This window comes from Furipterus horrens, unplaced genomic scaffold, assembly GCF_987537825.1.
Source record: "Furipterus horrens unplaced genomic scaffold, mFurHor1.1.pri manual_scaffold_10, whole genome shotgun sequence".
Classification (NCBI taxonomy): domain Eukaryota; kingdom Metazoa; phylum Chordata; class Mammalia; order Chiroptera; family Furipteridae; genus Furipterus; species Furipterus horrens.
Genome location: NW_028327180.1, coordinates 20,435,266 through 20,507,354, shown reverse-complemented (window position 1 = coordinate 20,507,354; position 72,089 = coordinate 20,435,266). Strand labels below are relative to the sequence as shown.

Below are 72,089 nucleotides of genomic sequence, written 5' to 3'. Positions count from 1 at the left end.
CATCCTATTTAGACCCCAGTTTATGCAGCAAAAAAATAAATTAGGGAACAAGAACTATGTCCTAGCTACACTCAGCTCCATGCAGGGACATGAAATCCAATCTAGTTTTTGCAGTTCTGTTAGCTGAATGAGCAAAGAGAAGCAGGAGTCCCAGACTTGCACAGCCTTCCCAGACAGAAGTTATGAAGTCAACTTAACACTGCTGCCCAAACTTATTAAACCTGGCATCATAGTTGTCAATCTGGTACACCTAGTAACATCCCAGTGTATCTAGTGACTTTAGTGTCAGTGGCACTTTATGTCTCTGTTAGAAATTAGATTGTTTCTCCTGCATGAACTAGAGAGTGCAGGGCCTTAGAAAATAGGGTTAAAAACAATATTTAATATCTTTATATGTATTGGGGAGGTGCAGAGTATTTGAATGTGGCCATTCCTTTGGTTTGGGTCAACTACCATGTCTCTGACACTGTTCCAGATTCTGGATGTGCAAAGATGAATAATCTATCTTCGAAGTTTGGTTCAATGGGGAAAATATGCACCTAAACCAATCCGTCGTCGTCGTCGTCGTCGGCAGCCGTCCGTCTCAAGAGACGATGGTGTAGCTTCTTAAGAGTCTATCTGCACCGCCGAGAATGGTTGTGCAGTCCGACTCGGGAGTGACACGGTATCTGTCTCCTCCCGTGTTGAATCGACATCTTGCGATGACGCTGGAGTGTCCTCTCCAGTGAAGCTGAAGCTACAGAGCCTGGGCAGGGTGATATGGAGGGTCTGCTGTTGCCCATGCAGCAGACCCCCCCTCTCTTCGCAGCTGAAGGGTCCAAGGGAAAGACGGAGTCAATACAGCTTGGCTTCAGGTGCGCCGCAGGAGTTGCCGGTGTTGACTACAACGTCAAACCGCCTTAGGGACTCCGGCTCCGGATTTTCTGTCGGGGTTTACTCCCTTAGCCTTTCCCCTGAAGAGGTATGCCGCAAGGCAGCGGAGGTTTTTTGGAGTCAGAGTTTTCCTTCTCTGATGTGCCCTGACTGGAAGATCGAACCAGCGACACTTAGCTCGCAGGCCCCCTAAACCAATAATTATATTACAAATAATAGTTTCAGAACAAGGAATGAATTTGGGTGGTAGAGAAGAATGGAAAGGATATGATTAACTCTATCTACATTGGGGAATTGGAGAAAGTTCCACATATGAGTTGTAATTTGAGATGGTTTTTTAAAATTATGAATGTGTCTTTTGCTATGGTCAGCAATGAAATAATTATAGGCAAATGTAAGTAATAGTAACAAAATATAATTAAAAGACTGAGATAAAAGAGGAGATGCTAGAGAATATGACTAGAGTCAATATAAATTTTAAGGACCAGAAGGCCTGAGATTTTTTACCTTTATTACTTTTCAACATTATAGAAATAAAAGTTAACATTATCAATAAACTTCTTGGGATGACTTAATTTTAATACATATTTAAAAATTTATAATCAGTATTACTGACATCTCAGCTTGTCTATTAGATATTGTCACCTTAAAACCCAAGTATTATGTTATAGCTGAAAAACCAAAGAGTTACTTTATAATTTGTGGGGCTTTGACTTGCTCTCTCCTTGCAAAGTTTAATTATTAATAAATTATTATTTCTAACTACAGGATATTTTTACAGTAGTATATATATTTTCTTCTAATTGCTAAGACTTTTTTTTTTTGTTTAAACTTAATAAGGCTCTACTAGAAATTCATTTCTTATCTAAGGTACAGTAGACGATGGTGGGGAGGGGGAGAAAAATGCATCTGTATTAAAATGAACTACTTCCCCAAAATTAGGAAGCTCAGAAAATTACAAAATTTTGCTCTTTGAAATGTGTATTTTACGTATGAAAACATCCAGAGTTCACAGTCTTCACTGAAGATGGGGCATTACTTAGTGTGCTATCAAATGGATTAAAATGTATGTCTTAGGTGACAAAGTCTGAAATGGTGCTGCATTTAACACAGCGAATGATGAGGGTTTTCTTTTTTTTCAATTTAGGAACTGAAAGCATTAGGAATAGACTGTGAGCTCTTCATTTCAGAATCTCCAATATAAAGCATAATCCTAATATGTAATCATAGTGTTGAATGAAAACATAAAAGAATAAATGAATGAATAATAAATGTTTCTGGGGTACCCTTATAATACCTTGAATACATAGGCTCCAAGGTATTATAGTGACATGTATGACAGTGGTGACCTTTAGGTAATCTTGAAGAGAGAGGAGAGGACAATGATGAGTCCTGGTGTGAGTTTCTCCACAGAAATATATATAATTTTCAGACATCATTTTTTGGCCCAGATCACATATTTAATTAATCATTTTCATTTTCAGATTTTTTTCTATTACTTTTACAACAAACATTCTTCAAAATAATAATAATTTCTGTAATTTAATTTAACCCCATCATCATCATCATTGTCATCATCATCATCGATACTAGTAACATTTACTGATGTGTCAAGGCAACTAATTGAGCCATCTACACACATTGTCTAATTTGGTCATCAAACAGCCCCATAATGTAGAATTATGGAGATGAAGAAACTGAAGCTTAGAGATATTAGGAAATTATTCATGTATTCAAAGTATTGACAATAATAATACTGTATATAAGAATCATAAAATAGTTAAGAATGAAATGTATATACATTGCCAATTCAAGTCAATCTATAGGGAATTTGGATTTCATCTACTGGTCCAACACTGTCCAGGAGGTTTAACATCTGATCATCTTTGTTCTAGAAGGATTCCTAAGATTATACTCTGAATCCACAAACCAATTTGTAAACCCAGCAGGTCTCATTTTAACAGCAGAATAGCACAATTTCCCACAAGCATAGTCACTCTGACTCAAAAAGGAGCCACTATCTATCAATTTATTATGTTCATCAAGGAGTCCTGTGGAAGGCTTTATAGTGTGTATCAAGTTGAGAAGAAGGCAGAGCAGACACATTTATCTGGTGTCTCATAAATGAGTTGTACCTAAACATTCCAACTGGAACAGTATTTTTCCCCCATGCTTCTTGCCAGGTCAAACAATTTTCATTGTGCGGATTGTGCTTCCTACAACCATTTAGACCACAAACATAGTTTTAGACAATTGCATTTCAGTGTCTTTAAGACAGAGCTGGCTTAGGACCCCAGGATGGATATTTTGTTGTTGAAGGTCCACTCTGTTCATTCATTACCAAAAGGTGAGGTATGAAGGGCTAATCCTTCTGATGTCTCACCTTGCAATGTTGATGACAGTCAAGAAACTATTATTTCAAGCCAATAACTAAGGTTAATAAAAATAAATGTTTCCATGATTCTATTCAAAAATTTAATAAATAAAGCTTTATTCAGACACCTTACTTTCAAATACCAAGCCCAAAAGGTCTACTTCCAATAATGTTGAGAACACCAGGCCATGACAACTCAGCTGCTTTGACGTCAAAGGTCTGCTTCCTTGACCTGGCTGGTTAGGTACCTGTCCCCTTCTCTCTCACTGCTCCAAAAGTTGTACCTCTGTTCAGGTTAATATAACCTTTTCCTTGAAAAGAGCACTGTTCTTCAGGCAAATCCTGTGTGTCGGACTCCAGTCCTTAAGAAGTTGCTCATCATGAAGCATAATTTAAATACTGATCTCAGGCCTGTAGTTTCACAAGGAGTTCAGCAGACTTTCCATTTGGCTTTCTGATTGAAACATACAGTCTCAGTTTATCTCCCCATAGGCTAAAATGCCCACCTTGAGAATTTTTTGAAATCATCCTATGACTCTGAGTAATAAAACAGTTAATTTCATTTCTCATGCTGGATTCATCTTCATTCCTCTACTCCACCAGCTTCCAAATGTTTCATGACTTTAGTAAATTTGCTAAAATTTGTAGTCAGTTTTAGGGTGAGGGTTATGGAAGGAGTTACTATCACAGAATATGTAACAATTTACTAACCTAATTGGTCCCTGTATTAGTTTGCTAGGGTTATATAGCCAAGTACTATGGACTGGGTGCTTAAACAACAGAAGTTTATTACCCCACAGTTCTGGATGTTCAGAGTCCAAGATCAAGGTGATCTACCTTTCTTCATATGGAGATTCCTCTGTGTCTGTGTCTGAATCTCCTCTTCTTGAAAAGACACCATTGACTGGATTAGGCCCTTCCCAGTAACTTCATTTAACTTTAATTACCTGTTTAAAGACCCTATCTCCAAATATATCCCTGATCTGAGGCACTAAGGGTTAGGATTTCAACATATGAATTACAGGGAGGCTGGGGGGAAGACACAATTCAGCCCCTAACAGTTTCATCTCATTTTTCTCTCCCCCATGTGCACCTGGATTACATCCTTCTGCTTTCTGCAAGCTTCACTCATGACGCAGTTCCTGTCTCCCATAAACAGCACACAAGTAAGTACAATCCAGCATCTGCTCCTCAGAAGTGCTTTAAAAAACTTGCATCTCTCCTTTCTTGCCTATCAATATCATGAACAATGAAATAAAGAAGCAATAAATTCGAGAGGCAAGAAAATAAGAGATGCATTTGATCTGCCCTCTGAACAAGCTACAGTGATGTTGGGATTGGAACCAAAATGCAGCCCAAGTATCATGTATGTATCCACGCTTACTGTGTGGAGCGTTTGGTAAATAAAACTAATTTCGAAGTCATATGCTTTTAATAATGAAGTGATCTTTTCATTTGCTCATTTTTCATACTGTTTAAAACAACAAACCTATTTGCATGCAAAACTATGACTAAATCAAAACAAAATTATTAACATTCATTTTCTCCAATTTGTGAGTTCATTTGTAAAGAATACATTTTATTTAAGTAATTAGTGAAGTAAACAATTAGGGTTTAGTTGAGTTTTGAGGCTGCTTCCAACTCCTGAAGTTTAGATTACTTTAATATCTATAATTTAACATTTGCATTTAGATGATTACAACAATATGAAAAGCACACTGTTAGCACTGTTTTTTTCACATGAGCAAAAGCTATCCATGGCAACATATTGTATGTTGCAGTACCAATAAAAAATACTTACAAATATGTAATAGCAATGTTAATATTGCTAATTTTCCCCCTGGATAATTATCTTAATGATGATGCACTTGGTGATGAATGTTGTTGTTTTTTTCTTGTGAAGAACCTCAGAAGTTTTTCACAATATCATTATTCAGATTCTTCATCAGGTAGCTTACATGATTCCTGTTTCAACACTGATACATCCATCACCTCCAGATAAATTATTTGGAGTCAAATTAAGGAAAGCTTAAGCTCTAGGTAGTAATAAGGCTCAGACAAGCAACTTGCAACTTTCATCTTCGATCTCATATGTATGAGCTTTTTCATGGTGAGGTTGAGATGTTTTAAATTTTTATTAAAGTCAGTGTGTAGTGGGATGCAAGGAACATTAAATGGATCCTGAGTCTTATTTACCTAAAATGTCTTTTTTTGGTAATTATGTCTCTGAATTAAGTTACTCTGAAAGAAAACATGTATGAAAGAAGACGAAAGAAATTTCACAGGAGAGGCTGAACAAGCTTAAAGGGAGAGGATTCATTAAATAAAAATAAAATTGAGAGAAGATGCCTAATAAATTATGGTGGAAAAATTGACTAATCTGGAAGTGTCTCTGGTTTTTGACCCTGCCCTGGGCAAAAAGCCGATCCAGTTTGTGAACGTTCCCATCTCCAACGTTAAAAAGCAGACGGGAGTGGGAAGCCCCTGCGCAAAGGGCCAGGCTGCCTCCTGACCTTTCCATCAACACCGGACAAGAGCTGGTTCTGCTCTCCCACACCATCTCTTCCTCTTGGAATGCCTGAGACAATGCTTTTACTTCTTAGTATCTAAAGCCTCTGTGTTTATAAAAATATAAGAGTTGGAGAAATGTTCTATAGATTGAATGCTTGTGTGTCCCCAAAGTTCATATGTTAAATCTTAATACTGAAACCGATGACATTTGGAAATGAGGCCTTCAGAAGGTGATTAGGTCATGAGGGTGGAGCCCTCATGAGTGGGATTAGTGCCATTATAAAAGTGTCTCCAGAGCGCTCCCTGATCCCTTCTGTCATGTGAAAAAGGGCCATGAAGTAAGAAGCTGACTTTTACTGGACACCCGGACATGGAATCTGACAGCACCTTGACCTTAGGCTTCCCAGCCTCCAGAACCGTGAGAAATAAATTTCTGTTGCTTACAAGCCACTCAGTCTATGGTATTTTTGGTATAGCAGCCCAAATGGACTAAGACAGGGTGAGAAAGAAAATGCCAAATGCTTTTTTAGTACTTACCAAGTCCTTCACAAGAATTGTCTCAGAGTTCTATGTGATAATCACTGTTGCTGATCTATGTGAAGGATGAAGAAACAGAGGCTCAAGGAGCATAATTTAATTGATGTTATAACAAATAGTTGGAAACCACATCTGTATGATCCCTAAGTGCATGCTTACCCCATTCACCCTCTCCCTCCAGCTCCAGAAAGTAACATATATAAAGGTACAGGGTCACGAAAGAGCAGGGATTTGGGAATTAGAAAATGAAGTGCATTAAGGACATAGATTATCATCTCAAAGTAGAGCCCTTACAAAGGAACTTTCTGAACACTTGAATTGTGACCAAAATCCCTGTGACAGTGCTACCAGCCCTTAGTCACAGCGTTACATTGCATGTGTGCATACTATGCACTGCTATTTACTTCCATGAAAAATCACCAATTTAACCAGATTGATCTGAGGTCAGGGTACCAAACAGGCATTCTGGTTTATTTTCAGAAAGCTTGATTTTGAGAAAAACTAATTTATATTCTGTTTGAGAAAACAAAATCTAATATATCTTTAGAGTACCACATTAAGAATAGGTCACCTCCAAGGAAACCGCCTATCTCGTAAGCTCCAGGTTCTCTGCCTGGGTACCACAGAGATAATGTTGTCATGCGCAAAAAGAGTAACATACTCATCCTTTGAAAAAACAGCCTTTTAGAATTAAGTGAAATTATAATAAGTTTACTGATAGAGAAATAGGGAAATTTAAAAAAACAGGTAGAAATTTTTCTTTTGAAATAATCATAGTGAATAAATACATGGACTTTTAAATAAAAGCCCTTGCAAATGGGGTCTATTATACTCTTTTTCTTTTTTATTGTTATTACTTGTTTCCTTAATTAGCAAATTAAGCTTTGACCACAATGAAACCAGAGGAAAGAGCATCTAAAAAGTCTTAATTTCATTCATTTAGCATTAACTTGTTTAATGTTGGGTCATATGGAATCAGAGGTCTAGCAATCTTGAGCAACAGTTTTGATAATGTGGTTTATTACCTGTGACTGGGCTTTGGGGAGGAAATAGATGTAGCAAATTTATTTTAGGGGGCACACATAATTTTCTTTGGAATATACTCTTTTTCTAATTAGAAAAAAAATATTTATTATAAAAAAATAGAAAAGTATTAAGAAAGAGAAAAAATTATCTGCAATCCCAATACCAAAGGTAATTTTATCACTGCTAACATTTTAGTACATTTCCTTCAAGTTTGCACGTGTGGTCTATACCATTTTGGGGCAGAAAATTATAGTACTTACTGTTGACTTATTCTCATCATTTCGATATGCATGTCTCCTTCAACTAGATGGTGTGTCCTTTGAGAAAATAAACCTCTATTTCTTCATCTCGACTCCCTCTTTCACCCCACGTATACTCAGAGTGACTAAAAGGGTTGGGCATGTGGGAGTAACCTCTCAAAATCATTTGAACATTGTCATCTTTTAGTCTTATTGAATACCTGAATTCTGTCGTTTTCCACTCAAAGAACGTTCTTGTTTTTCATTATCAATATTTCTAAAGATGCAGAGCACTGTAAATGAAAGCATGACTTTTGTATATAAAATTAGTTTTGACCTCATGGGTCCCCTGAACGGTCTCAGGCACCCCGGTAGGTACATGGGCTACGCCTTCAGAACTGTTGATTTGTATTATTCAACTTTCCTAAGGGTTTATTTTAAGAATAAAGGAGTTTCTCATAGAACCCAGAAGCCAGAACTGGAATCAAAGGCTATTGTGTATGAGTGACTGGAGGGAAGTGATTCAAAGGTTGAAGCCCAGTGTCACACTGAAAGTTTTATTGGTCCTCATGGAATTATGCTTGAGTCTGTGTGAAAGAGCTAGTAGACAGATTCTGAAGTAGCTGTTTACATAGGGATTCTTTGAGATGTGGGAGCCATGACAAGGCCTCATGCCTCAGTGCATGGAGGACCCCAATATACTCAGGGTCACTTGGCACATCAAGAACTAGAACCCTTGTTACTATAAACCAAAATTAATTTAAACTGTGATAAAGAACAAAAAAGCATTCATGTAAGCAAAAAGGGGCTGCAGCTCAGGAAACAGAGAGACAAGTAGCAACCTAAATTGTGTTCCACCAAGACAAAGGGGATGCCATCTTTTATAGCAAAAGTTCCCATCCCGGTTCTCAATTAGGTCCATTTTATGTAAATGAGGTATTCAAATTGTGCTGTTCTGATTGGACAGGGCAGGTCTCAGTCCATTGGTAGAAAGACAAAACTAGGATTTCCCTGCAAGTGTTGACCCAGACAGCATAAACAAACAGGACATGGTACAGGAAGTGGGGAGGTTAGTCTGAGGTTCTTCCTGGTATGCTGATTATGTGCGGAATCTCTATCAGCAAATGGTCACTAGACTCTGATTCTTTATAACATGTGGGAGTCCATTGCAACAGATCAATTTCTTCTCAGAGTTCACATCAAGTGAATCTTCTCGGAGTCCACATTGCAGTCCACATCAGCATTCTCAGGGCAGGTTCTACCAGATGCAGTAGCTGTAAGATGCCATCATGGGGTGTGCAGAGAAATGGGCATCTGAGAAGTGTCAAAGCACAGCGAGGTACACAACACATTCATGGTATTATGTATGGTATTTCTAGAGATTCTCAGCAGTCACTGTATGAGAAATTTTAGGTGACACTAAGGATGCTGCATTACCACGTGGACCAAGAGGCCACGGGACACTCATGTCATTGCCTTCATACTCATAACTGCCAAGGATTACAGAAGTGATCATCTAACTGAATATGTTTCCTCCTTTGACCTTCATCCTTCAAGAAAAAACCTTGGTTGATACAGTATATTTTTTAAATCAGTAATTTCAAGTTTAATATTTATGGAGTCTCAGCAGACTTCCATTCTTCTAAAAATGTAAAATAATTGTGGTGCTGCACTATTCCATTTTCTAAGGGATAACTCACAAGTGTATGGCCCCTTCCTTTTTACAGAAAACAAAGCAGAAAATGGCCCATACTTAATTTTTGATTGATTTTTTTCTAGAATTTGTTCTAAAATGAATCTTGAATTGTCCTTTTCCTGGCAGCCACTTGGGTTTACAAGGCATTTTCAAACCCAGCTTATAGGATTTCAGCCTGAGTCATAGAAGCTATACAATGCATCAAGTATGAGTGAAATGGTCAAATAATGACTAACTTACATTCATGACAGAGCTCTTTTCCTACTACGGAGAAAAATAATTATGTCTTGGCCTTGGTTTCACTCTCCTGCATTGCTAAAACAACCCAAATTGTTTCTACTCAATAACAATTTCCAAAGGCAAGAGAGAAAATGTGTTGCCAAGGAGACTGCTGACATGCAGAGGAGGGAGGGGTTTATCATTTCTCCTGCCTCCAGCTTTGACCTGCAGGAACTCACAAAAGCTTCTCCATGACATTACAGTAACACCATGACATTGCAGTAACACCAAGACATTGGTAAATCCCTCCTGATTCTCACATCACGGTTCATGCCAATTCATCTGAATCCATAACATCAACATATACCTTGAATAACTCCTTTGATTGCAATAAGAAACCTGCCAGAGTGAGCAAGCAGAGAACGCAATTTTACAATTTTACTCCATAGGTGGAAGTCATTTATTCAGAGCCATAATGTAGTGGGAAAATAATGTAGAAGCAAAATGCTGGTTTATTTTGGAGTTATATCTAAGAACTTCCAGGGACTCATATACTTCATTGCCATTGTCCTATATCCTGAAAAATCATGGTGGTCTTCCATATCCAACCTTTTTTAAAACAGAGCTCACGAATATAAGTACAGATGTCTTCTTTTTTAAAAATAATTACATTTTAAATATCACTTAATTAATTCACCCTTTATTATTTCCATGATTACAAAACCTAAAATTCCTGAGGCAATTGCAAACAGCTGATGTTTCACACACTAGCATTGCCAAATTATACCACAAAGAGAAAGGCCTTGCCCAGGGTCTGATCACCAGATGAGAAATGTAAGAAAGAGGTAAAGGGACGGCTCGTAGGGGTAGAAACGTCTGGGAGGAATGTTAACCTAACACAGCCAAAAGTAGCCCAATGATAGGCAAATCTGAAATGACAATCTTAGAAACGAAAGATCGTGGTCAGATGACTTGTTCCGAGTTTTCAGACCAATGACGAAGGCAAAGCTACAACGACGCCTCATCTGAAAGCAAGACTGTCCACAGTATCCAGTGCTGGACAGAAATGGTGCCCCGTGAGTGAGGAGTATGCCCCAGTGCTGCTGGATGGATCATATGGGGCAGGAGGGTCGCTGGGCAGTGCTGTGCACACTCAGACAAGCATGAAGAGTGAGATGCTGTAAGAGTTCACTTAAGTCACAGAGGAGAGAAGACTTCTTTTTAGCGTTTATATTAAATCCTCTATGAAAGACATGCCACTATACACTATGCAGTTGGATTCTGATTTGGTCTAAGGTGTATTGAACATTGAAGTCAGTTAAAATTTCAGGATTTCATGATAACCATATTCAGATTAAAAACACATCCTTTAGTAATTGGTATATTTTTCTGAGCCAGATGTGCCTCTCTTTATGGTTTTTCAGGACTAACATTTTGAGTGTTTGCCTCAATAAACTCATTCAATGCATTAATAGTAAATTTAAGGAACATTTTGTAATTGTAAAAAAATTTGTTTTCTGCATAGTTTTACATTATACCAATATAAAGCTTAAAATATATAGGTATATATTGAATAGAACTTTTCTTTTTTTTTAATGTCTCTATCAAAATCCAGAATTTATTAGACCATATACCATTAACTTCAAAGCTACTCAGAGTACACCCTTGCTCCTGGAAGTTTTTGGTGCCAGAGGACATTTTGCATTATTTGATGTAAAAGGGACACTGAAATACCAGTGAACTGGTTCCACACATGCTCACTAATACATTCTGGCTAAAATGTTTTCTAACTATACTAATTCTGTAAGTGCCCAAAGTGTCTCAAAGGCGTTAGACTGAATCCTCTTTCAGGGCTACTTCCTAGACACATGACTAGAATCTAAAAATATAATTAAATATAAACAAATGAATGAAGAATATGCATTCAAAAAATCCTTTCAGGTCAGTGGATTGTTTTACTCTAACTGTACTTCAGTTGTGATTGTGTGTGCAGTACATGGAAACATGATGAATCTCTTCTAAGAGAAGGATTGAGGTCGTGATGTGAATGCATTTCAATTCAATCAAGGCAAAACATACTACCATAGGAAGATTAATGTTCCTCACTTAAATGCATCCTTGAGATACTGGTACAGATTGAGGTTTATTCAATAGAAAAAACTGCATACATTTAATCTGCAAAATTCCAGTTGTCATTCAAAGTATTAACACGTCATTTTATTCACTGAGAGCCAATGCCATACAAGTGGACAAGGGACAGGTTGTCCTCTCCCACAGACATGACTCCACCTTCATGGAACTGCTATCTGCTGTCCAGGTATGAGTTTGTCATTTACCCCCAAAAGCAAGGTTCCCAGAAATACCCCTGTGTCTTGCCTTCATAACCACTACTGCCAGTGCCTTCTTCGCGCCATGACCGTCATGTCCCTTCTCCCTGTGTTCATCCCCCGGGCAGCCAGCGTGCTTCCCTTCACACCTGAGCACCAAAACCTGCCCAGAACAACTTCTATGACTCTCCAATGAATCTTCCCACCATATGCAGATTTGCAGGTTTGTTTTCCATATGAAAAAAGAAAGGGGGCACTGCAATGTTGTCAGGAAAACTTTTTTAATTTACAGGGGTAAAAAACATGAACAAGATTCTGGTTGGTTCAATAATAGCAATTTTGGAGTGACCTACTCATGAGCAGGGCTTTGATGATCTCTCTTTCCGAGTTGAGATGCTAGATCTATAAGCCTTTTATTTTGACATTTTTATCACAGCTTTAGCTCTTTAAATTGTTTTCAGTGCTCTATATTGAATGCTCATTGCCTGGAAAATTCTAATTTGTTATTTAGGACCCAAATCAAATGTCCTCTGCTTTCCCCTAAGCAGAGTTAGTTAATACATCCCTGTGGTTCCTCAGCTCTGAATATGTACCTTCATAACATGTGTTAATATGTTATATTCTGTTTGGGCTGCTATAACAAAAAGACCAGAGACTCACTGGCTTATAAACATCAGATATTTATGACCAAATTGCCTCCCAAAGGCCTCACTTCCAAATACCATCATCACATTGGGGATTAGGTATCAACATAGGAATCTGGGGAAGGACAGACACAAACATTTATTCTATAGTAATCCACGACATGTGTTAACATATACCTTTATAACATGTATTAATATGTACTCTTGTATCTAGATGGGTCTGCACAATTTGTATTCTTAAGACTGGCTAATTGTTTCACTCTAATTGTACTTAACGTCACTGAGAAAACAGCTCCTACTTATTGTAAGCCACCAAAATCACAGGATTTATCTGTTATAGAAGCTCATGCTACCTGAAGTGATACATATCTCTTTGATTCACTTCATTGGGCATCTAATATGTTTTAGATGAACTAGATGTATAAACAGCCTTCATCAAGCTTACAGTTCTGAGATCTAATATAATAGTAGACCCAAAAGTGGTGATCAGTCCTTCAAAGGAAGCATGCACGTGCTGACCTAGCAATTACTGCAGAACCTGATTGAGATGGAGCAGTCAGGGATGGCATGAGGAGGGGATGTCTGGGCAGAGAGCCGAAGTTCCAAAATGAGCAAGTTACTTCCTTCCTTTCAGCTTCTCTGTAAAAGCTCCCTCTGGCACAGTGCCTGGTATATGGTGGGTGCTCACAAATGAATCCAAGAAAACTTAAAACATTGACTTCCTACAAAAAAAAAAGTCTGTGTTGCCATCGGATAATTGAATAAATGAGCTGTGAAATCTGTACTTGGTGAGAGCGCCCTTAAACTTAAAATAATTACATATAAATTGGTCTAAATTAAAATTAATTTAATATGCTACACTTCATTTTAGTGGAATTTGTTAGGTAATTTACATATTTTGATGATTTCACAACACTTGTATAGATTGCTGATTACAGTTGATAAATAGCATTGTACTAGGAATATTTAATATTTTGCTCATAACAAAATGGACTACACAGAAATATTAATCCCAGTTAAAAGAAATAAAATGTCAGGTCTCAGGGTAAGTTTCTTAGTGATAGCCCCAATCAACTAACAGCATGCATGAATACTTATATCTCCTGTGCATAAGCCACAGAGTGACTGGTGGGAGTGGGGAGGGGTCCACGTCAGATCTTGGCCTTAAAATGGCTGCAACATTTCTAACAGTGTCCACCCAAGTGGACAAAACATACTGATAATAAGTATGAAAGATAAGTGATCTAGAAATAAAAGGTTTGGCCTTTCTATGTCCAACATATGAACAGACTGAGAAAAAAAGAGAATATGCAAAATCTAGTTTACTCAATATATTGCATTATAAGGAATCACATATACTCTGCCTTCTAATTTGGTGGGGGGGTTCTTTTTAACCTTCATGTACAAACCTAAAATATGAGGATACTTGTCCGAGGAAAGTTCATTGTGTTTTAGTCAAGAGGTTTGGAAACAGAAATTGGGAAGGAATTTGTAGGTAACTGGTAAAAATTAGGAAGAGAAGGAACTCAAAAGAGCCAAGGAAAATGTCACACAAAAATTCTGTAGGCACCATTATTTTTTAAAAGCTATTTGCATACTTGAGCCATTATCTCCTGTTGAAAGCAAGCACATGGGCAGTCATTAAAATCAATCTAGATCTTGATTAAAAAATACATCCCCTTAAAAACCCAAACCTCAATTTTCCCATATAATGACTCTTCCGAGTACTAGCAATTATTGTGCTGTGAGAGAAAAGCACATTCTCCTGCATAATTCTTGCTTAATAAAAATATTTATAATATGGTTTTAATTTTATTTCTCTGAAGCCAGAGGAAGTTTGGGATATTCAAAAAGGTGGTGACTTTGAAATTTTTTTTTCTTAATAAAAATATTAAATCTTTGGGGCTCATTACAAAATTGTCTTCTAAGAATTCAATATGGTACACATAGCAAATTAAATGTCTCATTTGGAAAGTTTTTGAAATATATTGCTGGTCAGAGAGCTGGTTAAGAAGTTAGAAATACTGGATTTATAATAAAAAATAAGAAGAAAAAGCTTTTCAAAGTCAAAGATGTCTATTAAAATTTTAATGGAATGCAAGTACAGTGTGCCCATTGTCGGCATAACACAGATTTCAGAAACTTGTTTATGTTTCATATATATTAGGCTGTTACCCATTATTCAGCTTCCTAGCTAACCAGTAATATAGGTGTTGCTTGTCACAATTGTCTTCTTGGTAAATTCTTTTGTTTTGCAATATCTATGCTTGTGGAAACATGGAAGGGCGCTGGTGAAATACATTTCACCACTCACTTTAATTCAGCTAGCAGCTTCAAAGTCCAACCAAAATAACTGAGATGCAACCTTCCCATCCCTCCACAGATGAGAAGTGCTTGGTGCCAGCTGCATGGATGGTTGTGAAGGAGGCTTGTGGCCTCCTTCACAGGCAAACAGCCGGACTATCCTGCTAACAGTTGTGTGCATTGTGTGACTGAGTGGTAGCCCATGGAATGAGAGCCTCTTCCAGGGCTGGTAACATCCTTGATGCTTTACCCACCTCCCACAGAGACTGTAGAGGCCAAGTGAGGAAGATCACGGAGCCATGAATGGGAAGGAGCCTGTATCAGGAACATCTGCTTTGACCTTCATGAGGGGAGAAATAGACTTGTATTGGTTTAAGGGATAAAATTTGAGAGTTTGCCTGTTCCTACAGTTACTTCAACTAATAGATACTTGTAAATAGAAATTTTTTAATTTTATGACTTGAAAGGAGCAGAAGGCAATAGATAAAAATATTCCAAAGATAAATAACAACAACAAATTGGAAAAGACGATGAATGTATAGATGAAGAAATAAACAAGTACTATGTCATCTTAACATTCAGGCCTCCAAGCCAGCTCTTCATGCCTAGATTAGAGCACTGAGGAGACAGAGAGCAGCAGGTGTCTCTCCTCCTGTCTGAGTTAATGCCGCCATGGGCAGGAGGTCCCCGCCGTGGAAGGAGAGGAGGCAGGTAGCAGGAGGAACAAACCTGGAGACTTGCAGAAGCTTGGCAGGAAAGAGATCCTGGCTTCCTTGGCGTCCAACGCCAATTTTACAGCCCTGTCTCGCCAACAGAGAAAATAGAACCTGGGATATTTTGACTACCTATCCAACCCAGTAGGAGAAAAGCAAACTTTAAGATTCCCTAGTTCTCGATTACTACTTTTCTTTATCAGAAGAGATCCCCTACTATTCATGTAAATGTCATACGATTTAAAAAAATCAGAAGTATTTTAGGGTTAAACAGCTGTGAGAAAAGCTGGATTAAACAAAGTGGCCAAATTCTTTATGTAGAACTCCTCCACCTTTCACATCCTGCTGCACATTCTAAATACTTGAGAAGAACCTGGCATATGCAGTTCCCCAAATTTCTATACTAAAGAGCCCCTCTGATGGAGGAACACCTCCCACTGCACAGATAACAGGAGGAAAGAAGTAAAGGCCATGAAAACACGTGATGGAAATGGCGTCCTGGTCCATCCAGTAAGTTGATACTTTTAACATTATTTCCACTATAGACTGTATAGAGTTTCACCCAACAATGTTTATACTTGTGTTCTCTGATTTTGTATTGCAAGGTGGTTAATCATACCCATCAAAAGACCTCTCTTTTCTTTGGGACCTTAGCTCCAAACCGTGTTTAATACTTTCAGGATGGGCTAGAGAGGAAATCACAACAAGCAGCTTCGTATTTCTCAGGCATCAGCTTCTTCTCTTCCATCTGTCTACCTTAACATAGGCCATTGTGTAAGTTATTATTTGGTTAACATTTGTGCTGCTTCCAGAACAATCCAAATTGGGTACCATAGTCTGGGAAATAAACTTAGGCAGCAGACGCAAGTAAAACAGCAATTTTTCAGTCTCCTCTTGCAGTCATGGAGAAATCACGTCACGCCAAGAGCTAATTTCAAAAACAAAAAGGCTATAGAAGTGTAACCTTTTGAGTTAATAGTATTCTTGGCTTTCCATGTCCCGATCCAGTGACGGAAGGACTCTGTCGGTGTAAATGTAACATCAACATTTCTACTGTAATTTATCGGTGTGTGTGGAGGAAGCAACCGAAGAAAACAAAGAAAATGAAACAGAAAACTATTTGGAGGACAGCACACCACCCCTGCCTTATTTCTTAAGCAAAACACTTGTAAATGATCATCGTACCAGAGTTCCTCAAAGGAGACAGCAGTATGCCCATTTTGAATGTATCCATAGTCCCCGAGGTTAAGAGTAAAAGAATCTTGAAACACCAATTCAAAAGAACTTATGCACCTATGTTCATTGCAGCACTGTTTACAATAGCCAAGTGCTGGAAACAACCTAAGTGCCCATCTGTAGATGAGTGGATCCAAAAACTGTGGTACATTTACACAATGGAATACGATGTAGCAGAAAGAAGGAACTCCTGCCATTTGCAACAACATGGATGGAACTAGAGAGAATTATGCTTAGTGAAATAAGCCAGGCAAAGAAAGAAAAATACCATATGATATCACCTAATACAGGAAACTAAAGAACAACACAAACAAAGGAACTAAATAGAACAAAGAGCAGAATAGCAGTCAATAGTGGGGAGGGGAGAGGGAGAGAAGGGGGATAAGTAAGGGAAGGGTTTAGTCAAAGAACGTGTATAAATGACTCATGGACACGGACAACGGGGAGGGATATGATTGAGGGAGAGGGGGTGGGTTGGGTGGGGGAGAGAAATTAGGGGAAAAGGGGACAACTGTAATTGAAAAACCAAAATAAAAAAAAAATAAAGAGTAAAAGCAAATCTCTCCTTTAGCCAATTTCCTTACTGAAAGAGAAAGTAAACTAAATAATGTGCTTAACAGAGTTGCGGTAGGAAATAGATTTACATTCTTTTGGCCTTGTTTCTAATTTTTACTTTAATCTGTTTTGCAAGTAGAATTATTCTTTCTCTTAAGTAGCATTTTTTTTTTTTTTTTTGAGGCAGCACTTCTATTTAGAGAGTTCTTTTCTGTGGTCTCTGTGACCTGAAATTGTACGGTTTGGTTACAGTGCACTTTAAAATGTTCTGGTGAGTAAGAAGTAGAAAAGCATGGAAGAAAAAAAAAAAGGTGCATTAGGCACCAATGTGTCTGCCCTGTTTTATTTAGATATCCTCTGTCATCTTTATTTGTGTCTAATTTTTGAATGCCTCAAAACATATGCACTTCATGTACAAAATATATGTGCCATTGAAATCTCCTGGTATGATTGTTAGAAATGCTGTAATTTAATGATGATGGGACACGGGGTTTGATATGCCCATTACCAGCATTAAACACTCAGTCCTTGCTTCCTAAATGCTGTTTTCAAGGACAGGTTCACAGCTTTGTGTACTCTGGTTCATGACATCGGACTTAAAAAAAATAGTAAGAGAAAATTTAGTATTTCCGTTTTACAGATGAGAAACCTGCCCTTTCTCCCTCTCTGACACACGAGATGATGTAACAAAAACACAGAAACACCAGGTACTCAGCAGAGATTGTAGATTGAAGTCAGATAAGGATTCGCTGGAGCAAAAATATCTCCTCACAGATATGAGGATAATATTGAATATCTGCACAAACAATATAATCCGTTCTAACTAACCCTGGGAAGGTCCAGGGCTCAGGCGCAACAAGAATTCTTGTTGTCCGACAGCTCTACTTTTAGCCTCTATAAAGGTATTGTGTTACCAAAGCAGACTTTCTAGAATCAAGCTCCCAAACTCATCTCAGCTTCGCAGGGAGTGCAGTGTTCCCCTCCAGCGAGGCCACCCCATTCATGTAGAGGAAATGATGTCCAGAGAAGATCTCTGAGGTCAGATGCCCAGATGTGAAATCTGATTTCTGTTTCTTAAACACTTGGTGACCCTGAGAGTATGATATAACCTCCTCAGGTCTCCGTTTCTTTGTTTGAAAGATGCTGAGACTAACGGTGAGAAAAGGTGGTCATGCCAGAGACCTACCCTGGGGAGGTGCTGAATTTTCACTCCCTTGGTAGTTCTGTTGGGTTGTAGGTGCTAACAAGCTCTCCGCCGCAGCTATGCAGGGGTTGAGGTGGAGCCTAATGCACCCATTCGGAAATACTACATTTTGTGTCTCAGATTTTGCTCTCTTTCTCTCCACCTAGTTTTCTTCTGTCCCTTTGGCCTGCATCTCCGAGCAGAGCAGTTTCACCCCGCCTGGGCTCAGCAGCCGCCTTCTGCGATGGTGTCACCTTGAGCTCCAAGGCTGAGCTGCATTTTAATTTTTTTACTATTGTCTCCGCAGGCCTCCTGAATAAATCCTTCTTTCTGAACTTCTTCATGAAGGTTTGGCCCAGATTAAGCCATGGATGGGAATCCTCATGTTAATTATGTTATTCACAGAAACATTAAGCTCTTTTCAGTGTGAGACATGGCTGGTTCTTTTTAAAAATGTGATACCGTAGGTTATGTGAAAAAGGCTGGAAAGGAGGTGGGTTGGAGGCTGCTTGATCTGCTTCCTCTGACTCCAGGAAATTTCCTTTGAAGCCGCTTTTAAAAGGCCTCTTAAATAAGGTGAGACCTGCTTGACTTTTTTGAGACCTGTTCCCTTCCATTTCCTCATAAACATTTTATGCCTTGTAAATTTTTTTCCGTTACACAAAATGTATTTAAATTACTGATATTTGAATGAGAGAGAGAGAGAGGTTGAGATTCAAAGGGAAACTCATAGAAATATATATATTTTTAATTAATTGCCATCAAAATGGGCTCTAAACTCAAAAGACAGGCACCTTAAGAATCAGAGGATCTAGTTCAACTTCTTTATTTTACAAATTAGGAAATTAGGGGACAAGGTCACTGAAGTAAGAGGCAGAGCTTAGACTAGAATAGAAAGAATCAAGAATGGGCAGGTCACCGTGCTTACCAATTTTATGTCGCCAAAATCAACTTTAGTCAGACAAGTAAGCTATGGAACACTTGCAGTTATTAGTTCTAAATGAGGTTTTATTTTATTCTGAGAATATTATCATCAGACTCAGGAACATGTAAGTCTTGAGCTATTACTCACCTTTCTGTCCACGGGAACTCTAGGAAAGAAGGACGTGTCATATAGGGAAGCAAGCAGCTATTCGTGAGTGCGCCAATATTAGAAACTGTCAAAGTGTGAAGGCTGAGTTGGAGTGTGTGAGTCAGACTTTAGCCTACGTAGGACTCTTTTCTTCTGAAAGTAAATTTTGTGTATACTTGGAAGGCCTGGGCCAAAGCAGTATGAAAAGCCAGGAACTAAAGGAACATGAACCCTCTTGGATGCTCAATTATATATTCAGAAGAAAGAAAAAGGGAGAGAGCAATCAGGTCACATCTCCCTAGGAGAATGAAAAGAGGGTCATACACAAGTACTAACCATTTAGCCATAGTAGCCCAGTCAGTCAGCCAGTTAGATGGGATCCAATCAATATTCCAAGCTCTGCTTAGTTTAATCTATAATTAGCCCTCTTTTAGGAAGATCTAGTAAGAGACTGGGGCAGAGGAGAAGAAGCTGAGTCTAGAGGACAGGAACATTCACTTCCCAATAAAGGTGCTGGAGTAACAAATCACAGGTAGGATACAAGATTCCTAAGCATCATCTTTATGTGATGAGGTATTAAATTAATTTAAAGCAGTAATGCTAATAAGTGCCCTCATTACTTACAAATACAAATATCTACTGTGATTAGAACCAAACTCTCATTCCATTATCTGAGCTAATGATAAGGTGCTCCATTAAATACTTCTTAAAATTATTTTTAACTATTTCAACTTGTTGATTCATGAATCCAGCCAAGGCAGAAAATATGAAACCTAATTAAAAAAACAAAAAAACAAAAACTCCTGGAAAAGTAATTTCTTTAGCCCCAGAAATCTATTATTAGGTTTCTATTGTACCAATTGCAGACGCCAAGAAGAAAGATTAATCTGATGTGAACCCTGAGAAAGAATTTACCTGCTGAGACAGACACCCCAGAGTCAACTAAGAGCCCAAATTTTTAAAAGAGTAAGAGCCTCGTGGCCATTTTCTGAGAAGGGCTTCTCACAAATTCTGTCTACCAGAAAAAGCTTAGACGTCCTGCACTGTCCCTGCTCACTTACACAGGCTGAGTCAGCTTTCATAAGGGAGTTCCTTGTTTCCTCTTTCAACCAATGAACTAACACCTGCCCCATACAATCCGAACTGCTCTATAATGGCCAATCAGGGCACATGATACTAATCAATTAGGACTGGGCAATTTCAACCAGGCAGAAGGGTACAAATTTGGATACCTCATTTACATAAAGCAGACCCAATTAGAAACCTTTGTCTCAGTGGATCATAATTTGGGTTGCTCCCTGAATCTGTATCTCCTGGGCTGCAGTTCCTTTTGCTCAAATAAATGCTTTCTATTCTTTATTACAGTCTCAAATTAACTCAGGTTTACACAGTTAAAAAAAAAAAAAAAAGACATAGAGGGTAAAGGGCCCATTAGAGTAGAAAGGTGGTAAGACCTCAGGGTCAAGGCTTCTCGCTCAGCACATTTTTTCGTTTACACTTCACAGCCTCTGAACATGGTAATAAAAACACGGACATTTTTCATTGTTCAAATAATCAGCATTAATGTGTGCTGCAAATACACAGGTTTTGGTCTGCTCAGAATCAGAAAAACAAATTGATGATCAGTGGTCACAGTTATGACCCTCAGTTTATGAGCTTGGAATGAAGTGACATTCAAAAATAAGCCTCCTTCAAAATGCTCTTTACAGCCCTTTTTGCTACTATGTCAAAAGAAGACTATCCAAACCAAACAAATGTTGAATTGGCACATTCAGTTCCAGCACTAATGTTAAGAACACATCTGCCAGCCACCCTAATGGTACATTCAGGAAAAAGTCCTCCATGCCCCGCTCCCCCCCATCAGAGCAAGTTGAAATCAAAATCAAATCATTTCTCTTCTTCTCCCTTGCCATTGAACTGCATACAACAGGCATAAAAGATAGACCCCCACCTGACTTAAAAGTGACATTATAATTTGAAGTGAGCGGTTGAGATGGGAGTGTTTTTCAGTGCGTGTGCACCCAAGCGGCAGCCGCCACCGCCGCCACGCTTCTGAAAGATTTGCTGAGCCATTGACCTGAGGCGGAGGTGGAAGTTCCATTGGCTGAGTATACTTCAGACTAACTTACCTCCTGCCAGCATCTTTGCACAAAAACAAAACAAAACTAACAATAATTTTGTTAAATGTCAAGTATTTAAAACTGAGCTGAGCTCTTCCTCAAGCACCAATAAGAGACATGAGAGAGAACGATCCTCAAACTGTGATGGAAATCACTCAACTCTAAGGACTGGTCTGGAAAAAGATTTTTATTTCCCATGATGCTTATTAACCCGAGAGCCCCCAGCATACGTGATAACCTCAAACACAGGGCCTCTGCTGCAGTTCTCACATGCCATTGTTGGCATTCCATCACCTTACCTTAATATGAAACCCTAAAGTTTACAATGCTTTTTAAGACATATTATAAATTTGAATCTCACCACAAGGCTATGAAGAAGTCAGAGAAGATATTATTATTCTGTTTTATAGATAAAGAAACTCTTACATACAAGGGTCCAATGCCCTCAATTGCCTAGTTAATAAATTGCGGAGTCAGAACTCAAACAAGGTGGTCTGAAGCTAAGTCTATTGCTCGTGTCCACCACCACAACCTCTGAAGTACCTCACAGCCTAGCCATGGTCTCTAGAAGCCACAGTTAAGGAACTGGCAGCCTCTCTTTCCACCCTCTGCCTACTGGAGCTACAGCATAGTGTGGTTGTACCAGAGCTCTGAGCGAGACTGTGAAGTTTGAGTCCTGGTTCTTTAATGCATTAGTTGTGTGATTTGGAACACGACAATCTTGCCAACCCAGTTCCTCTTTTGTAATACTGAAATGTTTCAGAATTGTAATATTGAACTTGAGATACTGCACCCACCAGTACATTCTCTTCCAGCCGGATGCTGTCTCAGTCCCCCTCTCCGACCGATAGTTTCAAAAGTCTCTAGGCTACCACGTGCCAGGGGTTATCACAATTTTATCTATGACATACACCATCATTGCCAGCCAGGTAGTGGATGATTCAGCTCCACAAAACCATTTAGAAACTGTTTTCCATGACCATATCTTATACCAATTGTCACTGATCAGGTTCTCTGAAAGGAGACTCTGAAGTGGAGATTAGCAGTCAGCTGGCTGGTTTATTGGTGAGTAATCTGGGTAAATGGGGGAAGGAAGAAAAACTGGACAGAGAAAGAAGTCGGACCTTAATGTACTATAGTAGGGGTCTGAGTCAATCCCACAGAGAACTTGGAAGTTAGACTAGCCTTGTAGACAAGTCCCAATTAGAGTCCAGGAGCCAGAATTTTGTCCTTCTGCATGAAGTGGGAATGAGTTCAAGGTTGTCTCTAAAGAGCGAGCTGAGTAAATTGTCAGAAGACAATGCTCTGCCAGCAGGAGCCTGCCCTTGAGTTGGACTCTGGGCTATTCTACAGCATCCACTGGGACCTGAATGTGTAAACCAAACCTTGAATAATAAATGATAGATGATAGATAGATAGATAGATATCTTTGTGACATAAGAGTGTTGAAGAATTTCTGAGACATTGAGAGTTCCAGTTATAATATAAAAGATTAGTAAGTTAGACTATATCAAAATTTTAAAATGTGTGTATAATTAAGGACAGCATAAAGATAAATTACAAGGATCAGACTTGGAGAAGAATGTGTAGAGTGCATTAAAAAGGCTTTATCCAGAATATATAAGAAACTGATAAAAATCATTCAGAAGATAAACACCATAAGGATGAAAATAGGCAAGTGAAAAGTAATTTATACAAGAGATCAGTGTGTAATGGCCAACAAATAAATGAAAACATGCTTAATTTTACTAGTATACAGACAAGTCAAATTAAAGCAATAAAGCCCCACTTTGTACCCAATTGTGGGTCAGAGGGCCAAAGGCACGTCTGACAATGCCTAGCGTTGACAAGGCTGCAAGGAAACAACTGCTTTTGCCATGAGTGTTAACTTGTGTATTGCCAAATGCTTTGGGGGACAACTTAGCAGTTTGTATACAATTGAACTTGTGTATGACAAAAATGTGAGCCATTCCACTTCTAGACCCAAGAACATTCTCGCATGTGAATACAAGGAGACACGAACAAGAATTTTCATAGTAGTATCATCACCAGTAGAAATAAACAGATGGAAACAGTCAAATGGTTAACAATTAAGGAATAAATAAAATGTGATTCATCTGCATGATGGTATGTTCTACATTAGTTCATGCCAATGAACCAGTTCCATATGTATCAACAAACAGATCCTACAAAGGCCTCCACCTGGTCCACTTCTCAGCCTTTCACTTCCAAGTGACAATCAGCTTTGTCACTGGCCACCCTTGACACCCTCAAGACTCATCTCCTTTGGCCCAAGACTGCCTAACCCCATCTCTCTGCAATTTTTTTCCAGCTTTTTCCCCATAATATTCTCACTGTCTGACATAATACATATTTGTTTTTGACTGTGTCTTCCCATAAAGGCAGATTAATTTTACTGTTTTGTTTATCTCTAGCCTCAACACCTGGAATATTGTACAGATCACTGTTGACACAAAATCCATATTCATTGGATGAATGAAAAATGCAGAATGTAAAAAACAAGTCGTATAATATGATACAACCCAAGTAAAGCTTTAAACACATTTAAAACAATACCACATACAAGTAGTTAAAACACTTTAAAATGGATGGAAAAACATTATAAATTCCTGACAGTGATTTCCTTTGAGAAGAAAATGATTGTAATGAGTTTAATGAAGGAAAATAGGACTTCATCTTTATCTTTAATATGTACTTTTCAATTAAAAAAAGCAGAAGTAAAAATGGCAAAATTTTCATTTTAACATTCTCTTTGTTATTTCTCTGTATATTTAACTTAAAACAAAAGGAACCTAAGTGAGAACATTATACTTTGTTATCAAGTATATATGGTTGGGCTAACATTCCAAATCTCAGAAACTGTGGGTGGTTTATAATGTTTTTCAGTGTAATTTCACTAGGGTATAACTTCCAACTAGCATCGCTGTCAGTTTTATAACCAAGTGTCTAATGCTTTGATTTACTCTATTTAAACTAATAGGCAAATTCTTCACACCACTCTACTGAAATAAAAAAATGAACTTGATCATTTGCCAGAGATGAACTTGAGTACCATTGTCTTTTGCTGCAGCCTGACATTTAAAAAATGGCCACACTAAATGCTGGGCAGGTTTCTCAGGGCAATGCCAGCCCTGGGGAGGAGAGGGCTAGGCTGGGGGAGGCCTGCAGTGCTGGCGGGAGCTTCAGTAGGTGAGAGAAGACAATCTGCCTTTGAGCCTCGCTCCAGACCCTTTCAGGGTGCAGATGTGATAGTGGTGTGCTCAGGTTTGCTTCTTGACAAAGGAGACCAAGTTCAGAGCCTGATCTGAAATGCAATTAGCCCTCTGTAGCTAACCCTCAATAAAATCAACCTGCCCAGAACTCTGTGGTCCTTTGGACTGGCCAGGTTTTAGGAACAATTCATATCATTCATCACCAAAGCAGATATTACGGGTCAAGGACTCAAAAACTATTTCCCACCGTGGACCTTTAAATTTTCTCCCTATTGACCTTATATTGTGAAATACATGCCTACCAAATACAGCTCAAGAAAAAAAATAATATTTTGCAATTATTTGTTGAGCAAAACTGAAATACATAAAAGTACATAAGAGGAACCAGTTACACCAGATCACCAATGTTACACCAGCCTGAAGCTCAGAACCCTGATGTTTTAGTGAATCAGCCCTCATGGGAATGAATGCATGATTCCAGCAGGCTAAAAGACCCCAAGCACAGCTCCAGAACCCCATTACTAGCTTCAAGCAACCTACTGACCTAAAGCTCATTGATCTGGACTTTATTTCCAGGTTAAGGCTAAAATGAAGTCTGGGGAGGGAAAGTTTGAGTAAACTACCATTTATTACACTTACTTCTTCCCAGTATTGGACTTTTCAAGCCATGCAATCCTTTACTTCTTAGTGCATTGTAGTTTCACACTATGAAGCTATCTCTAAGGGTCCTGGGGAAAAAAGAATCATGTCTCTTGCATGGTACGTCATCAAAAGAATTACATGACTCTGGGCAGAGGATGGAGTGATAATAGAGCATTACCAAGAGTCCAGTCAGGTCAGCGTTTTTGTTTTTTTTTTTTTCTTCTGCTGCATGTGATACCCTCAGACAGACAGCCTGGCCTTGTGACCTCCCTGGACATAGACACACTGTAGGCATAAAAATCAAGACAATAACAAGAGGTTAAACTGTCAGGCTGCTTTGAAACACACAGAAAAACCACATAAAATTTAATAGACTTTAAACCACATAAAAAAATTTAATAACTGTTCCTCAGAAAATGAAGATGAATAATCACCAAGGCTCTTTCACGTCCGCATCTCTCCGACAACTCACTCCTCTGTCGGGATCTTCTTTATCGGAAGAAATGTCCCACTGAAATGACTTCTAAAATTATTTCACAAATAATGCAAGCATTCTGCCCTGACTTGATAATCAACTGACCATCAGCATTCAGGGAACACATTTCATAAATTAGGTAAATAATTCTACCAGAGGGCCTTCTACCTCAAAGAAAGAGAGCAAACACACATTTATGTATTCAACAAACAATAATCAGACAAGCTTGAAAAATGACATGTGTTGTTCTTGCTTGTTATGCAGGTAGCTGAGTGTAATTTTTAAAAAATGGCAAGGACCCAGGTAAGCGGCCTCCAGCAAGATAATTCATCAAGACAAAGCATATAAGGATTGAGTCTCTTTTGCTAGGCTCGAAAGTAATAATATGCCCTGACTTCTGCCACTCAATGGATTGAGCGTCAGCCTGTGAGCCAAGTGTCGCTGGTTCGATTCCCAGTCAGGGCACATGACTAGGTTGCACGCCAGGTCCCCAGTTGGGGGCGCAAGTGAGAGGCAACCACACAGTGATATTTCCCTCCATCTCTTTCTCCTTTCCCCTCTCTCTAAAAATAAAAAATAAACAAACAAATAATTTTAAAAAAAGTAATAATGCTATTTAGAGAAAGCTGGGGACTCATGATTACTTTCTCTTGCCCCTACCCTACAAAGGAAGCTAAGTAGTTTATTCTCTAATGAAATTTATAATGCTGGAAAAGACTAAATTTTCGTAGAAATGATGTTGACCAAAATAATGTGGTAATTGGCCAACACTAATATATTCAAGTTTGAATCATATTAGAGTCATAGCTGTGACATTTCTGTGGATCCAGAGGTGTATTTCCACCCTGCTGCCCTTCTGAGCAGTGTTTCCTGCTTGCAGGGAGGCTCACTGAGGTAGAGGCTGCAGAATGTGACAGAGAACTATTTGGTCCGTGAAGGGATGAGATGCATACATCTGTCAGATCCGATGAAGTGACTACAAGCACATGGAGGTCGTTGGGAAGAGTGCAGAGAAGCCACATTTTCAGTCCATCCGAACAGCCTTCTGTGCACGGACCGCTCTGCTCCGTGGCCCTTTCCTGAACCTGAGGATGTGCCGACACTAGGCCTGTCTAAGTGCTCGTAAGTGTCTCCTTGTCCCTAAGCCTCTGTTCTTAGAAGGTAGCACTCCAGACCTGTCAAGTGGTTAAACAGAAATAAGAAGAAAGAAGAAAGAGGGAAAAAAAAACTTGACACTGGACGGAGATCAGTACGGTTATTTCTCACACTGGTGTGTGATGATCTGAGCTTTACAAAGCCGGCGAAGGTCCCAGGGGGACTGTATGTGAACTGGCTAAACAACCGATTGTCTCCTCCTCTACAGGGCAGAGGCTCTGAGGAAACGCAGACTAGAAATTCCTTGGTCTAGAAGAGGAAGCAGCTGAGCACATCAAGCCTGAAGGCTTCCAGAATAGTCTTGCATCAGGACACAACCGTCACCACAGGGAAGTGGCAGGAATCTTGGCAGATGAGCCCTGGAAGGAGGAGGCCAATTCTACACACTGGGAGGAAGGGGGTTGGCAGAGCCAGCACAGCTGCCAGAGTTAGAGGAAGGTGTTCCGTGAATATTCTAGAGCTCTAAAAGGGTAATTCATACCTGAAGGCCTCAGGCCTCAGGCAATTAGCTGTTCCCAAACGCACCACTCAGAAGCTCCTGGGGGACCATGAGTGTCTCCCCCTCTGAGACAGGAGTGTGGCAAGCAGGAGGGAGGAGGATTAGCTTTCTGCAGTAAAGTCAGGACAACCCAGGGTGAAGACAGCATTGCCATGACAACAGGGTCGCTAGAGGGATTTCAGATTCATCCCAGTTAAAATGCTGCTTCCCTGTTCCCTCTCGGCTTCCCTCCACACCCCATCAGCAGAAATCATTTTACTCGGTTTCAAACTTCCTGGCAACTTGCAGGAGACTCAAAGAATAACGTGGAGTTAAATTTGATTCCAGCATTTTCTAGAAGGATATCCAAAGATGAGTGAACACTGGCTTTGAAGAGAGATTCCAGGAGTCGGTATGAGGAGGGACAGGGGAGGGAGAATTTTATGTTTCACCTCTGCCACTTCGTGTATGAATGCTTTTACAACATGAGGCCCACATGCATTGGACCGACCCACTCTACCTATGCTGTTAAGATGCAAGGGAAAGAATGGGTTTTGAGGGGTTCAGTCAGAAAAGTCAATGACAATGGTTTATGGAAGGAGGGGGAAATGCTTTTCCAGAGAGTCAGCGCACCCCTCCTTCTTCCAGGGCAGATACTTCTAACTCATCATGACATTCTTCCCGCTGGGCCCAGAGACCACCTACAAATCCTCAACCCAGCACACCTGGTGGTTCTGATGAACTGACTGGAGTTAACTTGCGATATGAAACCCCTATACAGTATCATCTTCTGATTGGATAATTCAGTGCATTGAAGCCCTCTTTTAACTAAGACACAAATGAGTCTTAGTTAAAAACAGGAGAAATAGACCCAGATGGGGACTGGCGGGAAAAGCAGGTGGCACAGAATCCAGTGGAATGTGATCAGATCGAACTGCAGTGCTATCACCAGTCTCCAGAAAAATCTGTCCCAGAAAAACAACTCTTTTTCAAGGATGATGCTTTAGCCCATCTGGATGGCTGCCCCCATGCGCTGGTGCACTCCACAGAGTTCAACAAGCAGTTTTCAGCAAGGCAGAATGCCACCGTCAAATCCTCACACTGCCTTTTCTGCCACAAAGATTACAGGGCCATCATTTCACCATTTTCAACGTCATTTCTCAATCTCTGTGTTGTGGTCTCATCAGAGACACCGTAGGGTGTTAAAAAATAATCACTTCAGTATGTTCTGTTTATCCCATGATGTCCAAAGGCAGAGAAGTGCCTGGGAAGAAAAATGGCTTCCACAGGGGGCCTCAGCTCTCTGGAAGTGGAGCAATTCATTGACTGGCTGAAATAAGGCACCCCTACATCTACTGGAAGGTATAGAGGAAAATCACATTGCAATCCAGTTCCAGCATAAAGGAAATGGAGTATTTGTCGGAAAAGTCGTAGTTGCTTCAGCCAGCTGGTACAATTGGGCCAGCTGGTGTGAGTTCCTTGTATGCTCTTCAGCCAACTGAACACCTGTTAAGTGACCTGAACAGTTCTTAATATGGAGAGAGGACAATTCCCGATATATGCAAGGTGATTAATACAGATATTTATCTATTTAGCACCAGCTATGAGTCAATATTTCTTCTATCCCTGGGATGGAAAAGGTACACAGATTTTAGAAGAGTAGCTGAGACCAGCATGCATTGCAAGGTCAGAGGCCTATGTTAGCTTAAGTGCAGGCCTTATAATTTGCCCAAAACATAAAATTGCCTTCTTGTGCTTCAAATTTTCAGCTACCAGTACCTACTTTATAAGTTGAGAGGGTTAATTTTGAAGGATACATTTGAAAATATTACTTATTAAAGATTTTATTTTTACTGTTGTAAATTCCATTTCCATTTAAATGGAAGCAGAAGCAGACAAATTGCTTTCAGGATGCTCTTCCTATTTGTGTTTCCATGGAAATGGATTCTTGATTAGGAAGAGGAAAGCTAAAATCAAAGCCTTCCAGGCCAGCAGAGCATAACTGAGGGTTACATCCAACCCAAGGTAACACAACATTAAAAAGGCTCACACTTACAGAAATAAACACTTGTGTCCCTATTTACCTTTCTCAGAGCCATCTGGCCATTTCTAATGACCCACATTGAATTAAAAAACAAGTTAAATTTACACAATTTTATGGAGAACTGACCTCCATTACACAAACCGTATCTGTCCGCTGCTATCAAGTTCCATGCCCTTTTGACTTCAAAATGGCTAAGGTTTTGGCCAACATGCTAGCACAGCCTTGCTTATGACAGGAAGTTCGCCTCTGTTGTGGAAGAGGACCAGACAGCACCCATGTTCTCTGTGAGTGTTCAATGCTAGGGAAAGGTGCCTCATATATACAGTCATCAAACAAAACCAGAAAAACCTTGGTCTAAAATAAATCACATAATTCTGTAAAATAATAAAGAATAATTCAACCAGGAAGAATAATTTATATAAAAATATATAAAATTTGGGATGGCAATGCTGATGCTATTCTCTTAGCTACTGGACATGAATGATATGCTGCACACCATATATGACTTCATTCCTTATACATTTTTGGATCAACATAAAAATGAATTTGTATGCTATTACAGATTATCTGACATCTCTGATTTCCTCAGTTCTAAACAGCCTACCCATAACTCCACATCAGAAATGTAAAAAGTAGCAGTTAGTAAAAATTCAGTAATTGATCACACAGGAATTAGAGTTTCTTTTAAGTGTATTATTACTATAAAGCAATAATATTACAGTATTTCTCAGGATAATTAAGGATGGAGAAAGTAAGAAGGAAGGAAAGGGAGAAGAAGGAAGGAAGGAAGAAAGGAAGGAAGAAAGGAAGGAAGGAAAGGAAGGAAGGAAGGAAGGAGTAGGTAAGGAGGGAGGGAGAAAAGACAGAAGAAAGGTAAGAAATTTTGAGATCATTGAGTCAATAACTATTTAGGAATGGGAAAAAAATGAAAGTGACCAGAAGCTGACACTGATCATGTATGGACTATAAGAATAGTGTTATTTAACTTTACTAGAGAATCAGATGCAGGTAAGTGAGAAGGGACACATAAGAAAAGGCTGGAAGAGAGGGAGAAGAAAACTCCTATTATACATCAGTGTCTCTTCAACATATACTGGTCACTGGTATTTCGACTGATGGGCAAACAAAAGCATATACACCATGTCTGTTGAAATAATGTCTCTTTGGACCTGGGCACAAGATATGATAAATACTATGAGTAAAAAAAGAAAAATAAGAGAAGAAAAGCCGATAGGGTTTTACAATAGATGTCACAAAAACATAACCACATTAACATTTGGGACCATACACCTGACTGTACATTTCAGATCATTTGTTAAAACAAATATACACAATGTGTATCCATTTTGTATCTCAGCCATTGCAGGGAATGAATACTCAGAAGACTAAAAGAGCATTAATTAACTACTTGTAAAACTATTTTGAAATCCATTATATAGCTTTTCTGAAGGGGCTATACTTTCTTAATCTTCCTGATCACTTTTATAAAGTTTATCTATATGAGAAAGATGACATTCATTATAAGTTGCTGACCAGATGTTCCAGGCAAACAAATGAATGCCCAAAACAAACAAAAACCTAAACTTTATGAGAATAATAGATCATTGAAAGGTAGCCAAAGATTCCATTATACAATATAAACCCAGAGACTGCTCATATTTTCTGCAAATGTTCAGTGACGGACACTAGCAACCTCATTCTCTTTTTCACATTTATTTCCTTGTGGTATTTGCTTTTTATCATAGAAACAATTAAACCCCAGCTTCAAATATGTTGCCGTTGATTAATTAATATTAAATAGTTAATATGTTAGTATGTTAATATATTATATATTAATAAGTTTATATATGTGTATAGATATAAAACTTTTAGTAATGTCTGTGTTGAACAACTAGGTTGAAAATTCTGGAACCAGCTTCAACGCACCACTGAAAAAGTACCTAAAATAGCTTTCTTCTTTTACTAAAACCCAGCAATAATATTTCTCATATTCAGAGAGTTAGAAATTAGAAAAGTCAAGATTTAAATCCAGGTCCTCTAAATCCAAATTCCATGTTACCTCCTCTGCAATTTGCTGTTACATTTTTAGTTGTAACATTCTGTTCTCTGACCAAAGGTTTCTAAGATACAGAAGTCTGGAAAATACAATATTCTCTCTATCTTGGAAATTCATGATTAATATTAGTATATTATATGTTATGAAAATTCTTTTTTTCCCCAGCTTTTCTTTATTGATTATATTGTTACAATAGTTCCAATTTTCTCCCCTTTACTCCCCTCCACCCAGCACCCCCCTCCCCCAGCAATCCCCCCCAAGTCCATACCCATGGTTCGTAAAAAATAACTATCCCTCCCTCTCAGATATTAAGACCCTTTGTAATCTTGTAAAGGACAATGGGCGAAGGTCTCAAGCTCCTCTAGCTGCTTCAAGCTGGATATGGTCGTCGTCCTACCTACCCTTGGGTCCAGAAATCCCTAATAATAGTGGGGGTGTGGAGGGGAGGGTGGCCTTCCCACATGGGGAAGGATCGTGCAGACTCCAGGTCAGTTGGCTGTCTCTGGTCAACGGTGTGCTTGGTTTAACAGGCTGGCATCCTTGTTGTGTTCTGGGGGTGACAGATTTGGCGAAAAGGGTTAAAAGACATCATTCAATCCATAACTACTAGATGACAAAAGGCAGGAATTAATTTTCCAATGTTCCACATTAGGGAAAAAAAAAAAAGGGCTTCTTTGGAGGAAGGTGTGGTAAGCACATCTCGCCTGTCCAAAACCCTTTTGCCCATTATATTTAGTTTGGGCTGAGGGAAATAGTTTATGTTTCCCCCCTCTCAGACCTTGTGTCCTACCATGTGGTCTATCTTTGAAAATGTTCCATGTGCACTTGAGAAGTATGTATATTTTGCTTCTTTGGGATGAAAACTTCTATATATATCGACTAAGTCCATTTGATCTAGAGTGTTGTTCAGTGCCTCAATATCTTTGGTGTTTCTTTGCTTCGAAGATCTGTCTATTGTTGACAATGGGGTGTTAAAGTCCCCTACTATGAGTGTGTTGCTGTCTATATCTTTCTTGGAGTCTTTCAAAATTTTCCTTATATATTTGGGTGCTCCTAAGTTGGGTGCATATATATTTATAAGGGTTGTATCTTCTTGATGGATTTTTCCCTTAAGTATTATGAAATGCCCTTCTTTGTCTCTTTTTATGGACTTTGCTGTGAAATCTGTTTTGTCTGATATAAGTATTGCTACCCCAGCTTTTTTTTCATGTCCATTTGCTTGAAATACTTTTTTCCATGCCTTTACTTTCAGTCTGTGTAGATCTTTTGTTCTAAGGTGGGTCTCTTGTAGACAGCATATATGTGGGTCATTCTTTGTAATCCATTCAGCTACCCTATGTCTTTTAATTGGAGCGTTTAATCCATTTACATTTAAGGTTATTACTGATAAGTACTTATTCATTGTCATTTTTCCCCTTTGTACTCGTGTTCTTCTCTGTCTCTCTCTATTTCTTTATCTTCTTAGAGCAGACCCTTTAGCATCTCTTGCATTGCTGGTTTGGTGGAGATGTATTCTTTTAGCCTTCTTTTGTCTTGGAAGCTCCTTATTTCACCCTCCATTTTGAATGAGAGCTTTGCTGGGTATAGTATTCTAGGTTGTAGGCCTTTGTTTTTCATTGCTTGGAATATTTTTTGCCATTCCCTTCTGGCTTGTAGTGTTTCTGCTGAGAAATCTGATGATAGCCTTATTGGAGTACCCTTGTATGTTATTAGTTGTTTCTCTCTTGCTGCTTTTAGGATCCTCTCTTTGTCTTTGAATGTTGCCATTTTAATTATGATGTGTCTTGAGGTGGGCCTGTTGGGGCTCATCTTCATTGGGACCCTCTGTGCTTACTGGACTTGCATGACTCTTTCTCTCCTCATGTGAGGGAAGTTTTCTGTCATTAGTTTTTCAAAGAGGTTTTCTATCCCTTGCTCTTCTTCTTCTCCTTCTGGAATTCCTATGATACGGATATTATTACGTTTCATGTTGTCCTGCAGCTGTCTTAGAACCTCTTCAGTCTTGTTCATTCTTTTTTCATTTTGTTGCACTGTCTGGGAGTTTTTGTGTACGTTGTCCTCCAGCTCGCTGATCCGATCTTCTGCTTCCTCTAGCCTGCTTTTAATTCCTTCTACTGTGTTCTTCAATTCAGAGACCGTATTCTTCATTTCCTCCTGGCTCTTATTGATAGCTTCTATGTCCTTTTTCATGCTCGTGTAATTCTCTGTGAGTTTCTTGTAGTTTTTCTGGAGTTCCTTGTAGTTTCCCTGGAGTTCTTTGTAGTTTCCGCTGAGCTCATTCAGCTTCTCCATAATCCATGTTTTGAATTCCATATCTGATAGTTCGCTCCCCTCTATTTCATTTAGCACTCTTTCTGGGGATTCTATCTTTCCTTTTGATGGGAGGTTGTTTCTCTGTTTCCCCATTTTTGTGATTCCTGTTGTTTGTTGGTGCTTCTTAGAATGATCTGCACTTCCTGGATCTGCCTCTGGTGGCGTCAGATCATGTACCAGTCTGGCCCTAGGCAGCCTGTTGGAGACTTCCAGGGATCTACTGCTGTTGTCTGTCTTCTTTAATTGTTAATCTATTCAATCTGTGATTAGCTGTCAGGCTTAAGGACTGTGGGTGTGGCAGCTTAATTCCTGTAGGCAGGGCTTTTGCTTCCCCTCAGGCTGATGCCACTTGGAGGGGAATGGTCTGCCTGCAGTACTGGGGATGAGTCAGCACTGGGACCCAGTCGGCTGCTCTTCCAGTTCTCCCCTCAAAGCCACCACACCAAACTCTCCCCAAGTGTCTCCAGTCCTCTCTGCCTTCCCTCTGCTTGAGCCCAGGGTAAGTGGGGGCCAAAATATTTTCGTATGTGATCCACTTAACAGTTCTTTTTCTCCTGCTGTTTCTCTCCGGCTAGCAAGAAACCCTGTGGCTTTTCGCTTTTCACAGCTGATACTATTTTACTTTCTACTCTGTTGCTGTAGGCTGGGAAGCCCAGCTGGGGGTTTAGACCCTGCCCTTCTCAGGGGGAATCCCCGGCTGCTGAGCTGTTTCTCAGTGCCTTCAGCAGCCACCCGTGTGAGCCCAGCCAGCCCTTCCATGTCTCCGCACTCCCTACCAGTCAAGTTGTGATGTAGCGGCCTTTTCTGTCTCTCTGTGGTTATAAGACTTCTTTCCAGCTGGTGTTCCGTTGGTTATTCCAGATGATTTCTCCAAAATTACGTTGTAAATCCAGACTGGTCCTGGGAGGAGGTTAGTTAGTGTAGCTTCCACTTACTCCTCTGCCATCTTGGATTCCTCTGTTATGAAAATTCTTGATGTGAACATACCTAGTTAAGTTAAACTTAATTAACCTAGTGGTTATATATATGTCTGACCACCTCCTTGTCCCCTCTTTGTAGTGGCAATTAAATTCCAATAGCACTCATGTTCCAGGGGACCCATTGCATGGTATACATGTGCATTTCACACAAGTGTATCTGTCTCCCCCAAGACTGTGGGAAGTGTATTAACCATAGGCATTATATACTTTGAACTACACCCCACACACACACCCTCCTTAGCACATGATGGCATAATAGAATAAGAACTCAGTACATTTTTTTGTTTTTTTAATTGAATGAAACTCAAAGAAATGCCAGTCAGGAACAATGGAAATGCAGTGACATTTCCCTGAGGCAATCATGTCCCTCTTGCAAGCTACAAAGACACTTTACTGATATATATTAATTCAAATTCATAATTTCCCCAAGCTATCATTACTATCTCTGCTTTATGGATATTGAGCCTAGAAAAAAATTAATCTTGCTTAGTAAAGAACTCTTTTCACATTGTAGATTCTTCAGATATAATTTAAACCTTTCAAAGAATAGAGAAAATATTGGAATGCTCAAATGGGGAGAATATGAATCCAGCTTCATAACCACAGCACATCGGGGCCACTTCTGCTATTAAGATGAGATTTGAAGAGCTGTGTTATGCTCCTTAACATTCCTTAAGTGGCTGTCAGTCTGACCTCCAGTGTTGCTGGTTATTAAACCACATAGCTTCTAACATAACCAGCAACTGCATTCCAGGTATTTAACAGAGAGTATAACCCCAAACTGACAGTCTCTGAATCAGAAGCTTAGTTGAGAGAAGTAAAATTTATGAAGGGTTTCCTGAAAGATATGCAATAAAGTAAACTCCATTTCTTATCAGTTCCATCTTCCTCAAGAAGGCAAGATCTAAAGAAATAGATAAAAATAATATATTCACATCATATATTTTATTATATGAATAAATAATTTTGTTTTGTTTGCCTAATAAAATAAAAGCTTCTGCCTATGTCAACTGATGAATTCTAGGGTGGGTTTGCACCAGGCAGCCCACAAAAGCTACTCTTTGTTATGAACCTACATTATCAAACTTTCATAAAACCAAATAAGAGCCTATTCAAGGGAATTTTTTTTAAAGGCAAATCTGCCAATCACCAACAGATTATATCAGCAGCCGCTCGCCTAGGTGTCACATTGGACTAGGGAAATGTAAGAGGCTTTTGAACCTTTTTAATTTGTAAGTAGAGGAATTGCTGAATCATTCCTGGAAGCACACTGTGTCAAATTATTTCCACCTCTCTCATTATTCCAGTTGTCTATCACATATTACATGCTATAAATGCTAAGTGTGATTGAAATAAAAGTATATAACAAAAGAATTGACAATCTTTAAATACTGAATTAGAAAATGTTTTATGTGGATAAAACAATTGAAAAGAGCTTCTAAAAGAGTGTTTGAAATAATGCGCTTGAAGAGTTGACTGAGGGAAGATTTGAAGAGAAATGTTCATTTGTTCATTGATTCCACAAGTATTTAGTGACACCTACAAGGTGTCAAACACCATGACATCCAATTCTTGCAGAGCTTTGTTTTTAATAGATTTCAGTGCCTTCTATTATACTTTTCTTTTTTATTTTTGTTCTATAATTTTTTATCTTGCTGATTCATTTCTAACTTAAGAGCTTGTGTGCTTATTTTTGGTTATTTTAAACTCTTTCTTGAAGTATAATGTTCATACAGAAGCATGTACGACATGGGTGTATATGTTTATGAAAAGTGGGCATCTCCACGGTGCTAGCACTCAAATCAAGAAACAAAATCTTACCAGCCCCCTCAGAAGCCCACCTCTTGCCCCTCCCACTTACCACCTTTCCTCCCAAGGATAATCATTAAGCCTGACCTCTACAAACATGATTTAGTTTGGCCCCTTTTTATGTATGATTGTTAGACACTGTAACTATAAACATGAACAAATGATTTTATTTCTACTGAAAAAATTTTTTGAAAACACTTGTTCATTGATACTGTACAATGTTCTTTTGGTGACCTAGTGGTTCTTTCTAGGTTGTATTAGTTGTGTCTCCCTCCTTTTGTACTATCTGCCAAAATCTTTAGGACAAGTCTGTGGTCCACGTCTCATGAAGAAACAGGACCTTGCTCTGACTGACGTGGCTCAGTGGATTGCGCATTAGTGCCACAAATTGAAAGGTCACTGGTTCAATTCCCAGTGAGGGCACATATCTGGGTTGTGGGCTGGGTCCCGGTTGGGGGTGTGCAAGACTTTCTCCCACACATTGATGCTTCTCTCCCTCTCTTTCTCCCTCCATTTCCCTCTCTCTAAAAATAAATAAATAAAATATATTTTTAGAGTATATTTTATTGATTATGTTGTTACAGTAGTTCCATTTTTTCCCCTTTGCTCCCCTTATATTTCATTTTTAAAAAGAAAGAAACAGGACCTTGTGGCATGCATTTTATATTCAGACTTCATGCTTATGTCCATATTCTCTTCTCTATTCTGACTTTCATTTGTCCCATTTCTTTCATGCAGTTATTTAATTTCTAATCTTATATTGTCAATTAAGTTAAGCCATCTGTATCATTTATCTACTGCAATGTAGAAAATCACCCCAAAACTTAGCAGCTCAGAACAACAAACACATTTACTTTTCCACATTTTCTGTGGGTCAAGAATCAGGGACCATCAAATGACTCTATCTCAAAATGGTCTTGCAGAAGACTATAATCCAAGTATCATCTGAGGCTGCAATCAGCTGAGACCCAACTGGGGCCGGAAGTCTATATCCAAGCTCACGCACATGGCTGTTGGCTGGAGACCACAGCTTCTCACCACATGACCATCTTTATAGGGCTGCTTATGAAATGACAGATGGATTTCCTCAGAGGAAGAGGGAGGGAGGGAGGGCAAGCTCAAGGTGTAAGTTCCAGATTTTGATACCCCTGTCTTGGAAATGTCATGCCATTTTCTGTGGTATTGTACCAGACCAACCTGGTTCAATGTGAGAAAGACGTACACAAGGGTATGAATATGAGGAAGGGGAACCATTGGGGCCATCTTGGCGGCAGCCTACCACATCCTTCAAATATTCTCTGAAACAATGTGAATATATCCAAGTGTCAAGTATGGGGGGTGGGAGGAGAGAGAAGCTTTGGATAACTTTATTGTAAGTGTAATTTTATGTCCATACACAATTTATCTTATGGATTAATGGTCCGTAAGGCAACATAGACACCATACTTTGGTGAGGTGAGGGAGGGAAAAGAAGAAAGACTAATTATTTGAAGTTTTAACTGATCTTAGCAAACTGATGAAGTTGTTACAAACAAAAAAGAATAACAGTTGATGTTATTTTATTACTTTGTAAGAGAAAAATTATACTGTATGTATTAATGAGGACGTTTTTGGTTTCAAGTGTCAGGAAATTAAAATTAAGTTGTCTAAAGGAAAAAGGTGGGGTGACATATATATTAACCCATATAACTAAAAAGTTTTGTTGAGCTGTAGGAGTTAAGCCTGGCTTCAAGTACAGCTGGATTCAGGCTCAATTTCTCTCTCTCTCTCTCTCTCTCTCTCTCTCTCTCCTTCTCCCTCTCCCTCCCTCCCTCCCTTTCTGTCTCTCTTTCTTAGAGATTCCCATATCTTAGCTGCAAGGGAAGTTGGAAAAGTGGGTATTTGTCACTTCTGTCTTCGGTAGTGGAGACAGACACTTTTCATTGGAGGGGCTTTTCAACAACAACATCAAATCAGCATAACCTGCTGTCTAAGGATGACCTTAAATAATGACTTTAGAATGCCTCCCTTCTGCATCACTGTTGATTGGGTGTACAACCATCCACTTCCAACTACCTTCTCTTGTGCTCTTCTCCATTATTGAGAGTGGAAAAATAAATCTTTCCTAGTCCTGTGCACATAGGTGTGGCCAGAGCTTCAGGTTTCTAGGAAAGAGAGAAGAGGTGCTGCTAACCTTCAGCTCTTCCTCCCCTTTGTGCACATACATCATTGACATTACATCTGGAGCTGTAGATCCCATTTAGGCACCATGAGACAAAAAAAAAAAAAAAAAAAAAAAAAAAAAAATTGTGAGACTGAAGGCAGAAGAAGAAAGAAGAGCAGAGCTAGGTCCCTGGAAGTGCTGATGAGCAACTGAATCAATGCTATCAACCAACCAATCACCCTTAGACTTCCTGAAATGAGAGGGAAAGAAGCCTCTATGCAACTAAGCCATCTTTAAGGCAGATATATGCTTTAACTGAGCAGGTGGAGTCCCAGGATAGAAACTAAGATAAAACCATCAAACTGACCCAAGCACAGGAGTCAGGCATGATGGCAGGCGGTCTTCCTAAGGTGTGAACTCTTCCACTCCCTGCATCTCAGCATTCGGCCAGAAGCCACTTGCCCAAAGAACAAAAGCCCCTGTAACCCAGAAAAAAACAAAAAAAAAAACAAAAAAAAAAAAACAAAGGGGCCTGCACACAACAGTTCTGGGAGCTGTATTGATGCTGCAAATGCAGATTCACTGAAAGCAATCATGTAACATGTAAAGAGCGAAAAGGCTGGGAGAGCTTGTAACGTGTCTCAGAAATCACTCCCAGGCAATCTAGACGGAAAGAATGGATTGAGGATAAGTGATTAGAATCAATCTGTGATGTATCCTTTTATCATCTTATCCCCAACCATATGCTCAGGCAATTGTAGCCTGGGGAAGTACTTCTTGCAGGAAAAGAATAAAATTATCTGAAATGCTGGTGCCTTGAAGGAGGGTCAGCTATCTAGATACCATGGAGCAAAGCTGAGCATGATGCAGCAAAGCAGTGCAATTAGAAAAATTATGAAACTAAAGTCTGCTAAGAGTAAGCGGTTACCAAAACGGCATTTAAAACCTTAACAGGACCTGGCATCAGACAGAAGCTTCACAGACCACTGAGTAGTAGGACTAAGTTAAAAAAAAAAAAAAAATGAGGATCTGGTGGGGTGGGAGGGTGGAAAAACAATAAAAATGACCAGGTTTTCAAAATATCTAATTTTTTAAAGGCAAAAAGAATAGTATTGATTGTGCCCAGGGAAAAGGAGGCCATTTTCTAATTTTAATAATCACCTCCCAGCTCAGGATGCGCTGTTCCAACAAAATCAGAATGATATTTGGTTCTGCTCCTTTTCCTCAGGAGTCGGCACTTCACACACACATTACTCGGTTGAGGGTTGGGTCGGGAGGGGGGCGGGTGTCTGTTGTTTTGCTTCCTTGAGAAAATTATTCTGTCCTCCTTGGGAAAGGATGACTCACCGAGATGTAATGAAAGTTCTCATCTCACCTACAGGAGACTTTCTAAGAAATTAATCCTGTGTTTCTAAGTAATCCTGCTTTATTCTAGAGAGAGTGAGGAGTAGAGAGAGAGTCGCCATGTTTTATGTGCTTTGCACCCCTGAGGACAGCAGTCCCACGAGGAACAGTGTGAGACGGGAGCGGGTAGGAGAGAAGAGGAGGAGATACGAGTGTATCTGATACTGTCTGGGACCCACCTCACAGCAGACTCTGGGGCTGGGACACGTGACCCTGCGAAGGAAACCCTGCAAAGTCCAGAAGCGCCCCCTGGATTTAACTCTAGCACTGCAGCGGCCTGGGGTCAACTCAGCAGAGCCCCATGGGCCCGGACCCCATTACCTGATCAAACCTCAGGTCCCCCCCGGCACGCAGCGCACCATCCAGTGGGTGGGGCTGGTGGTCCTCAGGTTTGAGTCCACACACACCAATAATTTAGTTTCCCCTTGAGGACTCGCGATTACCACAGCCCACAGCCAAGGCCCTGCAGGACCTACCAGATGGGGTGGGAGCACCTCTCATACATGACACTGAAATTGGACTGGGATGCCAGGAGCTGGAGCAAGGGGAAGAGAATTCCCCTGAGACAGGAGACATGAGGAACTCCTGTTACTACAGTGTAATCTCTGGTCATAGACTGAGACATATAGGAGTTGATCGATTTGCTCAGGTCACACTGTTCAAAATTTATAGAAGAAAAACATGGACCCAGTCACATAACTTGTAGAGAGTCTGCCTAGCTGTCTAGTGGCATACCTAGTTATCGACAACAGAAGGGAGGGGATGGAGAGACTGTCTTTGTTATAAAATAAACGTTTTTATTAAAAATATCATTGGAAAAATCTAACCTATGAATTTAGGCTAAACATGAAGTCTGAGCACTGTCAAACATTAAAGCGCATCACAGGGATACAAGTTATTTCTCATGGAAAGTCTTTTAAAACAGACCGTAGGGGTTAGTTAATCCTGCCACGTGACAATCAGTAACCTAGATGGTTTTTCCTAGGATTTTTTCCCTCGTAATTCCTTCTTTAGACCAAAGAAGAAAAAAGTGTTATGTATTTATATTTTACTTCCTTCCAAAAAAAGATTTGAGATGACCTATAGAAATACATAATATTACAAAAATTAAGAATACAAAAATATTACAGTGAAAGAAATATTCAAGTGGAATGGTAAAATAAGGTGGTTGTTTTTTTAAGTGAAGGAAGTAGGGTGGCTTTTGGTGTCCTGGGAGAGTAAAATCATGCCAATAGATGTAGCCTGTCGATTTGTGGCAGTTAGTTCACTGCAACACCGTGACCCTGAGGAATTAGCAAACTTAGGCAAACTGTCTGTGGTCCTGGAGGAAGCACTTTCTCACTGATTAAATACACAGAACTCCACTGCTCCAGAAGAACAGCTGATCAAGTTACCTAGACGTAATTCTCCTGTTCGGTCTATGAACTAACAAGTAAACCCAGAGATTCATGCCATGTGACATGATCCTTAATTCCCAACACGGTCCATCCAGGCCATGGGAGGCCACCCAGTACCATCCCAAGTTTGTTATTCCACCTGTTTTCCTCTCTTCTGGTCCTGATCAACAGCCTGCTTTAAAATGCAGGCAAACTGAGCTTCGTGATATTCAGCAATCCCTTTATTTTTGTTAATAAAGGGAACGAGTGAACAATGAACCAGTAACATCGTTGGCAGCCGTCCGTCTCGAGAGACGATGGTGTAGCTTCTTAAGAGTCTATCTGCACCGCCGAGAATGGCTGTGCAGTCCGACTCGGGAGTGACACGGTATCTGTCTCCTCCCGTGTTGAATCCACATCTTGCGATGACGCTGGAGTGTCCTCTCCAGTGAAGCTGAAGCTACAGAGCCTGGGCAGGGTGATATGGAGGGTCTGCTGTTGCCCATGCAGCAGACCCCCCCTCTCTTCGCAGCTGAAGGGTCCAAGGGAAAGACGGAGTCAATACAGCTTGGCTTCAGGTGCGCCGCAGGAGTTGCCGGTGTTGACTACAACGTCAAACCGCCTTAGGGACTCCGGCTCCGGATTTTCTGTTGGGGTTTACTCCCTTAGCCTTTCCCCTGAAGAGGTATGCCGCAAGGCAGCGGAGGTTTTTTGGAGTCAGAGTTTTCCTTCTCTGATGTGCCCTGACTGGGAGATCGAACCAGCGACACTTAGCTCGCAGGCTGACGCTCAATCCACTGAGCCAAACCAGTCAGGGCTTGAACCAGTAACAAGAAACTGAATTATAGGTGTGTTAATTGCTAGATTAATCAAGCATAAAGGGCAGGAGAAAACCGGGGTTGGTTTCCCTGGGCTGGTGTCCATACACTAGAGGGTCACCTCAGATCCTTCGTTCCTTCACTCCCTCTCCCCACACCCTGTCTGTCTGCATCAGCCCCCAGCAGTGAGCGATCACCAGGTGCTCCCCAGTGCCTGCCCCCGGGGAACCCTCACCACAGTCTTCCTCACTGGAAATGCTTCTCTTCTTCCTGCTAATCATCTCACCCCTGCTCCCTTTATCAAGACTTATTCCTTCCACAAAAGCTCCTTCTTGTCCAAAGCCACTGTGCTTAGACTTTTCACTGAATTCTTACAGCATCTAGTCACTTCCTTATAATTTAATACTCAGCTATTGCCTTGAACTTGTCCTTAGTTGTTTCAGTTATATGTCTCGTTTTCCCCCAAGCATCAGGGTTGGATCCCCAGGACCAGACACTTGCCTGAGTGTTTTGATTCAGCCCATTTGATCAGGCCCAGCAGACCCCGCGCTTGGTTATGAACTGGATACGACAGTGAGCAAGAATCTTATAGAGGGAATGTGCTTTGGAAACAGGGACTGAAATATGAAGGCATCTTCATTCTTCTTCCCCACCCCTCCCCTTTTCTTTTCTGTGAATATTAAGTGCCTAATCCTCTTAAAGTTCGTGCTAAGTGGCCCAGATGGCAGCAAACCGATCAGCAGCGCAGCGCTGCCGCAAGCTATGGGCCCAATGTTCAAGGACGATAACAGAGGCTGAGACGTTCATGTAGTTATTCTGCAGGAACATCGCCAGTCTTGCCTGCGTGTCTTCTGCCTCTTGGTCCTGCCTCGCTGAGAAAAACGCTTCCCTACAGAAGACTCGTCTCCCTTTGGTGGTTGTCTCCATCCTTTTGCTGTGGGTTTTTAATAATTTTACAGTAGGCTATCTTTGATACTTCAATCTCAGGCGTGTGCTCTGCAGTGAAAGAAGTTAATTAGTTACCTGCTTAGAAAACATTAGTATTCTGAGAGTAAGTGGCTTTTGAAAAGAAAATTTAATAAGAGGATGCGGAAAGTTAAGTCTTTTTCAAAGAGTGTAAGCTCTGATTTAAAATAAAACCTGCTGGTAATTAATATTAGGTGGGTTTTTTGGTCTCCCTCAGAAAATGAACATTTTTGATCCTCAGAGTTTAATTCAAAGTGTTAGGTACTATGAAGCTTTTCAAGCTTTAATTTTTTTCCCTTTGACTCACTGAGAGTCTTGGATTTTTGTAAAGGTTGACATTAGTCTTCCCCTTCTTGGAAATACATACTTCTCAGAGATGCTTTAGAAAGGAGAACTATAGAATTTCTGCTCAAAAACAATAATACAAATATGAACTCTGCTTGCTTCACACTTTCAGAAAACAGTGACTCCTAATTCTTAGGCAAAAGAGGCATTCAGCTCCTGAGTCCTTCCTGAACTCCAGCCATCAGATGGGAACTTCTTCAATTTTCTACAATTGTGGTTGCAAATCTATCTGCATCTAGAGCCAACCTTCCCTCTTTCCTTCCTTTCACAATTAAAAAAAAAAAAAACGGATCCTTTGACCAACCATGGGTCAATCTCTCTCACGTATTGTAAAGCCTATTTCTTCTTCCTTCTCAGAGATCTCACTCTGGCCACTGTATCTTCAACTTCTCCCTCCCTACCGATTGCTTCCCCTGGAGACCCTCATGTAATAAACATACTCTGTTTAAAATAAAGACAACATAAGAGCAACTACTTCCCCCTTTTACTTTCTTCTTTCTTTCTTTGCAGACAATCTCATCTACTCAGTTGCAAGTACCTATAACTTCCAGCCTCTCTTCCTACCCTGACTGTCCTATTGTCACCTCCACTTGTACATCTCACAGACATCTCAGGTTTGTCCAAAACTATACCTGTGATCTTTGTCCCAATGCCACGCCTCCTGTTGTCACTATCTCTGGAAACAATACTACCTGTTTATTCAAGCCAGAGGCCTGAAGTTTACTTTTTAAATTAGTTTTATTAGGGTGACAGTAATTAATAAGATTATATAGGTTTCAGGTGTGCAATTCTATGATACATCATCTGTATATTGCATTGTGTGCCCACCGCCCACAGTCAGACCTTCTGCTGTCCACCCTGAACATGCCCGATCTCTTCTGAAAGGTATTTTTGTCACAGGCCTCTCTTTCACCCTCCACCCTCCAACACTCACATAGTGTTACACATTCTACCTTCTGAACATACCTCAAATTAATCCACTTCTCCCCAACTATTGCTAAGAAAGGAGCCCAAGCTACCAAAACCTTCTCATCAGTATATACTAGCCCCTGAAACAGATACTGTGTGGCATTTCTTCATTGTCTTACATTGGGAACTGGGATCCAAGATGGGGACTGAAAGATATAAAGTTCTTCTTATGAAAGAAAGAGCCGCAAATAATTGATATTAAGTGACATTTGAACTGATTCTGCTACATCCACCCTGGTTTTAAAACCTGGTTATTAGTAGCAACTATCAGAAACACCTGCATGTCTAATTTTTAAAAGTTTATAATCTCAGTCTGGTAGTAACATGACGATACTAGGGACACTGAGGATCTCTGTAAATGATTGTTTCCAGGGACTCGTCTTACCTGGGAGAAGAGCCAGGACTCTTCTCCCAGAGCAATGGGTCAGTTCCAAACTCACCTACACCATTGCAGGCAACTGGAGAGTTTTAAAAAGACTGAGGACCAAGCCCCACCTTTAACTACTCCTTTGTAGTTGGCCCAAACATCAGGATTTTAATCAGCTCGTGGGCAATTCTAATGTACAGCCAAGACTGAGAACCTCTGTCCTAGAGAAAGATGTCTGACGGAATGCCTGAGGACCAACTGTGTCTAAACAGCAATTCAAAGCTTGATCACTTTCTCGGATCAGTGCAGGTTCCATGTCGAGGAAATTTGCTTTCAAAAGCCAATTCATCTTCAAGGCAACAACTTGCATTAGCCAAATAACTATTTCATTGAGAACAGCCACAGAATGGATGGAAACAGCGGCATTCCCGTTCTACTAGAGAGGAGTTGTCACAAATCCTCCACCTACTTTCATTTTCAAGTATCTATTTTTGGGTGGCATCCCCAGAATTTAATTTTTTAAATCAAGATGTTATTCCAAGTGTCAATAAACATTTCCTGATACCCACCTTAAAAGTGGATTTTTAAAATCTAAGAACAGAATTATTTTCATGAAAATTTACCACTGGAATACTTCAAAGAAAGGAGACCAGATGTGTGAAGTAAAAGGACGCTTGTAAACACAGGAAATTTAAGGAGGCTACAAATATAATCCAGACCTCAATTAGGGACATGGTTTAATAAAGTTCTGCTGTCCATTCCATATCACTTTGCAATATTTATTTATTTATTTATTTTTAAAATAATTTATTTATTTGTTTGTTTATTTATTTTAATTTTAGAGAGAGGGGAAAGAAGAAAGAGAGGGAGAGAAACATCACTGTGTGGTTGCCTCTCACTCACGCCCCCAACTGGGGACCTGACATGCAACCTAGTCATGTGCCCTGACTGGGAATCAAACCAGCGACACTTGGCTCGCAGGCCTCACTTTGCAATTTTTTAAATATCAGTGTCATCTATTATAACGAGCAATGTGAAAAACTTTTAATGCCCTAATAATTAAATCAGTTTTACCCATCCTCTGAAGTGATAAGAATATTTTCTAGATGGGGTTGTCACTGCAACAGGAATTTCCTGGTGGTATTTGCTCTAGCAGTTTACTTCCAGTGTCACACCATTTTGACATTTTTATTTAACCCAGGATCAGAGCTATGTAGGTGAATCAACACTCCATAAAATAAAAAACAAAAAACAAAACAAAATTAAACAAGAACTGCTTTACATCTGTAGAGGGCTGAATGATGACCCACTACAAAAATCCATGTCCTACCGTCAGAACCTGTGAGTATTATATTATAAAGGAATGAACATTACCCGATATGGCAAATGATGTGTTTAAGTTAAGGGTCTTAAAAAGAGAAGCATATGCTGGATTAGCTGGGTGGGCCCTAAACGTCATCACTTGTATCCTTGTAAAAGCAAGACAGTGGGAGTCTTGAGCAGTTATTTTGGGGACTTTGTGAGGCAGATGTCTAAAGAGAACTTGGGAGAGGTTGAGCCATGTGACATGCTGTGCCACTCCTGCAAGGACACTACCATTAGACTCACCTAACTAATCTTTTGGAGACAAGCTGACAGGCAAAACTAGACTTTGAGGTAGCCAAGAATTATTCAGCTTACGCACTACTGCTTTTTATTATTATCTAGGCTGGCAGAAGTGATACAGACTTGAACGATTAATTATTTGGGGACTTTATTGATGAAAACAACTAATGTCTTTTTTAACTCCATAGAAAAGCCATTAACTGAATTCCTCAAATAGTTTTTCAGCTTAGATATATATTACAAGATCTAATAGAAGCGAGGATGAAGGTAAATTTTCCTTAAATCTCTCCACTCTCCATATTTCAAAGGTTTAAATGAGCTCCTTTTGCTTGTCTATTGGCTACAAAGAGAACAGGGTTATTCCTGTTCACATTTAGTCCTGGCCTGGCTAATGTTCAAAGCCCCTTCTTCCCCTCTTTTGGCCAGAAAGCAGGCAGACAGAAACGATAATGGCAAGGCAGTGAAACACGCTGGGGCATAATGGGTGGCCTCAACTGTAACTGAGCAGGTTCCAAGAAAAAATACTTTTCAGTGCTCATTCTGATTTGTAATTTTCTCCTCAAAATGCATTATCCCAATCAAGCAATGCAAACTTGACACCAAAGCTACAGATATAAAACAGGCGATATAATATATCTGATCCCTGTCCTCACCTCCCACTCTTCGGTCCCCAGTATAAGGGCCTTTGGTTAGACATGGCTCTACAGGCTCTAGCCAAAGTCAAGTTTATTTAAGGCCACAACTGGATGTTTCTCTGTGAAAGACTGGCAATAGGAAACATCATTCATCTCATCGTCCCTCTAATATCCATTCCCAAGTTCTGCCATGAATGCCACCAGGCAAGGATTTCTAAACAAGATCCATCATCAAAGTAAAGTGGGGGACATTTGAGAAATAGAGATTCTGATGATCACCTCAGATCTACTGACCAATCTCAGGAAATAGTTTTTAATTTTCCCAGGTAATCCTGAACCTCACACAGGTTTGGAAACCATGTGCCATGGCCCGTGCTACTCACTGTGGCAAGAGCCCAAGTGTCCACTCCAATACAGTGGAGGACTGGAGAGATTTCAGACTTAGGTTCTCCAGAGGCACTCTCCTCATTCTTCTTCATCCTCCTGACATCTCTAGGCTCAGGGCTGCCTGAGAGTTCACTGTAACAATCCCACAACTGCCTTGAACAGCTTATAGAAGGAGGATGAGGGAACAAACAAAACATACATCCACAAGACACATCAAAAACATAGTAACGAAATAAGACAGACTCATAGATACAGAGAACATTTTGACAGCTGCCAGATGGGAGGTGGGTTGCGGGAAATGTGTGAAAAAGGTGAAGAAATTGAGAAGTACAGATCGGTAGTTACAGAACAGTCATGGGGACATACAGTGCAGCATAGGGAATGTAGTCAGAAACACTGTAATAACTATGTATGGTGTCACACGAGTATGAGATTCATAGGGGTAATCACTTTGTTAGTTATATACTGTCTGATCACTGGGTTGTACACCTGAAACTAATATAATATTGTATGTCAACTGTAATTGAAAAATAAAAAAGATATTAAAAAAACAAGCAAGATAAACAAACATTTTTATTATATAGATCACATGCTCTGCAAAATTATCCCATTTAAAATCAACCCGATTTTACCTCTGGGGTGAGAAATATTCAATACAATCTATTGAATGAAAATATTACAACTATTTGGGTGGTAAAACCAGGAAACAGACTTGAGCAATCTGAATTCTGTAAACACATGCTGAACCACTAAGCTATAGATCCACAGAGTAGGGCAGGGCAGTCAAGCAAAGACACTTTAAGCCTGAAGTGAACTAATGGAACGCTAAGTGAAATAAGCCAATTGGTGAATTCAAATACCATATGATCTCATCTATAAGAAGAATCTAAAGAACACAATAAACTAATGAATAAAATAGAACCACAGGCATGGAAACATGGAACAGACTGAAAGTGACGGGGGTGGGGATAATGGTGGAAAGAAGGACAAGGGACTAGACAAAGAACATGTCTGAATGACCCATGAACATGGACAATAGTGTGGGAATTCACTGTGGAAGCTGGGGGTGGGATGGGTGGAGGAGGGCAAAAGGGGGAAAATTAGGACAACTGTAATAGAACAACAATAAAAAATGATTTAAAAAAAAGGAACAAGAGACCACCACATTTTCCTGCCCATCAGACAGAAGGACTTAGGGGTGGGGCACCTTCAGGAATCATGGAGGGACTATCAGACTTCCTATTCAGCCCTGTCTTCCAAATCTCAGGTCTGGCGAGCTTCGCTCCCATTAGTCAAAGGGCCCTGGGAAACCTGGATGCACCACCGGCACCCTTCCAAGACTGATGTACACCAGGACACTGCAGGCAGGTGGCCCTGAGCAGCAATAAGTACCAGTCAATGGAGCACATGTGATGTTGGAGACCTCCCTGCGGAGACACCGGGTGCCCCTGTGGAGCCCTCAGCGCTGCTTCTCTCTGGGGTCCTCTCCCAGCTGAATGGACAGCAAACAACATAATGGTTCATTAAAAGCAAACCCGTGAGGAAGATACTCAGATGATTCATCAGGCACAGTAGGTGGCAATGGATTTATCTAGGAAGATAAAGGGATTAGGTCTGAAAAATGTGTGCCTGGCCAGTCCTAATTTTGGGAGTGGGTAAAAATTGCCACTGACCAAAGGACTTGTTAAAATATGACTTGGAAGATGTGATGGTTATTAAGTTGAAATGTACTATATGTACTGCAACTCATTTTCTTTCATGTCCAAACGTTATTATTATAATGCCTCTTGACTAGAATTTCTGTAGCCCTTGGGCCAGAATAATCATGATACTTTAAAAGGCCTGGTATTCATGGACATCATGATTCTTTTTATTACCATTTCTATTCCAAGACCCAGGAAGATTTCCCCATCAGACATACCAGGGCACAGGTACCCCATTCCCTGGAATGCAGAACTCAGTGTAGCAAAGGTGAGCTTTGTTGGAAAGAAGGAAAATGCCTCTGTAGCCTTTCCCTAATTAACAGCTACATCTTAAAGGGTGGATAGGGGCACGCGTGACCAGGTGAAATGTAGCTGGTCACCAGCATGCCTTGTACAAATTACTCATGTATACTGTTTGTAAAGATCACATTCTAGTCCACAGGAAACATGCTCCAACATCTTAACAAGAAAAAGGCTTCTCTTAGTGATATCGTCTTTCATAATAACTCCAGTACACAATTATGCTAAAAGCACTCACTTTCCTTCAACAACGAGAAAGAAAATAAACGAAAAGGTGAAGGCAGACAGAGGCCCTCATTCTGCCACACAACCCAGAACAGCAGCAGCAGGCCAAATGCTCCTTCATAAGGAATTTTTTTCGAGCCTGCATCCTTTGGGTGCAAGTCCCTCTCCACCAGAAAAGCCTGCTGCACTGCCCTCTTCTGCTGGAAGATCGGCGCGCCACCCAGCTCGGGTCCAAGACCAGGAATCTTCCTGTTGGCATGCAAGGGCTCTTACAGTCATAACCTCTCTCCTTCCCAACAGGCAGGACGTGATCGGAAATGCCACCCTCTTTAGGTCAACTTATGCGTTTATGGTTGAGATGCTCATGACTGACAGAAGCTCCCATAAGATGGGGTCTCTTTGACTCCTTGCTGAGGTTCTCTTCTGGTTGCTTTGTTTCCGAACCCCAAAGAAATGAGGGCGGGCTGCAGAATTATGGCCCAAATTTCACTGCGGCTCAAGGGGCAGATCCCTAACCTGCAGCTGCTGGCTGACCATCCCCTCATTCTCTAGTTTATGCTCATTCGTTACAAGGTAGAAATACCTACACAACTCAGCGCTTTTTGACACCTCCTTGCGGGGGGGCTGCTGAGATAGATGGAGGGGTTGTTCAGGGAAGAAGATTGTTCTCAAATCTCAAAGGGTAGACCCTAGAGTTCTTGCTTTCTTAAACGGAGACCAATTAATAACTAATTCCAACACCAATCCATGTCATTTCTTCCTATAATGAGCAATGGTTTATTAGTTCAGACCAAAAAATCACTAATAAACAAAATTATTTCTTAAGACAAATAGTATCAAAAATAAGAATGGGGAGTAATTGTCCCTCAAAATGTTGTATTTCCAAAGGTTTGTGCTATAACATTTCTGGGGAAATAGTCATTCTCTCTAAATTGTACTTCCTTTTTTGCTCTTTCCACGAGGAAAGATACGTTTGAGTGCATTAATCACAAGAATTTAACCGGTCCCGGCAGTGCCCTTAGCAGTCCCCGGGATCTGTCTCTTGCTTCAACAGTTATTTGGACGAGCAGACCCAGGGATGTCCCTTCTTCCAGCCTCCGACCACCCTCCGACCTCTTTTCCAGTCACCATCTTCCGAACCACTTCGGCCATCCTCAGCCTCCAAGACCAGCCAACACCATTTTCTGAGCTCGGCTCCTTATTGCCAAACAACCATGAGCCCCCAAATTCGTCAGTTATGCCACCCAGGTGGAGGCTGCCGTCAGCTGCCTGGTCAACCTGCGGGCTTCCCGCACTTACCTCTCTCTGGGTTTCCATTCCGCCGGGACGATGCGGCTCTGCAGGGCACAGGCCACTTCTTCCGAGTTGGCTGCGAAGTGCGAGGGTGTTGAGCGTCTCTTAAGGGTGCAAACCCAGTGCAGTGGCCGCGTTCTCTTCCAGGACGTGCAGAAGCCTTCCCACGAAGAGCGGGGTCAAACTGAGGACACCATGGAAGTCTCCTTGGCCTTGGAGAGGAACCTGAAGCAGGCCCTTTGGGATCTGCAGGCCCCAGGCTCTACGCGCATAGACTCCCATCTCTGTGACTTCCTGGAGAACCACTTCCTGGGCGAGGAGGGGAAACTCATCAGAAAGATGGGCGATCACCTGACTAACCTCAGCAGGCTGGAGGCCCCGCAGGCTGGGTGGGTGAGTAGCTCTTAAAAATGATCACCCTCAAGCAGGACTAGGAGCCTTTGGAGCCCAGAGACCTTTGAAGGGCCCTCTGCATCCCCTTGGTATCTGGCTTTTGCCTGAGCCTCTCCCTGCAACCAATAGGCAGCTTTTTAACCACCCTGGGCCCTCTCTCATTCCTTGGATCAAATGGAAACAATAAAGTTTCTTGCAGGGAAAAAAAAAAAAAGAATCTAGCAGGTCCTCAATTTAGTTATAAATACTGCCTTACATCTGCCCTACCAACATCACCAGCCTGGACTATTTGTTTCTCCTAAGTTTCAGTTAATGCCTCTTTCCTGAATTTCATTCTAATTTTGTTTTGCACCTATAAGCAAATCTACATGTCCAGATATGGTGTCTTTCTTCCCAATACCACACCCCCTAAACCACTTCTGAATGATTTTACTTGGATGGTAGCAATGACAACCATTTTGGAGCTTTTATCTATCAATAGTTAGCATCTTTAATCTCTAAAACTACACTGGAGTAATTATTACTCACCCCTTTAACTGAGGATCTGAGAAGTTAATAACTTACTTGAAAGTCACATCACTTGCAAAAAAAGCCTAACTGGGAACAGAACACAAAGATTTCAGATATCAAAACCTATGCTCTGTACAACACATGAGGCCATCTCAAAGGCATGAAGAAGTTCCTCATTAGAAATTAAACTTACCCTCCTGCCACAACTTCTCCACTGCCATTAGTAGTATCACCATTTTCCTTTAGTTACTTTGCTTGGTTTCTGACTTGCATTACATATTTCACCATCTATGAAATATTGAACAAATTTGATCTGCAATGCCTCCCAGACTCAGCGTTCTCCTGGTATAAGTTTTCTGCACTTATGATATATATTCTGTGAACAATCTCTTAATAATCTTTTTTACCTCCAGTCTTTATGCAGCAAACCATGTTTCACAGGTCTGGGTTATTCTTTTAAATGTGCCCAAAGAATGTATAGTACCTAATTGCATATGTTGTCAGTCAATTAGTAAGTGGTATTACCACGCTAGTATCTATCCGTGTTTTATATTTCCAAGTTATTGGAAATTCCCCTAGAGCGGCGGCGACTGGTCATCAATAAAACCTCGGGAAGATGCAGATGGCAAAGGGATGCAAGTGAATGACAACCAGGAAAGACCTTATAATCCAAGGACGTCTACCTAGTGGACATTCAGGTCTCTGTTTGGATATCCACATTAAAACTTCTTTCTCTTACAGAAAAGAAGCCAGAGCAGGTCCTAAAACCTTTATCTGAACAGCTATAAGAGACGTCAGGGAGAGAAAAGAAAAGGGCTAGAGCCCTTTCTCTGAACAGAAAGTTGGATGGGTAGGAGTCTTCCTCTGGGTTCTCCTGGTGGCAAAGCCTGAGACAAGAATGAGCTGCAGGTGTTTAACTGGGGAGTGGTGTGAGGAGGCAGGGCTAGGGGGCAGAGAGAGTGACAAACCAACACCAGGGTATGTGATCAAGGTACTGCTATGGGTGAAGGGGTTTGCATCCACAGGACCTCCGAGGAGCACAAGGAATGCCCCCAGCATCCTCTGTCTGGGTAAAGGAGGCTGGGCATTTGCACACTGGCTCCCACTCCCCGCTGGCTAAGGGTCGTCCACATGGCATTAGCTCCCTGGCACTTCCAGGCCCAACTTGCAAGGAGACAGACTGTTCCCTTTAGGTTGGAGAAAGCTCTGAGGCAAAACAGAGCATCTTGACTAACCTGATCACATCAAATATGTTGTAAACATCCCATACAAAACATAACTGTGTGCCTCAAAATGTAAAAAAGATATATATAATTTTGTTTTTGAAAGGACTATCAATTTTGATACTTCAAGTATTGTTTAAATTTTTATTTTTTGTTTCAAAAGATTTTATTTATTTTTAGAGGGGAAAGAAGGGAGAAACAGAGGGAGAGAAACATCAATGTGTGGTTGCCTCTCACATGCCGCCAACCAGGGACCCGGCCTGTAAACCAGGCATGTGCCCTGACTGGGAATCGAACCAGCAACCTTTCGGTTAGAAGACCGGCACTTAATCCACTGAGCCACTCTAGCCAGGGTGAATTTCATATTTTTTAAATGATTTTATTTTTTTAAGTCCTAAATAGTTTTTTAAGGTTTCAAATATTTTAGCCAGATGGATAAAACAGCCTTGAAACTCCCTCAAAAACTACTCCAAACTTGAGACTTTGAACAGTTGCAAATAGGTACTGAGAATTCAGATTCTCTGAAATTGATATTACAAGCCTCGGCAGCAGGTAGCAACTGCTCTCAGTGCAAACAGTGCAGGCAAGAAGAAAATGATCAGAGAGAATAATAAAAGCACAACAGAACAGAGAGCAAACCAGAAAAGAGAGATTTCAGTCAATTTCCCCTGGTAAAGACTCCACAATTTCCCAGTACAATGAAATTATAAATGAATATCAGAACCATAGAAAATTGGCATAATCATCATAATCCACTTAGCCATTTCTTCAACTGTTCAAAATTCTGATTCCATTGTGGCTTTTTATTTTCAAATTAATCTTTTGGTTTTCTTCATGAAATCCAAAAGAGGAGCCTTTCCAGGCATTGAAAAAGAAAACTGCTGATTGTAAGTGTATTCTCCAAAGTAAATGAGCAAGGCAAGATATCATCTACAAAATACTGCCCTAGCAAGGCCTTTTTTCTCTGCTCTCTTTCTTAATATACTCAGACTGAGGACCTTGTACCGTCTTCCCTCTTTTTCTCCAGCTCACAGGTCTCCCCAACACTGTCTCCCGGTCCACCATTCCCAGTAAGCTTGAGAGGATCGTTAACCATCTTTAAATAAATAAGTCAGCAGTGTACACAACCACAACTCTGCTATACAGAGTAGCCCAGAGAAAGAAAGCACAGTTGCAAAAACGCCCGATTCCGAAATTTTCCCTGGAGATTTTGATTGAAGTTTATATTCATACTGCTCTTTATTTCACCTGTCTTGGACCCTTAGCCGTTAAAGAGATAGCCTTTCATCTAAAACAATAAAAGTCTGTTAAAACAATAAATGCAACTACTTTATCTTTTATCAAGAGTTGTCTATGTTCTAATAGAAGGCTTTACATATGTTACATCATTCAGATGCCAAATCTCATGATAATTCTCAGTTACAAGTGGGTAAGTTAAGCATCACAAAGGAAGTAACCTTTTTGAATTTTTAAAATAAGACTTTAACATTAGAAGTCAGTCTTTTGAAATCCCTTTTCTTCCCTTGTTTTACTACCTATTGCAACGATAATGGCATCTTAGGTGCTTCCTCTGACAGCCAAAGAAGCACTTCTCCCTCCTGAGTGGAGCCTGGGACTGTGGCTGCAGCCTGCACATGGCTTGCTCAGGACACCGTGTACCAATTAGTCATCACCTGCTTCAAAGAACAATAGCACGATGAGGCAAAGCATCCTTTCTGCCATTCTTATCTTGATTCAAGGTGTCAGATGTACGAAATCCAAAGAGTAATTTCAAATGAAGTTAATATAAGGGGAACATGACAAGAAAAAAAAAATTCCTTTCAAATAAATTCTAACTTCTTCCTAATTGCTAGCCATTATCTTAGCTCTGGTACAATTAGTTCCTCTAATAAATCTTAAAATCAAAAATAAGTTTTGTCCATAAAAAGTCCCAGAGAGAACATTTTGTAATATATTCAAATACTGAATCATTACACTGTACACTTGAAACCCATATAATGTTATTTCAGTTTTTAAAATCCCATACATAACATTATAATGGTTTAAATACTGCAGAGTCTCTATTAGCCTATAAGCCTTTATATCTGAATAGTTCTTCACCAAATATAAAGCACTTTTTAGATACATGGTATGTAGACTATGAGAGTTGGGAAGGCATCTTAAAACATTCTCCTATTTTTTTTTAGGCAAGCATTTTTTTCACGTTACAGTTGAGAATGAGAGACTGGAGACGTTCCCAGTGCTCTTCCAGATCACAGAGACAGGAAGGGGGAGGGTCAGAACTAACACCAGGCTTCTGAAGCCTGGTCCTGCTGCTCTGCGTGGTGCCGCTGAGAAATCCCTTATTTACCTCGGTGAATTTTCTAGCTTTTTCCTTTTAGGTGCTCAATATTGGTCATCATTGTGAATATTCATTATTCTTGCTTAAAACATTATACTTTCATACGCACAGAAAATAACGTTGTAGTTGGGGTTGAGCGAAATAAATAAATAAATAAATAGCCCTCATAGTCCCAGACGACAGTGCGGTGATTACCAGAGGGACCGGGGGAGAGGAAAGATAGCAGAGGGTACAGGGGGGTAAATGGTGATGGAAGGAGACTTGCCTTGGGGTGGTGAACACACAATACAGTGTACAGATGATGTATTACAGAATTATACACCTGAAACCTCTATAATTTTATTAACCAATGTCACCCCAATTAAGTCAATAAAAATATTTTTTAAAAGAACATAACTTTATGTTCTATCTTGTTCCAAAATCCAACAGCAAATGATTACAAGAATGTGGCAAAAAAAATGTGATGCAAAGTGTTGGACTGAAAATTAAAATTGTAATTTTAGTGTTAAACCCATTTGGGTTAGACTTGTATTTGGTGAAGGCATCAAAAGGTGCAAACATCTAATTATGAAATAAGTCACGGGGCTGTGATGTACAGCAAGATGGCATTAGTTTCTGATGCTGTACTGCACATTTGAAGGTTGCTAAGACAGTAGGTCTGTAAAGTCCTCATCACAATTAAAAAAAAAAATTGTAACTGTGTGATGACAGATGTTGACTAGATTATTGAGGTGATCATTTTGCAATATGTACAGATACCAAATCATTACACTGTAAACCTGAAACTAATATGTTATATGTTCATTATACCTCAATCAAAAATGTAAATAATAAGTACTAAAAATAAAAGACTGTTGTTTAGAATTATGACATAGGATCAAGTGACATTTCAAGTCTACATTGTGTTGAACAGCTACTATGTTTCACTGCAGGAAAATTCAGTCTAGTTAGGAGGAGGGGTCCATGTGTAATTCATGACTGAGGTGGAAGGGGTTGACCTTCAGGGCCCAGGAGATCCCCGTTCGAATCCCAGTTCAGTGATCTACCACCTGTGTAACCTTCAGCTCTCTGTGCCTCAGTTTCCTCATCTGTAAACTGGCAATAATACCCACTTCACATGATATCTGACATACTCTCCATTTGCTCCAGTTCATATTTTGTACTTCTCTGCCCCTTCCTTGCTGACCCATAAGGACCACATTACCCAGGCTCCCAAGCCTGAGCCCCATCTGGTTCCAGCCAATGGGAGGAACTGTCAGGAGATCAGAAGGAAGGAAAGGAGAAGGAAGAGTGAGAACTGGGAGAAATTATTCCTCCTGCTCCCTCCTTTTGCAGGGGCCTCTCCTGACTACAGTTCAAGCTGAATAGATTCTCATAACAGTTCCAACTCTGAATCAGCCAGGAATACTGTTCTTTCCGCAGCCCTTTTTGTCAGGGGCTGACAATGATTTTGCTACTGTGCTAGTTTCAGGACGCTACAGCATTCATTTCTTGTTGGTCTGCTTTATCCTGCTCACTCTTCTGTAAATAGTTCCTTCATAAAGCATGTCTTCAAATCGCCTAACCAAGTATGTCACTTGTTTCCTGCCAGGACCTGGGTCGATTATAGTGTTCAATACATACTGTGTATTATTATCACGAATCCTAAAGTTTTCAACCCTTCCATTGACTTTGTACATTTGGAAAACATGGTCACAAATAAAGGGCAGAGAAGGTCATGGGAGGGTCCTACAGAAAAGAGGCGTTGAAGATATAAGGATGATCTGGCTGCAACACCTATGACCCCACTGATCACCAGAGCCAGGGTTGACTCAGATGATCCACCTGGCTAGGGTGTCCCCTTCCTCACCACTGCATGTGCACCCCTTCTGAAGCTGTGCGCCTGGTGGAAGAAGCAAACCTTCCTTGATAGAGGAAGACCATCTTTGGTAAAGAATATTAAAAGACTGTTCAAGCTCACATAACTGTGACAATGAGGGTTTGACACCTAGCCTGACTGTCCCCACATCCAGCAAACCCCCCGAACATCTTGCTGCTCTCTGGAGGCCCCCAAAGCCTTAACATTGTGTAGAAATATCAACTACGAATGTGATCAAACTTACGACTTGCTCAAGAAATGTATCATACTGTGGTAAAGACTAGAAAGGAGTTGGCACATTTTATTCTTTTTCACAAAGGGCCAATGATAGATCCTACCAATAAATAAATAAATAAATAAATAAATAAATAAATCCTTCTAGCTAAAGGGATTTACATCTCCTTATACTAAAGGGCTTAACAAATGCATGAGACCCAACTGCAGAATGTGACTCTAGCAAGAAAAGCCACCAAACAAATTCATTAAAAAAAAAAACAACAACAAGAACAATCCAGGGTGAAGGAAACAAGAAGAGAGAGTAACCCTGGGAAGATGCTCAAGATAAAAATCTAATCATCTACACTAATGTGCAGCATGTATCTTTAATGAGAATTTTGTAATTCTATTTTTTCTAGAATATCAATACAACATTAATTAATGCAAAAAAGAGAAACCATTGTATTGGAATGATATTAATGAAACTAGAAAATAGGAGACCATGGGAATTACATGAGCATCGTAATAAACAGTTACAATATTTTCATTAAATAAATCAGATAGAACATTGCTCTCAAAGGAAATACAAACTGAAATATTTGGTCTAAGCCCTGACTATGAAGAATTTGTAACAACGCAAAGTAAAAATTGGATATATCTTTCATGCTGAAGCTCGTTTTAAGTATCTCCCAACATCGTTAGACATTTCTGCCTAATAATAAATGCTCTATTCCCTGTGTAATTTGTAGAAGACTGGTGAAACTTGTAGGAGGGTGGAGGAAAATAAAGATACACTGAGAAATAATCATCAGATAACTACATTATTTCCTTGATGTCTAATCTGCTTCACAGAAACTGCTTGAACCTCTCCATGGCAATTCATTATTCATTCATGCACCTAACAAAAATTTGTGGAATGCCTACAAAGCAATTTTGTGAGGAACTGAGGTTACAGCTGCAAATAAAGCAGTGTCTGACCGTAGGCTCACACAGTTCTCAATCAGGTGGGGAAGATGTAACCTGTAATTGAAAAATAAAAAGATGTTAAAAAATATTGTAAGAACTAAGTATGGTGTCAAGTAGGTACTAAACTTATCAGGGGATCATTTTGAAAGTGATATAAATGTCTAACTTCTATGCTGCATACCTGAAACTAGTATAATATTGAATGTCAACTGTAACTCAAAGTTTTTTTTAATGTTTTAAATAAAAAAATGAAAAAAAAGAAATTTAATGTCATAAAACTAAACTTAGTAATTCAAAGATAATCTGCCTAAGCATTGTACCAGTGAATTCTTGGTGGAATCCTGATACCAGTCTCAACATAGGATGTTTTAGATAAAAACACAATTAATATTTAAAAATCCAGTAAGTTATATGGGAAGGAAATCTCATAAACAATGTATTGTGAGACTTGTGAACTAGAACAGGTATCTTCCCCCAAATTATTACAATTCTCCAGATTTTCTACAAGCTATTTTCTTAACTGCTTTTATAATGTTGGCTACTTCGAATTTATATGCACCATTTAAGAAGGAGGAAAAAATGGTATTTAACTTGTTTTTTGTCTTCCTTATCCAAGGTGGGGTAAGTTTCCATTTCCCAACCCTGAATCTTTATAAGATAGGGATGAGAGTACGTCATTCTCTTGCTCTCAAAATGAGATCATTCAACAAAACAGATACAAACAGCCTTCCAAGTGCTTGTTGAGTATCATAGGTGGTATGCTGTCTACTAACGTTTATGGAGGACAACCTTTGTACAAGTACTCGGTGAGTACTATAGAAAACACACCATTTACTAGGGTTGACAGGATACAGTGAAGGTTCCTGCTTCCAATGTGTTTATAATATGTTATGCTTAGGTGCTCTGTCTTAGCAGCTGTATTTACAGTGCAGAAGACTTTGCAGGTATTAGCAAAGAGCTTCAGTGGAAGTTTATAAGTCTAAAAACATGAAAACTAAATATAATAGCCCTTAAAATAGACTTTTGTTGGAAAAATTCCTCATAGTCTTGCCATCTGACTACTCGATCTAAAAAGAACCCTAACCTAAAGACAAATTTCTAACTCTAGAAACTAAGCCACATTTAACACCCAATGGCAGGTGCATTCAAGACAGTAACATGCTGGGTGCACTTTAAGTTTATTACCATAATTATGACATTGTTAGCCCCATTTTAAGGATAGAGAATACATTAAAAAACTAAAAATCCCAGAAATCGTCAATAGCATCATTATGTAGAACAGCAGCCCATATTAGTTAACTTGACGAACAAAAGTTAGCGTAACAGTGTATTACACTATTCCCTGTCCTATTCCCTGTCCTTTAAACCAGAACAAAATATGGACAGTGAATTATAGGAGGAAATGATATGTCACATTGGAATCTGAAACACTGGAGTGAAGCTGGTGATAGTGGTGAGCAATGATAGCCGAGAGGCTGCTGGTAACAGCATTGAACAAGAGTGAGCTCTAAAAGGTTATCGGTGCTTGTGGACACATCATTTTCCACCACATGAAATACAGAGAGTTAATGGGGAAGGCTAACACTAATGCATGGGTCATCTGGCCCTTTCTTGTGCCCTTAGACTTGAGGTGCTGTTGTAACAGGTCACCTTTTATAAAGAGCAAAATCATTTAACTTCCAACAGAATTTAGCGCATTACCAACTTTTATGAAACTGTCTGAGAAGCAATATTGATTTCAGGGTTTGCGTCTAGAATCATCTGTATCAGAATGATGGTGATATGTTTGTTAAAATGGTAGATTCCTAGGCCTACTGAATTAGGATTTCTAAGTCACTTGATTCCGAGCAGCAGCATAAAATCTGAGAACCCCTAAAAGGAACCTCTTGTCTCTTGCCTACCTTTCAATTCTGCCTTACCTGCTGTGATTTTTTTTTTTGAGTCAGTAAACAAAAATTTGAAATACTGCAAAAATCACTTAAATCCTCCTACACTTTATCCCGAACAGTTCTCAGAGCCGAGGACTACATTGTTTGAAGTGTTTCAAATTTCTGCTTGAACTGGGATGATAATGGTGTAAATTAAACACATTTGAGAAGTAGCTAAGATGAGGGAATAATAGCTAAAGCTTACAACGTACCAGGCATTATTCTAACTGCTTTATATGCACTAACTCAATCCCCAAAACAAATGTGTAAGATTTATTATCGCTGGTAATACCATCCCCATTTTGTGACTCTAGAAACTGAGGTACAAGTGGATTATTTAAACATCTCGGCATAAAGAACTAGTAAGTAGGAGAACCAGGATTCAGAAAAAAGATAGTTAAGCATCATAGCCAATCATCTTCACCACCCTATTGGCTCTTTGCGGAAGTCAGCAGGATTTAGTGACTGAATGTATATAAATTGCAACATCAGGGGTGACCCTTGGTTTCTAGATTAAGATATAATCTTGGTACATGTTTACTGAAAGAGAAATAATTACCAGGATGCAAAGGCGCATGCAGAATGGTTTTTGTGTCACAATTAACATTTTTTTAAAAATTGCAGATTTCTAGTTCCAACCAAGATGGAGTAAGCCCAGTGCTGATTATGACCATAAACTTTGGAGAAACATAAAAAGCAACTATTTGAAAACTCTGAAAATTAAACAATAGGAGGACAATGAGGAAGGAAAAAACTTGGAAATTACAAGTAGCAGTGCATTTACTGGGGTTGTTTTCCCTCACTTCTCTCTAGGCTTTTCCCCAAAAGTGGGCAAGTCTCAGAACTCCAGAAAGAACACCCTCTTTCTAGCCAGAGAACCAGAAAAAAAAGAGGACCTCTGCATGCTGGCGAGTGAGCTGAGATCTCCCCTTTTTATCTCTCTTCTTTTCTCTCCTGGTCTTCCCTGAGGCCAGTCCCATTTTAATGTTACCCTGCCCCCAGGCCAGGCTTAGCACCCCCAAGTGAGTGTCCCAAGTGTCCACGAAAGCTTATTTCTTCTGATCTTCAGGTCCCATCTATTCCTGGGTGTGTCCTGGAACTCACCAGCAATTTTCTCTCAACCATCTTCTTTCACATTCTTTCAAAGTACTTTTGACTTTTGCCAAAAGGCATATTGACCTATCTTTGATTTGAATTTTCAAGGACAATCTGTTACTCCAGAAATCCAGACACCTCACTTTAATTCCAAAACAATTCACTCCTACCTAACAATTATCCATTCTGTACAGAGGCTCAGAAACAGCAAGTGTTACTGCAGAGAAATCACCAGGCTCTGATAGACTCAGCTATAGCAGGTAACTTAACCTCTGTCCTTTTAAGCTGGGGTTTAGCCATGAAAAAACAGGAGAAGACAAAGAGGCAAAGAAGATGGAGTAGTACAACGAGTTCATCCCGGGTCTGGGCATGTATGAGAAGGCAACCAATCAATGTCTCTCTCTCATCCATGTTTCTCCCTCTCTCTCCCTTCCCCTCTCTCTATAAGCATTGAAAAAGTAATGTCCTTGGGTAAAATTTTTTTTTTAAATGAGAGCTGAAATGCAGGAACTGAGTCAATGCTTTCATAGATAAAAACCTTATTAGCAACAATAATGCTTGGGTTTTGGTGTGTAGTGCTGGACCCAAGACTGTGGGGCTTTCTGTGAATGACTGGAAATCATGGAGTATTTTGAGTGTCTCTGAATTATGTTGAGAGATTTTCCTGACATTTTTGGAGTAGCCAATATATTTCTCATCTATCTATATTGTGTTCTTAATTCAATTAGATGCCAGCTGACTCTTTCATAGGGAGTTTCTTACGGGAGCCATCTGGTCCTGGCTGGGGTCGGCAGTGCCAGGAAAGCATTGCACAAAGAGAACTGCTTGAAGATGAGTGTCCCCAGGTTAGTTCTGAAAATTAGATTTCTAAATGAGCCTGTTAGCTCTGGATCATACTAGACAATGCCAAATTCTCAGAAGACAAAATCATGCAGATAGAGTGGATATTGTCAGGGTTAATCTAAACTATGTGATTTACAAAGACAGAAGGTGGAAGGCTCACATCACATTTCCAGGAAAACCTTCTGCTCACATACACTGTCAGAAAAGAGCAGAACTTCTGTGCCTCGTTCAGAAAAATGGAGGAGCCAATATGAGGATCACTGATAGGGAAATTTAGCAAAATGAAAAATCTAACAAAGAGTATGACCTTGGACAAAGACAGCAATTCCCTGGGCCTTTATTTCCTCATTGTTAAAATAAGATAGAAGTGAGACTCTTTCTGCTCCAAGAGAAATTATCCATTGTCTCTTCCTTTTACATCCCTCCCACAACCGTGATTTTTAAAAATCCTTAAATGGATTCTGGTTTGTATTTAACTATTACCCCCATCTATGCAAAAAAATTAAATCTTAAAGTTCTTTGCACACTTAGGATTTCAGTGGAGGCGCTATATTTTATAGTAACAAAAAGATTCAATATTAAAATATGTACAATACTTGTTTAACAAAGAAATGCAATGACAACATTTTTTAATTCAAGGTTGTTGTTTTTTTCCTGGAACAAAGCCCAGAAGAAGATTAGCAAAATATTAAATGTGTTTCACTATGTATGGTGAGATTGTGGGTAATTCATATGTTTTCTTTATTCGGTTTTCTAAATTCTCTTCAATGTCCTTGTATAGCTTCTATTATCAAAAAAGAATGAATCTGTTTATTAAAAAGGGGGATGGGAAGATAACCTACTTTGTATATCAGCTAGGAAGGTTTTTTTTTTTTTTTTCATATAGAACATGTTCATTGAAACGCTATCTGCACAACTGTTCTAGTCTTTTCCATTATGTGATATTTTCTATTTTTTAAAGCAATTGTCTCCTTTTTAAAGAAAACTTGAGGTTAATCATGCTTCAATTTAAACTGAAATAAAGGACTGAAGGGCACATCCAACCTGAAGATAATTTGGTACCCTGAGTTAGGGGGAGTCAAAGGGTCAAGGGCTTGGGGGTGGGGACTTGGTAAAGAACAGACCTCATAAACATGTCAATCACAGCAAGGGCAACTGGGGCTCCCAGGCAGGTTCTGAAGCATGAAGTCAATGCAATGAGCTTTCAACCGCTCTGCCTCAGACAAAGGAGGGGATGTGAAAGCAGAAGACACACGGGCAAAAACGAGGAATGGAGAAGTGAGGTCACCTCCAAATGCAAGGGCCCTGGGTTCCTAAAGGGTTATCTTTTCTCCCACCAGATGGTTGACTCTTCAACACCAAGAGTTGTCTCTCACCCATCTCTATGGCCCTCAGGATGCCTTGGGGAAAATCAAACTAATTACTAGCTGTTAATAACTACTGAATAATACATTTTTTTAGCAAGTACGGTATACCAGATACTATTCTAAATGCTGTGCATGTATTACTTATTGAATCCTCATAACAACACGATGAAGCAAATGTTTTCACAGATACGGAAACCAAAGCAGAGAACAATTCAGTGACTTGCTCTAAAACCCAGAGCTAGTAGTGCTGGGAGCAGCACTGAGCCTCAGCAGTCTGTCCCCGATGCTGGCATTCTTAATAACTTCACCTTCCTGGATGCAAGAGAGGAAGGAGATGAAATATCTTATCACGAAGAGAGGTATCATTCTAAGTATAAGGCAGAGTAAAGAAAAGCAGCAAAATGTAATTCTAATAATCCACAGGGGCAGAGAGAAGGCTCTGACTTCAAGGTGTGGATTCCTGGTGTCTTGGATGGAAGCCACTTCATCAGTTACCTGGACCCCCTCCCCTTTACCCAGCATGACTCAGCTCTGGGCAAATGAATAGCACCCAACATCTCTCTTCTGTGGTCCATCCTGGGACGTCAATGTCTCTGCGGGACTCTGTCATAGATTCCTGGCATCATCCTTGTTCTGACTTTGAAATCCCTGGGAGAATGCTACCCTCCCTCCAACACAGCCAGATACCACAGAGGCCTGTGGCTCTCTAACAGAGATCCATGCTCTCCTCACCCTGCAGGCCTGCGGGCCCTCTCTCGGCCAGGCAGGGGCTCACTTGCTGCATGATGGGGTTTCTCTCCCGCAATGCCTTAGCCTGGCCTGTTGCTCCTGGGTACTCCCTGTAGACAGCTCCCCTCTCCTTCCGGGGTTCCAGTGGCATGGGATCACTGGATGGGGCTGACCATCTCTTGGATCTCAAGGCAGAAAGCAGAATACAGGTTGCTCTACTCTTGTGTTTGTCAAAATCAAGCTGCTTAAGTTCCAATGCAGCGGCCCTTAAATCTGATTCCTGTGCCCTGCTGCCATTCTCCCTCTTGCCTTAGAGGGCGCTCCTCCAGTGTTGGCTAGAGGGAGGATTATATTCAGTCGGTAAATATTTTTCCTAAATATGTTCAACACCTACGCTTCAACTTTTAACACCTGAAAACTAAGAACATAAAATCTTGGTTTTCCACTGTCAACTCTGAGGACACTTCTGAGAGAAATGCAGGCTTGCTTGTCAGGACCAAATGAAGGAGGATAATGAACTTAGAAAGGCAAAGTATATATCATTAATAAATGTTTGATCACATCTGTCTGTGAGAAATTGATGCATCACCTCCACAGCAAGGATCAAATTGCCTCAGGGGCCAGACAGGCTGATTTAGAGAAGAGAAAATACAAGGTCTGTCCAGAAGGTGTTCAGCATGTACTATGAACAATAAAGACATTTATTGAAGAAGATACAAGATACAAGAAACATTGTACATAGGACAATGATGCTTCAGTTCCTTCAAAGTAGGCACCTTGGGACCTAACACAGTTCTCCCAGTCGTCTTCAGCTGCCCCGCTGTATTTTCCTGAATCTCATTGATGGTGTGAAATCTCTTCCTTTTCAGAGGTGATTTTAGTTTGGGGAAAAGCTAGAAGTCACAGGGTGCCAAGTCTGGGCTGTAGGGAGGATGAGTCACCTGGGTGATTTTTTGTTTCACCAAAAAATTCTGTAGATGTGATGCATGAGTGGGTGCATGGTGGTGATGAAGTTGCCAGTCATCAGTTGCCCATAGCTATGGCCTTCTGCATCATCCAGATAGTTCCTGAGGAGGAATGTTCAAGCTGAACACAAAATTTGATGGAGATTCATTTCTCTGCTCACTCAGCCATTTTGAATGTGATGGTCACACAGTATGCATGCTCACTCAACCGTGTCTACAGTCCCCACTGACGAGTACAGTGAAGTCATCATTGTTCATGCATGCTCATTCCAGTCCACGCTCCTTGGCTGCCAAGTTACATTGATGTTGCACAAACCAATTTTGTGATATTAACAATGGCTGGACTTTTTCCAGACAGACCTTGTATTCCAAATATTGAACCCATCAGATGGGGCCCCAATAGAAGGAAAGCCAGCCATAGGGAGCTGGTTGGCACCTGACCTCACGTACAGCTCTCCATTCCCACTGAAATATGTGGGTGATTTTTAAAAACAGATCTACAAAAATTGACAGAAATTTGACAACCTAACGGTTAGCAACAAAGAAGATATTTTAAATTCGATGAAAATAAAAACAGAAACAGAGAAAACACTTTGTTTTTATGTGATGTTCTAAAACAACCAACTCTGAAAGCCATTTACTAAGAAGAGACAGGTAAAAAATTATCTAAATGAAATCAGATGTAAGCCATTTCACAGTGAAACTCTCCATTTTTCCGATGTATTCATGAGCTTCCTAAGCAAGAAATCAGACATTTGGTCCATGAGGAAATTTGTCCTCCTCTAACCTGGGTTGACCCTCTGAGTTTCGAGTAGAGCTGGAACAATGAAGAGATATTTTGAACCAAGTCTGGTTTAGTCTGGTTTATATCCTTTGAGTTCTGTAACAGTGAAGTGTTTTGTTCCTTATGCTATTAAGAACGAGGTTAGCTGATAGGCACTATGGCCTCTAGGAAAATGGGGCCTTCTATTTTAAAGCATATTAAAAAATAAGAGGCTGTGGAAGTTGGACAGCCATTGACTTTTAAGATTAGTTATAATTTAGAAATTATAATGGGTAGATTTTCTTGTTTTTAGACAAAACTCTTTAAGGTAATATTTATCAAGTAGTAAATACTGGAAAACTCTGACTCCAAAAAACCTCCGCTGCCTTGCGGCATACCTCTTCAGGGGAAAGGCTAAGGGAGTAAACCCCGACAGAAAATCCGGAGCCGGAGTCCCTAAGGCAGTTTGACGTTGTAGTCAACACCGGCAACTCCTGCGGCGCACCTGAAGCCAAGCTGTATTGACTCCGTCTTTCCCTTGGACCCTTCAGCTGCGAAGAGAGGGGGGGTCTGCTGCATGGGCAACAGCAGACCCTCCATATCACCCTGCCCAGGCTCTGTAGCTTCAGCTTCGCTGGAGAGGACACTCCAGCGTCATCGCAAGATGTCGATTCAACACGGGAGGAGACAGATACCATGTCACTCCCGAGTCGGACTGCACAGCCATTCTCGGTGGTGCAGATAGACTCTTAAGAAGCTACACCAACGTCTCTCGAGACGGACGGCTGCCGACGACGACGAAATACTGGAATTAACATTTTTATAATCATGTACCCATGTTTTTTCATTTTAAAAATAAATGTGTTATTTTTAGTCACACAATATTTTTTCACATGATTTAGAAACTCAATCAAAGCTATAATTTTCAAAATCTGATACAAGAAGTCCTTGAAGTTCCTTCAGTTGGTTCTGCCACCTGCAGGAGCCATAGGAACATGGAGCAGAAGCTAAAGTGTATGGTCATGGCAAACCCAGTAATAGAAAAGCCACTCAATGAACCAACGTTCACATGAAAACTGTGATTTTAAAGGAATTAGGTGCTACAGAGCATATTCTTTCAAAAAAGGTATTGTGTGCTCTTAGGTTTGGTGCCTCCCAAACCAGCCTTGTATCTGGTCCTGGAGTATAATATAATGCTGTAGAAACAGCAATGGAACTTGGTCTAGTGTACCTGCTCCTTTGCAGGAAGAGCAGAGTGCTGTTTTCTGACAGCTGTCTGCAGTGCCTACTGGATCCATTCTAAGCTAAGGAGCTTCAGACCACAGTGCAGATCTGATGAAGTCCAGATAGTCTAACCAGGAACATTGGAGCAAAGATTACTCATGAGAGCAGACTCATGTAGAGCAAAAATGGCCAGGCCCACTACCCCCACAAAACATTCAGTTAATGGTGGCAGCTGCTTGGCAGAGTCTGGTCTTGGTTTGTTTTATCTCAATACCTGCTTTCCAAAGGACCCACCCATTTGTCATTGGTTTCCTCTAGCTGGTAACTCTAGTGATTGCCCCTCTCTGGGCAACTGTTTATTGGTTCAGGATGGGAGACTCAACCTTACTAAAACATTTTCTATCTTCACTTTGGCTATCCATTAGCTAGGAGCATTTTCCCATCCTAAATGTCTGGATCCCAGTGATGCCTGTCTGGAATCTCTATTCTGTCTTTCTTTTTCCAGAGTAAGACTTTAAATAATAGCATCAACAATAACAATATTCACTTGTATACAGGATGTTGTAACTTTCAACATACTTTCAAAAGCAGTGAAGTCACTGTACTTTTAATCTAAGCATTTTCAATTATGCACATTGAGCAGAAAAATTAGCAAGAATAATCAAATTGTCTGGTAATTCTCCCTGCCATTCCACAAAATAAATTGGTATCTATGACTATTTGATAAGTCAAACCTGAAACAGTAACTACATGTTCCATAAAACTGCAGAAAGAATTAAGAATAATTTTAGGAGTTTCTGAACACTGACAAAGAAGTAGAAGACCTTGTCTAGGTTTCCAGGTGAATGGGTGTGGATGATTCAAGGGAGAAATTGAAGAATTAATACAAAACTAAGAGAAGTAATAAAAATCATAAGCAATGAAGAGAAACATAAAGGGCCAACAAGTTACAAACTATATAAAGTAAACCTCTTGACTGATTTAATTTATGAGTATGACTCTTTTACAGAATTGTATGCTATACGTCACATAATTTTTACATTTCTAGGTACATTTTATGGTACAGAGCAGTATATATAAAAGCAAATATTGTCCTATATGGGCGAATCAATAGCTTTTCAAGATTAAGAGGGAGAAAGGAAACTACTAAGCATCTACTTAAGCTAAGAACTTACACATGATCTTATTTAATCTTGATGAAAATCCTTATAAGATAGACATTATTATCCCCTTTTATTTTTTTGGATCAAGAAACAGATTCAGCAAGGTTACATAACTTGCTCAAAGCTGTACTACTAACAATGAGTGATGCAAACACTTATGAGCTCCCAGTCACAAATGCAAACATACACTGTACCTATAAGCTCAGCAAAGTTGCTGCTGTCTGTTTAGAAACAACCCTGAAAGTTACTGGCAAGAGCATTTCCAAGATTGATATAACCCTATTCTGATTATGGACTCATCTAACTCTCTAGTAGGATTAAGTAACAAAGTCTTTAATTAAGTAGGTGAAGACTGAATCTGGAGTGCTCTTACATGTGTGATAGGCTATAGGGTTTGCTGTATTCTTATGCTTCACCCCTACAAGGCCAGGAGTGTCCATATCATCTCTCTACCCAACCACATGTTTTATATTTCTCCAATAAAAAGTCATTCTTCCCAATCCTCGTGCTACTTAAGAGAGTCCATTAGTGTGGATCCACTAACACTATTTGAAGCGCTTGCTATAGTCGTTTCTGTAACGTGTATTTATGGTGTGGGTCTTTGGATGCTAACTACAAACTCCTAGAATGAGGAAGCCTAATTAGGTTATTCCTGATGCTAACTCTTTGTGGAAGGTAGAATAAATGTCTACCCACATACACTTTGTACTATTTGTGCTACAGTACTTTCAGATAAGCTGCAGACAATATAAGAGTCATGAATCATCATGATATATTTATGTTCTATACATAAAATTAGATTAGATATCTCTATCTATCAAGAAGATAAATATTCAATTCTGGAACTGGCAGGCCATGCCTGTGGTCTTGACTTATGCCCACTCTGGCCATCCAGGATGATGAATCCTCCTTGGTGGGCATAAAGGGAGGGTGCTGGGGATACCAGGGCATGTGTACCACATGCTGTTTGAGTTGGGTCTCCTGCACTGGCTTCTCCCCCGTGGCTTATATACCACAAATAGGCCAACACAAGGTTTAGGGACTGCCCCCCCCCCCATCAAATGAGTCTTTGAGATGAGGGTGTGACAAGGGGCAAGACTCCTGGGCAGAGTCTTGGGGACATCAGAGCAGAGTCAAGGCCAGGAAGGGCATGGCAAGGCTAGGAAGCAGCATAAAAATGAGCTCAAGTTCCCTGGGTTCACGGTCCTGCTAGGTATCTGGACACTTGACATGGAGAGGGCAAGAGGTAATGGCAGATAACGGGCCACAGGAGGAGAAGACTTCTGCCTGCTGCAGCACTCAGAGTTTCCCAAAGGTCACCAGGAAGAAAACAACCCGAGAGAGGCCCTGAGAGGTCTTCTTGCACAGAGGGTCTGGGTCCACTGCTGTCATTTCCCAGCTGAGTAACCTGGGAGATTTACTGTATGTGTCAGAGCCTTTGCTTCCTCCTGGAAATGGGAACACTGCACCAACTTTGCAAAGCTATTATACTGATAAATAAGGCACAGGTAGATTGCTAAATCAAGTAGCAAGCACTCAATACATAGGAGCTGTTCTTGTTAGTGGAGTTGTTCCTCCTTCTTACTTTCCTTTTTCATTTTCTCCTTACTGCTCTCTGACATTTCAAAGGAAGCCTCACTTTTGTTGCCATTTATGTAAACCCTTTTATCTCCTTCCTATGCCTAAACCCTCTCAATCTCAGCTCTGGATGGTGGTCTGCAACTTAGGGACTCTCATAGGGGTGCTTGAGGGTTAACTGAAGACAGGTGAAGAGAAGCTCCTCTTCTTCAGTTTTGTGGAGATAATATTTTCATCTTTTTCTGAAGCACACCAAAATAAACATTTTTTTTCACTGTAAATTCGGTATATTTTTGTTCAGAAACTCACAGAAGGCATTGACAAATTTACCAAATTTGATTGCAGGCAAAAAAATTGTCAGTTATGAAAACTTAAAAATAGTATGGATACATATATTAATTTTGATGCATTGGGGGGACTAAAATTCTGTTTTTTATTATTTTTATTTTATTTTTTAAAGTATATTTTATTGATTATGCTGTTACAGTAGTTCCAACTTTTTTCCCCCTTTGATTCCCTCTGCCAAGTACCCTCCTTCCCTCCAGCAATCTCCCCCTTTAGTTCATGTCCATGCATCATGCATATACAGTAAGTTCTTGGGTTTCATCCTTTCCTATATTATTGTTAACTTACCCCTGTCTATTTTGTACCAACTGATTATGCTTCTTAATCCCTGCACCATATGCCCATTTCTTCTCTTTCTCCCTCCCAGCTGATAACCCCCCAAATGATCCCCATACCTACGATTCTGTTCCTATTCTGGTTTGCTTAGTTGGATATTGTTTTTATTTTTTAGATTCAGTTGTTGATAGTTGTGAGTTTGTTGTCATTTTAGTGTTCATAGTTTTGATCTTCTTTTTCTTAAGTAAGTCCTTTTGACATTTCATATAATAATGGCTTGGTAATGATGAACTCCTTTAGCTTTACCTTGTCTGGGAAGCCCTTCATCTGCCCTTCCATTCTAAATGATAGCCTTGCTGGATAGAGTAATCCTGGCTGCAGGTTGCCTTTCATCACATAGAATACTGCTTGCCAGTCCCTTCCTGCCTGCAAAGTGTCCTCTGAGAAATCAGCTGATAGTGCTATAGGCACCCCCAGTAGGCAACTCTCCACCTCTCTCTTGCTGCCCCCCAGGACTCTGTATTTATCTTTCTCCCTTGGCATCTCACTCATGATGTGTCCCAGTGTGGTCCCCTCTGAGTCCAGCTCGCCCAGGACCCTCCATGCTTCCCGGACCTGTATGTGCATCTCCTTTGCAAAATTTGGGAAGTTTTTCTCATTTTTTTCAATTCTTGCTTCCTCATTCTGCACTGGTTGACTGTTTTTTTCTTTCTTATGTTCCAAATCATTGATTTGAAGCCCAGTTTCCTTCCCTTAACCATTGGTTTTGTGTGGATTTTCTTTTGTTTCACTTAGCATAGCCTTCACTTCTCTTATGCGTTTGCCGTACTCAAACATATCTGTCAAGCCTGTGAGCATCTTTATCACCAGTGTTTTGAATTCTGCATCTGTTAGGTTGTCTGTCTCCTCATCCGTTAGGTTGGCTATCTCCTTGTCGCTTAGTTCTCCCACTGGAA

General features: G+C 40.1%; 1 pseudogene; it reads left to right on the top strand.

Moving 5' to 3' along the window:
* The first annotated feature begins 40,421 nt into the window (after positions 1-40,421).
* On the top strand, positions 40,422-51,784 carry LOC149999335 (ferritin light chain pseudogene; annotated as a pseudogene).
* The last annotated feature ends 20,305 nt before the right edge of the window (positions 51,785-72,089 follow it).